The sequence below is a fragment of the Rousettus aegyptiacus genome, unplaced genomic scaffold (assembly GCF_014176215.1).
Source record: "Rousettus aegyptiacus isolate mRouAeg1 unplaced genomic scaffold, mRouAeg1.p scaffold_m13_p_22, whole genome shotgun sequence".
Lineage (NCBI taxonomy): Eukaryota > Metazoa > Chordata > Mammalia > Chiroptera > Pteropodidae > Rousettus > Rousettus aegyptiacus.
This window is the reverse complement of record NW_023416298.1, coordinates 167,523-239,611: the sequence shown is the minus strand read 5'-3', so window position 1 is coordinate 239,611 and position 72,089 is coordinate 167,523. Positions and strand designations below refer to the sequence as shown.

General features: G+C 35.6%; 2 protein-coding genes, 1 long non-coding RNA gene and 2 pseudogenes across 9 annotated transcripts in view; 1 reads left to right on the top strand and 4 right to left on the bottom strand.

Moving 5' to 3' along the window:
* LOC118614938 (complement receptor type 1-like) overlaps positions 1 to 1,084 on the bottom strand; it is a 27,674-nt gene extending 26,590 nt beyond the window's left edge. The window contains 2 exon segments of the mRNA XM_036238193.1: positions 91 to 190; positions 820 to 1,084. Of these exon segments, the coding sequence (XP_036094086.1) occupies positions 91 to 190; positions 820 to 1,069 (350 nt within the window). The 5' untranslated portion in view covers positions 1,070 to 1,084.
* A 1,112-nt stretch (positions 1,085 to 2,196) lies between these two features.
* On the bottom strand, positions 2,197 to 2,730 carry LOC118614939 (annotated as a pseudogene).
* Positions 2,731 to 4,552: 1,822 nt separating this feature from the next.
* On the bottom strand, positions 4,553 to 12,996 carry LOC118614940 (annotated as a pseudogene).
* A 7,972-nt stretch (positions 12,997 to 20,968) lies between these two features.
* On the bottom strand, positions 20,969 to 53,753 carry CR2 (complement C3d receptor 2). 7 transcript variants are annotated; one of them, XM_016120117.2, is made up of 27 exons: positions 53,577 to 53,753; positions 46,564 to 46,743; positions 45,155 to 45,254; positions 44,655 to 44,740; positions 43,701 to 44,096; positions 42,648 to 42,824; positions 42,463 to 42,565; positions 41,725 to 41,810; positions 40,148 to 40,537; positions 38,617 to 38,805; positions 38,432 to 38,531; positions 38,110 to 38,192; positions 37,202 to 37,609; positions 36,425 to 36,601; positions 36,255 to 36,345; positions 35,880 to 35,956; positions 34,313 to 34,720; positions 33,757 to 33,933; positions 33,596 to 33,683; positions 33,164 to 33,246; positions 32,266 to 32,655; positions 31,040 to 31,225; positions 29,826 to 30,014; positions 29,161 to 29,184; positions 28,397 to 28,472; positions 24,562 to 24,670; positions 20,969 to 21,776 (listed from the first exon to the last, which is right to left on the bottom strand). In XM_016120117.2, exons 1-26 carry the CDS (start codon positions 53,650 to 53,652, stop codon positions 24,577 to 24,579), a joined length of 4,434 nt encoding a protein of 1,477 aa, XP_015975603.2. In that variant the 5' UTR covers positions 53,653 to 53,753; the 3' UTR covers positions 20,969 to 21,776; positions 24,562 to 24,576. The 7 variants fall into 7 exon arrangements, with proteins under 7 accessions (XP_015975603.2, XP_015975611.2, XP_015975621.2 ...); XM_016120125.2 differs by lacking the exon at positions 33,757 to 33,933; XM_016120135.2 differs by lacking the exon at positions 46,564 to 46,743.
* On the top strand, positions 53,041 to 65,738 carry LOC107497877. The gene is made up of 3 exons (XR_001593901.2): positions 53,041 to 53,361; positions 60,705 to 60,840; positions 64,757 to 65,738. It is a non-coding gene; the product is annotated as an uncharacterized LOC107497877 (long non-coding RNA).
* Positions 65,739 to 72,089: the final 6,351 nt, after the last annotated feature.

The following is a 72,089-nucleotide window of genomic DNA, read 5'->3' as shown; positions in this document are numbered from 1 at the left end:
GTAATTTAACTCTCTACCTAGTACTATTGTTTAGAGATTGGTGTTATAATTCTTGAATTGTCATACCAAACAATGTTACTGCCAACTCACCCTTCATTACAAGAATAATTAATAATTGATCCAAGCCGGTTATCTCCCTTTGTGTCCATTTTGCCATTTATGGGGTCTGGAAGAGAGCCACATGATTTACCTATGAGAAAGAAGCAGAATTTGGAAACTGGGTGTAGAATGCTTGGAACTTCTCTTAGACAGAAGATCACAACCTGGCTATAACTTACTGAAGAGTATTTGTAGTTCCACAGATTTTGCCACCTTGAGGAATCTCACAAGATGCCTCGAAAATCAACCACCTACTAAGAACCACTTTTTAAAAGACCTCCCTTCCAGTTCTGTCTCACCTCCATATTGTGCCTCCCAGGAAAAATGTAAACTTTATTTGTCACCAAAACGTCTACTCTGTGAGTCAACCAGTATAAAGTAAAGGTTTAAAAGACTGGACTTTTCTTTCCGCCTGCACTTTTCTTTTTTTCCCAAGTCATTCATTACTTAGTTTCAGTTATGAAAATGAGCGACCCTTAGTGAATGGAGACCCTCAGTCATGCCTTGTAATGGTCACTTTTCAGGAAATAAACTTGTAATGAAAGTGCCAGGAACTCAAAGTAGTAGGAAGATATGACCTATAAGAATAACTCTCACATCTACTGCACCTTAGGCAAACTTACCAAATCATATGTGTCTCAGTTCCAAATGTGAACAATTGTGTCAGATCCGAGGGATGTTTAACTGATTCAGAGGAGTTCTCAGTCCAGAGTTACTTACGTGAACATTTTCCAGGTCTTGACCAGACCGAATTTTTTTGGCAGGTGATAAAGAACCTATTCTTGTAGTAACCAGGGCGGCATTCATAGTTTAAAGTTGTTCCAACTGGAAACTCATTCTGATCAATCAGTCTTGTAGGTCTGGCAAATTGAAAGCGCTCTGGGGCTTGGCATTGACCTGGAGACCAAGATCACAGCAACATAAAAGTCAATGGAGAAACTTCTTCCCACCTCTTCTTTCTTTCCAACATGATTTAAAGATATGATTAAAGGGGAAAAAAAACACTTTAATAATGGTAAAAAGATTGCTTCTCATAACAACAATGTTAGAAATGGGCTTTTAAAATCACCAAGTACTGATTTAAAAAGTCCCAGCTATTATAAAGGGAATTAAGATATATCTCTATCTCGATTCTTTCACCAAAGGGAAATCTAATCATAGTTTCAAAGTTTAGTCAGTCACAAAGTGTTGTGCCCTGACTTTATCTATTCTATCCTCATTTATCATTCCCTTGTGTAATAAAATGTTCCCATGTATTTCACTGTCCATCTTCACTCTAGTGGACCACCCAGACCTAGCAGGACTATAAGCTTCTTCTCTGGCCTTTAGTAACAGTCACCACTTTTGGAAGTCTGTTGCCAAGTCAATTATTTCAGCACAAGGAAATTTAGCACATTCTTTGTAGACAAAGCTCAACAACTTAAGCTATATTTGAAAAAGAACACTTTCATTATGGTGAAAAGATTGCTTACCTTAGCAGCAACCTTAGAAATGAGTTTCTAAATCAGCATACACCCATTTAAAAAGCCCCTGCTATTTTCAAGGCCGTTGAGTTATCTATATCTATATCTATATCTATATCTATATCTATATCTATATCTATATCTATATCTATCTATATCATCTATCTATATCTCTCTATATCTATTTGTATCTTTATATCTATATATCTATATCTATACATTTATACCTATATCTAATCTATTATTTTTAATTTATTATTAAAATTAAGTTTATTGGGGTAACATTGGTTAATGCAATTATATAATTTTCAGGTATACATTATAATTTGACATCTGTATATTCTATTGTGTGTTTACCACCCAAATCTATTATTTTTTATTGCACATGTATATTTAACAATACAGTTTTACATAAAATGCTAAGAGCACTTTCTTCATATTTTACAGAAGAACTTGAAATGTGAACTTTCTATTAATATTCAAATCGTAACATAGCCAAACCTAAATCCTAAATAGATGCATTACAATTTATTTAGAGTTTAAAGGCTTAATGACAAAAATGAAGAAAAGGAAAAGCGTAGGTTTGTTTTACATAACTGGATGAAAATTAGACTCAAGAAATAGTCAATAAAATTTAACATGGCTTCATGCACCCTGAAGGAGGTGGTGCTCAATTCAGAGGGGTGATCACTATGCCCAGATAATCTCCTATATGGAACTTCTGTGGTGGCGGGGTCATAGGCTCCTCAGTCTCCTTTCTCCCAGACATAGTGTTGCCAATCTCCTTTACTCTATAGCCAGGTTTTTTCATAGTCATAAAAACATTTGAAAAATTGAAGTGTGTGATTTCCTTTCTAGCTTCTGTGCAGACCTCTTTCACTAAACTAGCCAGTCATTTCAAGGTTGTAACCATCCAGGTGTAGATCTGCAGTTTGCTGGACTGTATGTTCCTGTGAGAGAACTCATCCATGCAGTGGTGGTGGCCCACTGTTGTTGTTGAAGGCACACTGCAGCAGTGATAAAATCTTCTGGTCAATTGGCTTCTCCATCTTTTTAATTTCCTCCTGAGCTGTGTGAGATTCCACTGCCATCTTCCTCTGATGGCATTGGAGGCACTCACTCTGACCTTCAAACACTGAAGAGAACATGAGAATGAAGTCTGATCTATTTATTCTTTCACTGAATGGAAAACTAATTCATAGCTTCAAATTTAGCCAGCCAGGAAGTGTTGTGCCCTGACTTTATCTATCCCATCCTCATTTATCATTCTTCTGTGTATTAAGATGCCCTCATGCATTTCACCGTCCATCTTCACTCTAGTAAACCACCCAGACCTAGCAGGACTATAATAAACCTCTTCTCTGGCCTTCAGGAGCAGTTACAACTGTTAAAAGATGTTGCCAATATACAGATGTCAATTATTTCAGCACAAAGGAAATTCAGCACATGCTTTGTAAGCAAAGCTCAACAACTAAAGCTACACTTTGCTTTATGAGAGTATATATTTTAAAATACATATCTTGAAATAAATATTTGACTCAATTAGTTCCCCTTAAAGCCTAAAGGTTTAAGTTAAAGTAATAAAAATAACATTTAGAGTTAAATAATATATAATCAAGAAGAAATATCTGTTAGAAAAGTATTATCATTTTACAATTAGTTTTAGGAATCTCTTCTGTTTTGGTTAATCACTTATTCTTCCTCACACCCCCTACTAACTAATTCAAATCATGGAGAGTAGATTGAGCCTGATCCATCATTGTCCAATTTTATGAGGTTCTAAAGAATCAACCTTTGCATTTATTGATCTACTGTTAACTTTTCTTCATTTTATCTTTACTGAAATTTCCTTGAGTTTATATGCTGCACTTTAAAAAAAAATTTCTTAAAATAATAATAGGTTTTGTTTTCAACTTTTTAGGGTTTCTAAAATAAATATTCAGATTATTATTTTTATTCTAATCATAGATTTAGCTGCATTCCAAAGTTTTAAAGTACCATATTTTTTATTTTTTTAGCTCCAAATATTTGATAATGGCCACTGTAATTGCCTCATTGACCCATGGCTTATTTAGAAATATTTTGCGTAATTTACAAATATTTGAGGAATTTTTCAAACTTGTGTATTTATTATCAAGCTTTGAAATTGATGTTTGTTGTCTGGCTCAGGCTACGATTAGCTGAGATAGCTCTGTCATATATATTTGTGAAAAAAGGTGTGTCTTTGGTGAGTGTAGTATTGTGGGTATGTCCAGTGAGGCCCAGTCAACAATTAATCATATTTGTTCAAATATTTTTGATACTTACTGGTTGGGGGATGTGGGGTGGTCTGCTTATTGTACCAGATACTTAAAGAGTTGTGTTAGAGTATTTCATCTTCTTGTACATTCGTCTTATTTCTTTTCTAATTCTGTCCATTTTAATTTTATTTTTTATTATGTTTTGCAGTAGGTTATGTCTATGTCTAGTAATAAGTTTTGTTTCAAATTCTACTTTGTCTATTTTATTTTAAGATAAATACAAAACAAACAATAAGATCATAGATTAATCCTCAATATGTCAATAAATATAAACATAAAATAATAATTTAAGGACAAAGATTGCTATAATGCCATATTTACCAAATCAGCTTTCTTTGTTTTCTTTTGCATAGTATATTTTCTTCCTTTTATATTCATTCACTTTGTCATGTATGAACATGTATACTGTTTCTGTTGTATGTACTGTATAGTTTTTTATTTTTAATTCCTTATGATAGAGACTCCAAAACTTAGTTCATAGCACTATTAGGGTTTTAATAATATTTTTGTGTCATTCCTAGCCAAAAGAGAAACACTTAATAAGTCTGGTGTTCACCATAATTTTTAATAATGGGATATTGAACACTTAAATTCTCAAACTTTGGAATCAGATTGTAAACTGCCACCTCATTTCCAATTTCACATAATTTTCATTTCATACATTTTCTATTTTTATGTCTGATCTTTTTTATTCATACTCTTATAAAATCTCATTTTTGTCTGGACTCAGGATTAAAGGTAGAAGCTCTCAGAGAGGAAAATCTGTCTCTTGGCCATCTGTTTCTGGCATTTTTCTTTGGCCTTCTTCATTTTCTTGGCCAAAAGTTCAGCATATACTGCAGCCTCTTCCTTTATTTTCTTAGTATGCTGTGCTGTTTCTTCAGAGTAACATGCCAACATTTATATTGCAAGAATGATGGAATAACAAGATGCTGAATCTTGGGTGCTTTGGTCCTAGGTTTCTTCCTACCTTCTTTGTTTAGGGGCTTTCTCGCAAAATATTGGCAGACATCAACTTCCTCAGAGAGACTGAAAAGTTTGCAGATTCTGCTCGCTCTTTTGGGCCTCAGGTGACTAGGCACAGTAGTATCAGTGAGACCAGCAATATCTTTCTCTCCTTTTAACAATGACCAAGTTGAGAATGCTCAGATCAGCATCCACAATGTAACCTCGAAGAGATTTGTGCTTTCTTTCTGCAGTCCTCCTTGGTCTATAACAGGAATGCCCCTTACTTAGAAGCAGGCAAACACAGCTGTGGGTCAAGAGACCTGCTTCATTGGGAAACCTTGTTTGCCATTCCCACTGATTAGAACCACATAACCCATCCAGAGCTTCCGCAACAACCTCCTTGGCCATACGCTTCTCATAAAAGGTGCAAAGTTTATGTTCATCACCCACTCCAATGAGCTTCTGGCAGCCAATGACTGGGAAAGAGACATTCAACCTCACCCAGAAGCAACCTACCGCCTCTGAGGAGCCATGAAAAAGAGTGGCACATTTCCTTTATCACAGCTGAAAATCCAGCTTTGCAAAGATTTGATGTCATCAAGAGGAACCTAATGCAATCTAATGTAACCAGGAGCCACTATGAGCCAGTAATGTGCACAGTATTGGAGAAATATGGGATATTTCTAGGTTTCCATTGAAAATTTCAAATATCCCACAGGCCCGCTGTGAGTTCATGGAGGCTCCCAGGGCACTTCAGCCCACAGTTTAGGAATTGTGGCAGCATGACTATCTATGTCTTTAAAGTGGAATTGTCTGTTCTTATTTAATGTAATTGGTGATATATTTGGAATTAAATCTACTATCTTACTATTTTTTTATTTAACCTATTTTTCATTATCTTCTATTTCACTCTCTTTGTGATGATCAATTATAGTAATTATTGTATTGTTATTTTTATTAGATTATTAGTTACACATTCTTTTATTGCTCCCTTAAAGAAAACATACAATATTAACATGTTATTAACAATTATTTTCCCAACAGTGCAAGAATGATTGAAAATTCTAACTCCATTTACTTTTTTCCTGTCTTTTGTTCTATCCTCATCATGTATTTCAATTCTACATATATTTTAAACTTCCACTAGTCATATTCAATGTATACACTACAGATTGTTTTTTGGGTTGTAACCATTTGCTACAAAGCTGGACCCTAATAGTAATAGATTTTCTCAGCGGGCTCAGCCAAGATTTTGAAAATATGTGTAGAAATGTGTGGTAGGCTAAATAATGATCTCCCAAAGACATCATGCCCTAATTCTTGAAGCCTGTGAATGTCACCTAATATTGTAATCGGCTTTGCAAAAGTAATTAAGAATCTTGACATGGGAAGATAATACTGGATTATCTGTATGGGTCCTAAATATAATCACAAAGGTCTTTATAAGAGAAAGACAAAGTAGCAAAGGAGAGAGAAGGAGATTTGAAGATGCTACATTGCTAGTTCTGAAGTTAGAGGAAGGGACCACGAGACCAAGGATGTAGGCAGACTCTGGAAGATAGAGAAAGGAAACCTATTGTGTCCTGGAATCTCCAGAAGGAACACAGCTCTCTGGACCCATTTTAGATTTGACCTCCAGAACTATGGGAGAATAAGTTTCTGTTATTTTAAGCCATTAAGTTTGTGGTAGTTTGTTACAACAGCAATACAAAACTAATACAAAATATAATGGCATATAGTCTTAAAAACTTCGAATTCATAGAGAGCTGGATCTGAACTCAAAGTCTTCTATTTACTAGCACTGAGGTCTTAGACCAGCTGCTTAATTTCACTGAGCCTCAGTATCATCTTCATAGAGGTAATGATAATATTTACCTGGCAAGTTTGCTGGTGGGGTCAAAATGCAAAGCACTTAGTAACACCTACTACATATATACATGAAAAATTGTAGTATAGTTATCATTCATAGAAAAGGAAAATACTGAGAGATAGATTTGAATATTCTGCAAAAATGGGCATGATCTCTTTGCTTCCAAGAGTTTATTTTCTGCTTATGTGTGTAGAACTAGTTTGGAATGAACTGTTTTGTTGAAAAAGCACTGGAGGACCTTGGTGACCAGTGATCTGAGAAGTCTTCCTGAATGAGTGTGTCCCAGATTCAGTCTGAGATTTAATTTCTAAAACTCATGACCTCTATCATCATTTCTGTTGGACCACTGACAGATGTGAGAAGTCTTGACAAAAAAAAAGTAGCTCCAACTAGTTTTTAGGCCTGGATTGTTGCCAAGTTGTTGTTGCTTTGTTTGTTTGTTTGTTTGTTTGTTTTCCTGCTTAGTGGCTTTCATCAGAATTAGGGGACATACTCCGCATACCCTACTTAAGCAAAGGTTGGTGGTCCAAGAAAGCTCACATTTCTTACTTATTTTTCTCTAAACTTAGACATACTTATATTGATCACTACACATTACCTTTATTGAACCAGCAGTTGTGAAGCAAGGGTGCCCTGATGTATTTTTCTTGCCTCATCTTATACCACTCTGTCCTCTAACTGAGCTGTAGCCTTGTCCCTGTCTTTGAGACATATATTCTTTCTCCTGTCTATGATATTCCTTCTATGTGATATGCTTTTATCTTCACTGTAACTTCTACTCTTCTTCTATGTCTCTGCTAAAATGCTGCTTCCTTATTAAAGCCTTCCTTGACCATCACAGGGGATTTAAATCTAATTTACTTCTCTATCCTACCCCGTAATAATTTTTTATCAGACTCTCTCCTTTTCCTTTTATATTACTTATTACAAGTTGTGCTTTTTAGAGTTGTGTGCTTTAAAAATATCTATTTCTCTCAATAGATATTAGACGTGCAGCTTAGACATGCTTAATATGAAGGCCAGAGACTCCGTGTTTTTCGTTCCTCTAAATTTATACCTAATCCAAGTACTTAGCACTCAGTGCATACTTGTTGCAATGTACAAATGAATGATGAATTGCTTACAAAACTTAAAAAAACATCAAGAGTCCAGGCTATATCCCACCCCCTCCAAACTCTGATTCAATGGTTCAGGGTTATAGCCCAGGAACTTGTGTTTTTAAAAAGTTAACACAGGTGATTCCGATAGATAACAGCACTTTGAGAACCATTGCAGTAAACAGTAAAAATCTACCAAGTAAATGACAATTTCTGTGATTTCAAATGTTAAGCCTTCACCTTTTCTCTAACTGATATGTTGGAATGAATACAATTTTGAAGTTTCTCCCATCCATTGATGTTGAACAAGGGAAGAGACTTCAAGTGGAGCTCCTGGTGTCAAAAGTTTTCTAAGAGAGGTTGACTGTCACAGCAAAGCTCATGGGAAGAGGTTAGAAAGAGATCTAAAGCAACAAAGCAATGAGATAAACTCTTCTTGGAATGGCAAACCTTTTTTTTAGGTTACCTGAGTTCTAAGAAAAGTATTTGCAATAATAAAAGTGCAAAGTTGGATTATAGCCCAAATAAAGAGGAATACACGAACTTTCAACCAGAGAAGGCTTGATCTAGTTACCTTTTGTTCTTTAGTTACCGATCTCTCAAACAGCGAGTTCCAATGATAAATATACTAATATAAGCTCTGTAAACTCAAGATCCATCATAGTTCTAAAAACATCTTTTGTATAGCTTTATTAAGATGTGTTACACACGATAATTGAGAACACTTAAAGTGTGCAATTTGATGACTTCTGACATATGCACCATGAACTCATCACCACAGTCAAGGCAGCAAACGTTTCCATTACACTCCCTTTGGTTTCCTCATGTCTCTGTAATCCAGCTATCTCCTTACCTCCTTCTCTAGGCAAACTCACTCCTGCTTCCTCTTACCATAGATTGATTTGACTTTTTAGAATTTTACATAAACTGAATCACTCAGTTTGTCCTTTTTTTTGGTCTAGCTTTCACACAGCATAAACATTTTGAGATTCATCCAGGCTATTCCATATATAAACACATTATTTCGTTGTTGTTGAGTAATATTCAGTTGTACAAATATACCTTAACTGACTTTATCCATTCGGCTGTTGAAAAATATTTTATTTTTTTCCAGTTTTTGGCTATTAAAAATAAAGCCACTAGGAAAATTCATTTACAAGTTTGTATGAACATGTTTTCATTTTTCTTGAGCAAATATTTCAGAACCAAATGCTTAGTTATGTGATAAATGTGTTTTTAATGGTTTAAGAAAGGACCAAAGTGGTCGTATCATTTTACCAATGAGCAGTATATGATATTTCAGTTAATTCATCCTATTACGATACTTGGTATGGTCAGATTAAAAAATTATTACCATTCTAGTGGGTATATATTGTCATTGTAGTTTTTGTCTTGGACCACACATTCTGTTCAAATATTCCTGATTCAAACTTTCCATTCAAGGCAGGTTGATTTATTCTATGCTACATGCACAATTTATGCATTATTACTTCCATGGCTGTTCAAACGTAAGCTGTCAGCCTGGAGTACATGCCACTCCCCACTTTGTATATTCTACTCTTAATGAAGGGAACTGCAAATGTTTTGCATAAGCAACCCTATCAGTCAAAGAAAAAAAAAAGCATGCACTCTCAAAATTTTTGTAGTTTCGTATTTAAATATTTACATATTTGATAAAACAAACATATATATTACATTTTGTATATTTATAGTATATGTTACATAATATATTATGTAATATGGTATATTATATAATGTATCAATTTATAATATGTGTTATATATGGTGTATATATTATACATAAAATATATTAGTATTATGTATTAGAATATGTAATATATAAGCTATTTGTACAAACTACAACTTACTGTTATATATTATAGTTATATATTATATATTATATAGCTTACTAAAGTTATATATAATTATATAATTATAATATATAATATAATTTTATGTCATCTAATATAAAACAAAAATATTACATAATGTTACATATGTTCTAAATTATAAATATAACAATTTATGTGTATAAACATCTCACGTAACAGAAATATAACATAATTATATGTCATGTTATATATTGCATTACATTATACATTAAAATATTAAGTATATTTAAATATTTATATTTGATCATTGTATGTTTATAAATTATATATGTATACTAATGTATATTATATATAAATAGAAATTTAAAGAAATAAGATGCAGATGAAGTAAACATTTTAAATGCTTTGTTAATCATGACGACTTAATGCGATCATCAACTAACATCTAAAAGGACAAAACAGAGTCACAGTAATGAATATGAAGCCATATTTCAACTAGTTTCTTGATGCCGTCTAGATTTTTGTTTTTGTCAAATTTCAGCCAGTTGTGATTAGACTGACAGTGTTTCTTCCTTTTAATGTCTTGACAAGGAGCTCGCTTATGCGTATTTATCTGTGTGTCTCTGTGTGTTTGTGTTTCTGTGTGGCAGGGGGGTGGGGGTGTCAGCTATGCTATTTTCTTGTTCGCTTGAGTTGACCTTAGTGGAATTACTTCACTTAGTGTTTCCATGCAGGACAATTTTGAAGTCACTTGTTCAATTGTGAAGCTTATATTAGATAAAACTACGTAATATAACCCATACATCTTCTCATCTGAGCATATCTAAACAGAAACATGTCACAAAACATAGAGAGCGAACTGGAACACCCCTCCTTCCAACCTTGCATCTATCTCTACATAGCAAGGTAACAAAGTGAGATCTGACACAAGGACCAGGTGAGGGCGCCAGAGACTGCTCTATATTAAACACTGTCCTAGTGACGCTTAACTAGTGTGTTAATTTTTATATAAACTATATATCTCTGTGAATCATCCTGGATAAAGTTTTTTTTTTTTTAGATCCTCCCCTAAGTGCTGCCAAATCCAGGCTCCTTCAACTCAGCCTTTTCTGATCATTGGACCTGAGATGTTTCTCTTTTAACCATCCTGTAGGCTCTAGGCTCTCCTGCATGACTTTCTAGTCATGGTTTCTTAGATCCACATGGGGATTTTCAGGTTATGAAACACTGTTACATACACTACCTCATGTGATTATCACAACCCTTTCAGATAGCAGGATGTCGATTATGCTAATTTTATACTCATGAACACTAAACGTTAGGGACATTAATTGACTTGCTGGATCTAAGAACCCCGTTTGGTAAGTAGCAGAGGCTGGAAAAGCCAGAATACTGTTCTCTTAACTAAGGCGATTTCATAAAACCCACTATTTTACTTCTTATGTATCAACCTTGGAGGCAGAGCTCTCTTATACTTGTTTTTTAAATCCAAGGTGCCATGACACTGTCAGCATTTCAGCATTTCGTTGGCATTTTCTTTATCTAAATTACATTGGCAAGTAAATTACTAGATTATTTAGTTTAGCCTCTTCTACATTAGGAGGTTTTTGTGAGAACCTTAGTAAATTTTTTTTTTCAGTTTGTAGTATCTGGGATTGTTCTATAACAATAATTTAATAAACATGGGCAAACTATAAACCATACCAGTGAGAAGGGAGCCTGACCCTCACGAAGTCTAGCACAGTTCCTAAGCACTGACGACTGGTTGCTTGATGTGCTTGGGGTACTTCCCTTCTGAAAAGAAAACTCTCAGTTTTGTCACATTTCCTCACCTGACAGGCTACTTTCTGATGTCTAAGGATATAAAATATTAATATTAACTTTTGTGGGAATTTGGTTTTTCTTTTTCCTTACTTTCTTGGAAGAGAAAGCACCATATAATGAATGCATCCAATAACGATGCCAAATGTCTAGTGAGGCTAACTGAGTTGTCAAGAAGAGGCTAGACAAAATAGTCAAGACTCAACTTCAACTGAGATGTTGCCAATGAGTCTAAACAACTAAAAAAGACATCTGGAAGACCAAGAAAGGTCTCATTGAAGGAGTTTACTAATTTGAAGTTTAAAGAAAGGTAAGATATGGCCTCAAGATTTGCATAATAGTTATAATAAGCTTTGTCTTGTACCAAACTCATGACTAAAATGGGACAATCAGTAAACATCTCTACGGCACCTTCGACCTGCAACTAGCTACGCCGAGGGTTCTGGGGCTCTGCTAGCTTTTTAATCCCAAGGGCCCTGCATGAGATATGTCCTAACTAATGCAGCCGCTCTGGAAGTGCTCTTTAGTGATGGCGGCGCTGGTTTGCGGTGTGAGCGAGATGAATACAGCCCAATGCAGGGCAGTTTTCAGGTGGAAATTGCACTCCCAGGATAGCTTGTCCAAACACCCCCTTGAACAAAGTGCAAAGCTAATGGTTGGGGGATAGAAATTGATTAAGTGACAGGCACTATGTCACACTTTATGCCATTTAGGTAGCAACAGCAAGAGTGGAGATATCAGTGTTCCTACTTCGCAGATGAGGAGACGCACCTCAGACAGGGCAGTAACTTTCCTCACAATTAAGAAGTTGCTAGGATTCAACTTAGTTATGTCGTATTTCCAAACCCCTTTCTTTCATCAAGATAAGCGCCATGTCCTGCCATAGCCAGTCTTTGTTAGTATACGAAGGTTTTGTGAAGCACCCAGTTAGCGTCTGCACCCTCCTCTGCGCTGGGGAGGACACAAGCCCCTGCAGAGGAAAACTCAACGTTTAGCTAGAGGCAACAAGGATCCAGGGACACAGATGGGGTGGATCCCAGAGGTCCCCTGCCGTCGCCTTCTCGCGCGCTTAGCCCACTGAAAGCAACACCCCGGGACCCAAGTGCCCAGCGCGGCGCGTGCCCTCTGCACCCCAGCTGCCTCGCCCGCTGGAGAGGCCCCCTGCGCCCGCCCGCGTCTCACCCCAGACTGCCGGCAGCTCGAGTAGCACCAAAACCGCCAGGAGAGCTCCTCCGGAGCAGGAGAGTGGAGGCGCCAGCGGCCGGAGAGGCTCCGGGCTCCTCAGAGAAGAGGCTCCCATCTTCCCCAAGCACCTCTAGTGATACGACGAGATCTGGAAGAAAATCGAAGTTGTGGGAAAGCGTAGCGACAGGACAGACCACGGGCTTTGCGCCCCAGAGTCCGGGGAGCGCGGCCGGGGTTCCGAGACAAAAAGCTTTTGACCACAGCTTCCCCTTAGTGGGTGAGGTCTTGCTTACGCTCAATTTGCATTGTTTCTAGAGAGTCCCGCTCCCAGAGACCACCTTTGCGACCTGTGTACGGGAACAAAATGTAGCAACGCTTCATATCCTTGATATATTCCACGTGTGTGGATGGGCAGTTCCAGACAAAGGCGGTGGATTTGGCAGATCTGCTTCCGCGTGCCCAGGCTATTTGCCCTTTGCAGGAATCTGTGTGGGTAGGTCAGCTAATGAGAGCCTGCTGTCTGTTGAAGCAACAGCTGCAAACGACATGTACAGTACACCAGAACTATTAAGAACCAAGTTCTTTGTGTTGAATTGAGATATACCAAGCCATCGAAAAAAAAAATTTTTTAAAGAGTGAATCGATCAGATTTGCATTAATTATATTTCTGTTTATAGCATGGAGACTGGAACAGAATAAAGCAATGGTATATGCGGAGACCAGTAGGGAGGCTATGAAATCATCAAGGTGAGATTTGATATTGGAGTTGAAATGAACAAAATTTGCTAGTGTGTTGTATTTTGGTTATTTTCTTTCTCAGAGTTAGTGGTGAAAAAAAAGAAAGGAATCAGTAATTAAACCTGGGATTCTAAATGAATGATTTTACTACGTATTGAAGTGAAAAATATATGAGAGGGACACCCTTGGGGCAGCAGGTTAAGAATTCAAGGATGAGAAGAAGAAGGGTCTGCAGAAGGCTGAATAATGGCTCTCCAAAGATGTCTACACCCTAATCCCAGTACTTGTGAATATGTTACCTTATATGAGAGGCTTTGCAGATGTGATTAAATTGAGAATCATGAGACAGGAACATAATCATGGATTATCTGGATTGGCAATGTAATGGCAGGTCCTTGTTAGAAGAAGGCAGTGGATCAGAGCAGAAGACAATAACTGAAACAGAGATTGGAATGATGCTGTATAAACTAAGGAATGACAGCTACCTCTGGACGCTGGAAGAGGCAAGTCAGGAATTCTCCCCTGCCTGCCAACACCTTGTTTTTAGCTCTGTTACACTCCTTTTGGACCCTTGACCTTCAGAATTGTAAAAGAACAAATCTGTGGCATTTTAATCTACAAGGTAAAATGTTATAGTAGTAACCACAACAACAAAAAAATAATATAGGAAAGAGAGGATTGCTCGATCAAGGGAAAATATAAAAGGTTTCTGTTTTTTTTTGTTTGTTTGTTTTTTTTTTTTTTTTTTTAACTGAAGAAAGACAGGTATGGGACAGATAGAGTTTAGTGAGGTCCAGGGGTGTGAGATTGTTGTAGGAAGTTTGTTGATTATGAAGCTGGACTTCCAGAAAAGACCAACAAGAAGCCTTTTGAAAGGGAAATGATTGGAGGAGGGTCAGAATCTCAGGAATTAGTAAAATTGTTAAGGAATAACACAGAATAAGTAATAGGAAGAATAGCATTGAAATATGTAAACCATATCCATGCAAAGATTTTTAACATTTTTGTGTATCATGGACTTTTTTGCCTGTTTGGTCAAGCCTGTGGATCCTTTCTCAGAATTATCTTGAAATGCATAAAGTAAAGTACATGGGATTACAAAGGAAACTAGTTATATCGAAAGTCAGTTGTAACCATGAACCTTCAAAAGTCTGTGGTCCCTGAGACAAGAGCCCCAGATATAAAAGTTAGTAGGAACGAACATCAGTTGTTTCTAAAGCAAGAGTTGGAATGATGTGTGTGAAGAGTGGAGGAATTCCAAATATTAAATACTGTAGAAAGGGGAGTAGAAAGAAACTTAAAAAAATATTGTAGCAGCCACTTTAGTAAATTTGTTAGCTCCTTTATCCTCCATACATAGCTATTACTTATGGTAGAGTAAAGACACTTGAGGTAGAAAACTTTATTCAATGTGGCGTCATGGATGGAGACTCACAGTCCCACAAATCTATGTCACTCAGCAAGTGTAGCCTCAGCTCACACAAAGATTCTAGAACATTGTCTAACTTCATTTGTCCTTACTCAAGTCTCAGTTCCTATCCTCACTAACTGAGAAAAGTTAGTGTCTCAAATGCCAGGTATGCTTTTCTTTTTAATTTTTATATTTTTATTTTCTTCAATGATAGTTGACATAAAATATTATATTAATTCAGGTACACAATATGGTGATTAGACATTTATATAACTTATGAAGTGATCATTCTGATAAATCTAGTACCCATCTAACACTGTACATAGTTATTATAATACTACTAACTGTATTCCCCATGCTATACTCTACATACCCATGACTATTTTGTAACTACTAATTTGTACCTCTTAATCTCCTTCCCTGTACCCCAACCCCCATTATAAGAACCATCAAAATGTTTTCTATATCTATGAGCTTATTTCTGTTGTTTGTTTATCCTATTCTCTAGATTCCACATATGACACTTGTCTTTCTCTATCTGATTTACTCCACTCAGCACAATACCTTCTAGGTCTATCCATGTTGTTGCAAATGGCAAGATTTCATTCTTTTCTATGGCTGAGTAATATTCCATTGTATACGTGTACCATTTATTTATCTGTTGATGGACATTCAGGTAGCCTCTATATCTTGGCTATTGTTAATAATGCTGCAATGGGCACATGGATTCATATGGTCCTTTAAAGTAGTGTTTTGGGTTTCTTCAAATAAATATCCAGGAGTGGGATTACTGAGTCTTTCTTTATCTTTTGCTACAGCCTTTGTTTTCAGGTTTATTTTGTCTTGTATAAGTATTGTTACTCCAACTTTTTTTAGTTTCCATTTTCATGAAATACCATTTTTCATCCCTTAACTTTCAGTCTGTGTGTGTCTTTCAATCTGAATTGTGTCTCGTAGGCAGCAAATGTAAGGGTCTTGTTTTCTTATTTATTCAACTATGCTATATTTTGATTGGAGCATTTAATCCATTTACACTTAACATAATTGTTACTAGATATGTGGTTTTTGCCATTTTTTATTCAAATATTTATTTTTTTAATCTTTTTTTTTTTTTAATTTCTTCTTTCTTCTTAACAAAGTCCTTCTAACATTTCCTATAATACTGCCTTGGTGACAATGAACTCCTTTAGATTTTTCTTGTCTGGGAAGCTCTTTGTCCTTTGATTTTAAAGGATAGCTTTGCTGGGTAAAGTAATCTTGGTTGTAGGTCCTTACTTTTCATCACTTTGAGTATCTTATGCCAATCCCTTCTGGCTTGCAAATTTTCTGTTGAAAATCAACTGACAGTCTTATGGGAGCTCCCTTGTAAGTAACTACTTTTCCTTTGACGTTTTTAAGATACTCTCTTTGTCTTTATCTTTAACATGTTAACTATGACATATTTTAGTGTGGGACTCTTTGGGTTCATATTGTTTGGGTCTCTGTGCTTCCTGGGCTTGTATGTGTATTTCCATTGCCAGGTTTGTTGCAGACATGGTTAGGAAGAAGTGTCAGAGTTTGGAAATGCATTAACTAACATGAATAAGGGAGAGGGGAAGAATGGCAGTGCTAGCTCCCCCCACCCCTGTCTCCATGGTTTTTTATTCTCTCTCTCACAAAGCTGGCTTTGTTATTATTATTAGTTACAATCAGATTAGTAATTACAGATTACAGTCAACTCCCAAATTCAGCCTCAAGGCCACCACTGTGTTATCGGCTACTCCCTCTTCTTATCCTTGTGCCTAGAGCAAGAAGTCACAGAATAGGTAAGGCGTGTTCACTCTCCCTATAGTGCGATCATGTTGCTCCAAGCACCAGCATTCTGCCAGGACTGCAGGCATCTCTCACAATAAGGTTAGGCAAGTTTTTTTGTCATTATTTTCAATAGGTTTTCAATTCCTTGCGCTCTCTCTTTTCCTTCTGGTACCCATACAAGGGGCACTCAAATGTTGGTATGCTTGATGTCTCAGAGGCTCCTTAAACTATCCTCATTTTTCTTTTTTTTGCTGGTGTGATTGGTCCAATCCTCTGCTTCATCTAATCTACTGTTGATTCTCTTTAATGCATTCTTTAGTTATTGTATTCATCATTTCTGACTGGTTCTTTTTTATGTTTTCATTTCTCTGTTAAAGTCCTCACTGAGTTTATCTACTCTTTCCCTAGGTTCATTAAGCATCCTTATAACCAGTGTTTTTGACTCTAAAGGATAGCTTTAGATTCCTTTTTTGATTCTAAAGGTTACATCTAGTAGATTGCTTGTCTTCATTTTGTTTAGTTCTTTCTCTGGTGCTTTGTTCTGTTCTTTCATTTTGGACATGTTTCTTTGTTTCTTTTGGCTGCCTACTTGTGTTTATTTCTATGTATTATGTAGAACTGCTATGTCTCGCAGTCTAAACAGAGTAGCCTTTAGGTATGCTTTTTATTTTCCATTAGTTTCCATTAGGCTCTCTTCTGAGGCTCTATTGCAAGAAATACCTACTTTGATAATATCTCTAACTGCACCTCCTTTTAAATAAGTCCAATATCATTCTCTCAAGGGTCTGATCATCCTTTCAAATTATTCGCCACAGAGCAAAGGAAGAAGAAGCCAGATAATAGGAAGCTGAGGAAAAAGGAATAGAAGATTCCATTTTCTAGCCTTACATCACATGAGATTAGAATATACCACTCATTGGCACTTCTTTTGTACTAATCTCCTAGCCTCTGCTTTCTCCTCTTATTCCTTGAAGGTTTGAGCACAGCAACCTTCTCTACTCTTAATCCTGTCATTGTCCTCAGTGATTCAATATTCATAATGATAGTATTTTCAAATACCTGAACTTTCAAACCTAGATCTTCTCTGTCAGTGATATTGTGCTTTACTCCACAATGAATATGTCCTTGATCTTACTTTAGACCTTGTCCACGTTAATAACTGTAGCCCCTCCAGAATTTCAACCGTTCCACTGTCCAACCACAAATCCTGTCCTTCTTGTTTGCCTGACTCAAAAATCTTTGTATTTCTCAGTACCTACAACCCATTGACATTATTATCATATTTCAGTCTCAAACCTCTTAGTGTCCCCACTTTCATATTTACAAAGTTAAATTTTATGGTCCGTCTTTATAATCATTACACACAATCTCATACAACCTCAGCTGCCTTTCCCTAATCTCACTTTATTATGTTCATTAGACAAACAATAATTCTGGTTAGAATCAATTCTCCACAGTTTTGTTCTTGTTCCCAGAGTACTGAATGTGACTGAAGAAAAACACATATTCCTGATGACTAGTCTTAACTTTACTAACTCATTTTAGTTGGGCTGTTGTAATGCTGCCAGGTATTTCTACTATATTTGCTTAGCCAATATACTCTCTCATCCTCTTAAGTGACTATTTCAGCTATTTTATATTGACATTGAACTCTGATATCTCCGGTATCATTTTTAATATCTCTCTATAGCTTTGCTTCTTTTTTTTTCAGAGTAAATGGAAATAATCAAGAAGAATTTTCATAAACTTCTCTCATCACTTTACTCAATGACCTCTTTCTGACCTGTATAGCTTCTTTATCTCCTGTTAGTATGGTTATTCTGTTCATGCCCTTATCTAAGGCTACTCTCTCCACTAGTGCACTAAATTTCATTTTCTCTCACTTGCACAAGGACATCACTCCAGGAATTCTCTTCTCTTTCTTTAGTTTCATTATTTCCCCCTTTCTATGAATTTTTACCATAAGCATGAACACGTTATTTCTCCAAATGCAAAAAGCATCATCCCTTTTTTATCTAGTTCCTCCCTCACCTCCAGTAGTTCCTTTTCTTATATATGACCCCTTCAACGATCCTTTCTTGGCCACTATTAACAATTGCACATTCATTCAAAACTTCCTTTTTTCTTTCTCTGCTTTATATAATTTAGAAAATTATACTTATTTTTTATCTTATTGCCATCTGTGAACCTGCTTAGTATCTTTCTCTCCTCACTAGAATAAAAGCTACATGAGGACCGTCATTTTATTACTCCTACATCCTACAACCTGAAACATTGCTTAGCACACAGAAGGATTTTACATAATTATTTGTTGAAAGAATGAGTGAAATAATCAAGGTAGCTAAGGTCAACAACTTTTTGAGAAAAAATTGCTGTTTGAAAGAAGGGAGATAGTTTAGAAAAGAAACATGGGTGCTTTGGGGAACATTTGTTTCCAGAGAGAGGAAATGGTGGATATTTGTTACTTTAATTTGGCCCCTTCTTCTGGAATTGGCCCCTGCTTTTCCTTTGGGAAATTCCATCTTTCCCATAGTTCCTTGTGGTTCACAATTGACCATGGTTTCTCCTCTGTGACATTATTGACATGTTGAACCAGATAATTCTTGGTCATGGGGGACTGTCCTGTGCATTGTAGGATGTTTACCAGCATTTCTGGCTTTCTACTCACTAGGTACCAAAATACGCCCCTCTTCTAGCTATAATAAACAAAAAAGTGTCTTCAGATATTGTCAATGTCCTCTATGGAGCTGTGATCACTTTACCTGAGAACCGTTGAGGTAGATCAATCCTACCCCCCAGCTCCAAGCCCAGGCAGGCAGTTCAGGCCTTGTTCATCTGCTATTTCACTGTCCTGGCCCTAGTAAGTGCTTTAGTTGGGGGCATGTGACCTCATGTGGACAAATCAGAGCTAATGCATGGACTTTTAAGGAATCATTGGACAAGAGAAGTTCCTTGTGTTAGAATGCTAAGTTGATGAGATGTGTGCTTGCCATTGCCAGCAAATATTTTGCATTTTTAGGGAGTGTCCAGAGAATGAAGCCAGCAGTGAAAAGCAGAACCAGGGGCTAGAACAGATTCCTGAGGATAGGCTTTGAATATTTAATTCCTGTTTTGACTGAAGCCAGCTGTATCCTGGACCTTTTCTGTCATATGATAGAATAAAACCCCATTTTGGTCTAAGTCATCATGAGTTGGCTATCTGTCACAGATGAATGTGTATTGATTTGAGCAGGTTTGCGGATGGAAAGGAGGCAGTAATGAAAGAAGGTATAACTGATGGAGCAATGTCCTAGAAGAAAAAGAAAGGGATGAAAGAGAACAATATAGTCTGTGAAAAGTGGTACGTGGAAATGAGGATATAGATGAGAGGATATAGATAAGCTGGGAGATAGAGAGGAATTTATTGTTACCTTGTGATGTCTGCAATATCTGATAAGAAAAGGTGGACAATAGAGAGGAAGGGAAAATAGACTAGATGGATTGAGGTATAAGAACAGATAATTGAGAGAAATAAAAATGGGACTAATGGTGAATGAATAAAAGATGCTCGAGAGCATACAACTGCTGGATACATATCTAAAAGAACTGAAAGCACTGCTTTGAAGAGATATTTGCAAACCTTCATGAGGAGAAAATAAGCCAAATGTTTATCAACGAATGAATGTACAAAGACAATGTTGTGTATATGTGCAATGAAATATTTAGTCTGAAAAAGGAAAAACATTCTAACACATGCTACAACATGGACAAACCTTGACATTATGCTAATAAAATAAAACTGTCACATAAAGGTAAACATTGTATGGTTCCGCCTATAGAAGTATCTAAATGGTTAAGTTCACAGAAAGTAGAATGGTGGTTGCCAGGGACTGGAGGCAAAGGGGAATGTGGAGTTATTGTTTAACCGGGATAGCATTGCATTTTTATAAGATTAAAGAGTTCTGGAGATCTGTTGCACAATAATGTGCATATACTTAACAGTTCTATATACTTAAAAATGATACAGATAGTAAATTTTAAGTTATATTGCTTTTTTTACCACAACTAAAATAAAAAAAATATATATGCCAAAGAACATACATACTCTAAGAAAAGATGAGGAGAGTGAATTTGTGGTAGCCAGGGAGCAAGGTTTTATTTCCTCAATAGTTTAAATGTTGGAATGAAAAAAATTGACAGCTGAAATTAGAGTGTAGTCAGAGTGGAAGAGCGTGATGATGAATTGGGGAAGGTGTCTGCTGGACAAAGTCTTGAGGATAAGGTAATTGAATTTGTGAATTGAAACTATGGCCAAAAAGACAAAGTTATGGGATCCAGAATGCATAAATTTAAATCAAGTACTCTAAAAACCCTAAGACTATGTCTGTATTCAATAGTTCATTGACTCCAGAAAACAATCAAAAAGGCGAGTTTTTTTTAATATAAAATGTATTTGAAGACTAATATACATATCATTAAGTGATATTTTACAATCACCCAGCGCTTTTGACAAAACTGCCAAGGAAACATCCAGAACTTGAATTGTACACCGAAGCTTTAGAATTAAAACTTGACTCCTATAACTTAAAAAAAAAAATGTGCAAATCGGAATTACTGAGTGATTATGGAAAAGCAACAAATAAACCAGTAACCAATAAACAATAGCCAATAAACCACTAATCAAAGGCAGTATATTGTGAAAAAAACAAAACTCGAAATAAGTAGAAATAAAAGTGAAATGTTTAACCATATCTGAGAAGGATGCTACTATTAAAATCAAACTTCCCAACAAAGGTATGTGCATAATAACCACAGAAAATGCTTCACACTTTATTTAAATAATTAAAATCTTACTGTGACAAAAAGTACATGGTAACAGTGAGTATGCTGATTACAAAAAGAAGAGTCTAGACACAAGCACAGCTCAGCATTTTTTAGTGCCTTCCTTAAAAAGTGACACTTTCAGAGCTATGTGATTGTTTATAGTCATAGCCTGACTCTAGGCACATCACAAGTGAGGCTTTAAAAACTTGAAGATTATGTGGCAGTGAAATTGGGCTCCCATCTTTATCATTAAGCAAACTTCCTTTGTTCTTCTTGAGAATAAGTGCATATAGGAAATTGTAGCTTATGAAATCATTTAATCGATGCTGAGACCATACAAATAGACTTGCTGATATTCAAATGGTTTCTTTCTAGACCATGTTCAGTTTGCTTGGATTCCAAGCGAGGCGGCACACTGAAATAGATAATTTGTGTTAAGGTGGCAGCATGAATATCAGTGGTGCAAATCAAAGTTTAAATAATGAGTATTAACATTTTTTGTATATATCAATTATAAGTGCTATTACTAATGCATAGAGATTATTAGAAGATATCATTCTACTAAGAGGTCCTTCTTCAGATAATATGACCTGGAGTAAACAATTACATTTTATATTGGTAAATTGGATAAAATTGAGGGAAAAGCTCAAAAATAGTCTAATTTCATTCATTCATATATTTATTCAACAAATATGTATGTAATAGCTTTACTTTGGACTCCCACTGGTTTGGATTTAGGAATCACTCTGGCATGGTTTCTTATGTTATCTTTACTTTTTCTACAACTTGCCAGCAGCAAGTAACCTTTTCTTCCTCCACTGCTAGAGCACATTTTCTATATCTTGTTTATGGCATATATTCTTACACTATGCACTATTATATAGTGCATAGTGTAAGAATTTTTACTACAATAAGTTCCAAGAGGGCAGAAGTGCTATTTCGTTTTATAGATTTTGTAGGAGAAAGCAGTTTGAAAATAGATTTGAACTTGAATTCTACCTTTGTCAATTGCTGACTTAGAGACCTTGGCCAAGAGAACATTTTAGCCTTGGTTTTCTCATCTCAGATACTGTATGCTCACCTTAGTATTATCCTCAGATAATACTCACCTTTTAATATTGCAATTGGGGCTAAATGAGATAAGGCATGAAAGTCCCATGGCATAATGCCTGGGCATAATAAAACTTCAATTGTTCTCCTCCATTTTCTCCTGGAAACCCCAGCAGGATCTTTCATATTGCTTGTCAATCTTTCTATACTCTCTATCTTTCAATCATCGACTCTCAATGTGGCTATTTCATGCCTTCTCCTATTAAATCCCTATCATCTCCTTCCTCAATCTTCCTCTCAGATAACTATTTTGCTTTGTATTCACTGAGAAAACAATCATTAGAAGAGAACTTCCACACATACATTCACTGTCACATCTCCCCACCTGCCTTCATCTGCACCTATATGTTCTGCCTTGCCTTCTGTTACTAAGGCCACACTCTCACATAAATTCTACACTCCCCTGCTTGAGAACTATATCCCATTCTTTCAGGCTTACCCAGACATTGCTCTAGTAGTTTTGCCTTTTCTTTACTGCCATCATTTCCCCCCTTTCCACTAGATCATTCTTATTAGCATACATCAATACCATCATAACTGTTTTTCCACTCTTAAAAATATTTCCTTTAACTTATTTACTCTTGCCATCGCTCTACTTATCTGCTCTTCCTTATAGAAAAACTCCTTGAAAGAATTGGCTGGAGTTGATGTCTCTAATTTGTCTTTTGTTCGTTCTTAAGCTCACTTCAATCAGGGTCTTGCTTCCTTCCTCTCCAAAACGGTTCTTGTCAAGTTCACTGAAAAGTTTTGTGCTGCTAAATAGAATGGGCAGTTTCCACTGCTCATGTTTCTTGATCAGCAGCATTTGACAGAGTTGATCACTCCTTCCTTAAAATCCTTTCTTCACATGACTGCTAGGACACAAAACTCTGGGGGTTTTCTCTTGTATCAGAGGCTGCGCTTCACTCCTTTTGTGGTTTCTTCTCAACCTATGAGTCCAAATGTTGGAGGATCCAAGGCTCAGCACGTGGACCTTTTCTTTTACCCAGGCTCCTTTACCCCTTTGGTGATCTTAATTTTTATTTTTTAAAATTTATGTCCATTTGCTGACAAAGCCCAAGTTTGTACTTTGAGCTTGAACCTATTTTATACATCCAGCTGCCTTCTTGACACTTCTACTTGGATGTCTATTTGATATGTCACACTTCACATCTCCAAATTTTTCTCCCCAATCCTGCTTTTCACATTCTCAGTCAACATAATTAGTGGCAATTCTATCCTTCCAGTTGCTCAGGCCAAAAACTGTGGCATTGTCATTGACTCTTCCCTTGCTCTCATATTCTGATTCAAACTGTCAGCAAAGTTTAGTGTCAGTATCTTAAAAATGCATATAGAACCTGACCTCTTCCCACCAGCTTGGTGATAGCCACTCAGAACTTCTTACCTGGATTATTGTGCTAGAGGCCTCATTGAGTCCTCATCTTTCTCCCTTGTCTTCCTATACTCCATTCTTAATACAGCAGTTAAGGTGATCATTTACTCCACTTAAAACTCTCCATTGGTTTCCCTCTCAGAATAAACACCAATCTAATTACAATGACCTGGCAAACTCTTCACGATAGATCATCCCCAACTTCCTCCTCTCACCTCTCTGATTTCATCACTACCACTTTCTCCCTTGGTCAGTCCAACACAAGGCCACATTGGCCTGGTGTGCATCTAGGACAGCATTTAATACCTTGAGGTCTTTATACTTAGTGTTTTTCCCTAGGATGTTTTTCCTCTACAAGGCTGGCACATTACTTCACTCTAGTCTTTACTCCAATGCCATTTTCTTAGTGAGGAGTTCCCTTCCACATACCCTGCTCTTATTATCCCCCTTTTCTGCTTTATTTCTCTTCATAATACTTACCATCTTCTTATGTTAGTTTAAATTATTTTTTATTTATTTGTTGAATGGATGAATGTATTAAAAAACAGGGACATTAATTGGCAATAGGACACATGCAAGTTAATAATTTCTATGCATTATTACTAAAAAAAAGTTGTGCGATCGGACCATATATACTTAGTACTATGCTTGTTGATAAATAGAAATTGAGGAAAATTTTGACAGAAATTAACAAAACTATTTCAATTTCATTAGATACCAGTTCATCTTCTGATTAGCTTGCTGGGTTGTATGGATCACCAGAATACACTTGTAGTGTTTCTAAATGAAGATCTCCTTTTGTGAGTCTTCTATTTGTATAATAATTGCTGAATGGAAGAAGAAGAAAGTAAAATCTTTACTTATTGTACATGATTACTATAAAAATGTAACAGTTGTTTTCTTTTAAGAATTCCCAAAAACATCGTAAGTACTTTTCATGGATGATTCCATTTTATTGTCTTAGGTAGCCCATAAAGTAATCACCATAATCCTCACATTTTGGAAATAAGTAACTTGCTAGGCTGCTAAGTGTCCAAGTCAGAAGTTGACATTAAGCAGCTGTCCTCAGATCTAGGACTCTTGATGACTAGTCACTATGATCCTCAGCTTAAAAAATAATCAAAAAGAAGTTTTTATTTTATGATATCATAAATTTACCAATTTGGGACATACTCTTTCAATTTAAAAAGAAATTTTTGTATTTGATGTTTAATTCAAAATCCTGACACAGTCATACAGCACTAAAAGCTTTAAATGATTCTTAAGGGCAATTTTAGTTTCACTCCTTGAAAGCATATATATTTCACTGTGCTTCTAAAACCACTTTTCTTAAATTAGCACAGGACAATAAATGTGTTTCTACTATCATCTGGAACTCTGAAATAAAGTATTACAAAATACTAAATTTTGTACAAGACATCCATTTTTTAATGATTACTCATCTCACAAAAAGTCTTTAAGACAGTTGAAATGTCTATATCGACTATCAGAAAATAAATTAATGTCGGCTAGAAAATGGAAATAAAATGAGAGTAATGCTTCGGAATTTAGTTTAACATATATGTTCGGTTCATATTGATTGAGGCACATAAATAATAGTATGTCCTATAATTGTGTTAATTAACTTAATAATAATTAGACTGGAACATTATAAATTACTAGAGCTTGTAGGCATTTCTAAAGGCTGCAAAATTTTCTACCCATGCCATGTCCTGATAGCAAATTTAGAAGAATGAAGGAAAGAGATAGAGACCACATTTTCTATTTATTTTAATTCATAATTACTCTTGGCTAAAAATATTTTCTAACTTCCTGTGAGGGAAGCAAAAATATCCCTATTTTTTTTTTCTTGAGACCTTTTTCTCCCTTGAATTTTATGAAACTATTCTCTACTAGCTTTCCTACCTCTAATTGTTCCTTGCCATCCTGCCTTTTAAGCGTTACTGTCCTTCTGAGATCGGTTCTCATGCCTATTTTTACCTTTTTTGTTCTTTATGGTCCCAAAGCTTAAACTGAAATTTAAATATCACCTACCTGAGTCCAGGCTCCTCTCTCACACCCTGCATCACAGGTGCCACAAGTGGCAGGTCAGAATTGAACTTATCTTCCTTCCCTACAAACCTGTCCCTCTCTTCTTTATGTGAAACCCGGGGACCACTCAGCGACCTCCACTTGATTCCATGTGTACCTCCTCCTCCCTACTTTTAGCAACATACTCAATCCCAGAAATCCTATCTTTTTAAGAGTGATGATACCTCTTACATCTGTACCATCCTCTTGATTTCCTGCCACTGCCGCTTTGGCTGACAGCCCAGTCCTGCCCCTTCTTTTGGAAATGCAAATCTGAACATATTTTTTCCTTGCTTAAGACTCTACAGGATAAACTCTAACTCCTTGTCATGGCCTGCAGGCTTTTGAGGATCTAGCTCCTGACCACTTTCCTAGATTTCCCCAAAGTCTGTTAAATGGAACTTTAGTTCCAAGGGATGTCAAAAGCATTATATGAGGGAAAAAAGAGTTGTGCAGTCTGGTTAGTACAGGAAACTCTGTTTTAAAAGAAAATTAAACAAGATTCTGTAAATATTCTCATGTTGATTGTGAATCTCCATGAGAAATGTATGGTATGCAGTATTTTCCCAGTCTTATTTAGCCACAGAACACTCTTTCTCCTGAAGTTATTCACAACACCAGGGTTATGTGGCATATCCTCTGGTAAGCACTAGTATGAAGTACTTCCTGACTGTAGACCCTTGCCAGACCTGCTATGCTCAGGCCCTCCCAGGCTTAGAACAAACTACTCAGGTTCATAAATTCTGTCACTACACAGTTTCAGTGTAACCCTTTCGTGTCTGATGCCTACACTAGGCTTATACAACTGTGAACTATATAATCATATGGCACCAGGTGACTTGGTATGTTAAACAAATTTTCATGGAATTTGTGGGTGATGTGTTTGGGGTGATGAGTTGGTTGTCTCCCACTGGAATTTGACACTTGGTAAGACTTCACCTGATTATCTTCCTAATACTTGAAAGTACAGAGGTCCGAGAACTTATGCCCACAGAACATTCCCAGGCTGATATGGAATGGTGTCATCTGCTGAAAATATCTTTTTCACAGATCATAATATTCTGCAACTGCCTCAACATTTATGTGTCAAAGGAATAGTTTATACCCTTCCCTCCACCTAATATTTTATGCCCTTGCCTCCACCTTCGCCTTCAAACACATTCATACAATTTCGTTGTCATTTCACACTGCTTATGTAGTTATCACAATACGATGGAATGACAAGCCTCTGGGTCTTTACTTAAACTGCTCCTTCTACCTTGAATACCTTTCCCTTCTTGTCTATACTCTTTTGAGGCTCACCTGAAACATGTCCTCCATGATGGAACTTTGATCGAAATTCCCAAGTACTATTTGTTTTGTGTCTTCACCAAATATCACAAAACACACTATAGCAGTATTACTTTATAGATTCAAATGTACAAAAAATTAATTAAAAAATATAAAAGTATATCTAATTTCTGGGTAATAACATGTTATAGAACAAAACAGAGAACCTGGTAATATACTTCAGTAGCCTTAAAACAAAAACTGAGTGAGAGAAAGGTTACTTGAACAGATAGAAAAGCCGAGTATGTTTCTGAATGGGAAGACATTACAGAAAAGATGCCAACTTCTTGTGAATTAATCTATAGACTTTATGCAATTGCAATATATGAAAAGAAACAAACAGAAGAGAATAGAAAGGAAAATCCTAAAAAATTATTCCAAGGGGATTCTTGCCCTACCAAATATTATAATAGTAGAAAGCTATACTAATTAAATATGAAGTGGTTTGTGATGGAAGAATAGATCAATAAAGCATTAAAAGGAGGCCAGAAACACATGTCCATATATATTAATTATTTAAAATATGATTACGTTAAAACAAACTTTCTAGAAAATCATTTGGCAATATTTATTAAGCACTTTAAATATTTTCCCTAGTCTATAAATCTATAATAATAAAGAAATAAGAATATGTGAAAAGGTTATTTAAAGGTGATTCTAATTTTTATTTGTTATCAGAATAAATGTGGAAACAACCTCAAATTTCCACAATACAGAAATATTTAAGAACAATATGCTATTAAGTAGCTAAAAAAAAAACATGGCTTAAAGAGACAAAAAAAAAAGTATATATATATAATAGGCTAAATGAAAAAAGTTAAGGCAGAATAGTTAATTTTTCTCTTTTTAAATTGCCAAAATTTCAGTTTAAAAAGAGAAAGTTCAGGTAGGAATATACCAAAATATCTGCAGTTGTTATCACTAGGATTTTTTTTCTAGATTTTTTTATAATGTATCATCTGAATAAATATTTCAATAAAATGAGTGCTTGATATCTTTTAAGATCTTACAGATAGGGTTTTCTTCTATATAGCACAAAATACCTAATTCCAATTAACATTGCTACATTCATTTCATGTAACTTGAGCTTCTGTTTGGTTTCATCAAGAAGACAAACCTTTTGTGCATTTTGGTTAAACATGCATTAAACTTACCGTTCTTTGTGTTTTGATATCATGTGTATGGTGACAATTATCAATAAGATAAGAATTACTAAACCTGCAAAAAGACCTAGAAAACAAAACAGCAGGTATCAAATGCCAGAAAAATGTGACCTATAATTGTTTTAAAGTGATCATAGGCCCTATTGTGATGGGGAATATGGTATGTTACTTCTATACCTATCCTTCCCGAGCCATATAAATATTGAATTTCTAACAATCATACTTGTGCATAAGGATTTTCTGAGTCAGTTCAGTCCACATTTAATCTAAAGCACCAAGCATTTGACCATAGGATTCTAGTCAAGTTCCGTTGAGCTTTACTGTTCCTTCCAGTTTTATTAGTAATATTCTTGCCACTGGGATAATATTAGGAACTCAGGGCACCAGGATTCCACAACTTTGCATAACAACATTTCACTCGCAAGTGTAAAATATATTTTTCTACTGCAGAATAAACCGGCCTATTTTGATAGGACCAGATCATGTATAAGACCAAGTGTTAATGTAAACTAAACTTTTCAAATTTAAAATTGGGAAATAGTTGCCAGTTTAAATCATTTATTGTGATTTCTATCTAAAAGTGAGTTTATGATGTGAAGTGCATATTAAAATTCCCTAAAACACCACAAAAGATAATTTCTTATGAATTAAGGAGAAAAAATTAGTAATACTCAGGTAGAATATAGAACGTCAAATTTTGTATAAATTTTTATAAAATATCATCAGAATCTTTTTTAAGTATTTAAAAAACTTACCACAAAAAAGGAGAGCAACTGAGCCTAAGGAGAACACAAATCATGAACATATTAGTCTAGTTTCATTATTCATTGTAGTCCCAAGTCCCATGGTAATGTCCTAGAAGTTGTCACTCATTTCCCTCTCTTGAAGTCTACTTAAAAAGATGTATTAGAACCCTGGATTCTACCCACTCTTCCATCATTTCTTAGGTAACAGCTCATTAGATTTCTTAAAAATTTTCACTTTAAGTCGGGGTAGTTCATCAATTAAAAAAACAACAACAGTATTCTCAGTATAACCAGGGATTGTTCAGGTTAGAATGCAAATATTAACTGTTGTAATAGGCTGGTTAACATGTTTTTGGTGGTCCCTTTGTAAGCACTTTTAAACCTAGATTTAGCAATAAGAGAAGTCTCAGCAGTAACTCCTTACAAAATGTAAGGCTTAGTTTTGCACCTTTTAATTTAGTGCTCCTCTATTTCCTTTATTTATTTTTCTCAACCTCAGAAAGTTTTCCTTTTTCTAGAATAGACCACCAAATTCAGATTTACCTATTACTGTACCACTGGTTACAGATCTATATCAATTTAAAACCCAGGAGTAGCTAACATTCAAGGATACCCCTCATTCCATTCTCTACAGTGAGACAAGTGCCAGATGCAGCAAAGCCCCTCACACTTACCTTGTGATTTGCAAACAGCCAGGGGAGGGTTCCATTGGTGATCCTCTTGGCACTGGCTCTGGGGACTGCCTTCCAAGGTATACCCATCTTCACACTCCAGTGTGACGACAGCTCCATACTGATACCTTTTCCCAGACTCCAGCCCCTTCTGGAATCCACTCATATATTCTGGGAAGCTACAGTTTACCTCTGAAATTAAAGGAATTTAATTTACCAACACTATAGATGCTGCTCTTAATGGAAAGATTTATGAAACCAACTCAGTTCATTCTCGGTAAGTAAAGCCTCACTGAAATAACACAAAATGACATCTTAAGGGAGGGTCTTTCGGTGTAAGCCACCTATCTCAATAACCTCTATGTAATTTAAGCCAGATTATCCTTCTTTATGCCTTAGTTTCTAAACTAATAGTATTGGATAATTTCAATGATTTGTTAGAGAAATGGTGAGGAATGACTGGGTAATAGTAAGAATTCTGAGTTACCGTTTTATCAGATTCTATTCTTACTCTCCAATCCTTAATATATGTACATGCTTCCTGACTTGTTTTATTTTTCAGTAGTGTAAGATTTTGGATTTGAATGCTGACTCTGGGACTTCTTAATGTGGGACTTTGGGAAAGTTATAAATCTCCGCGTACTACTGAGACTATTCATGTATAAGAATAATAAAGGCACCAACTTTATACAGTTCTCATGAAGGTTAAATGATAATACATGCAAAATGCTGTGCACAGTATCAGGCATACAGTAAAAAGTGCTCAACAAATAATAGACATTAACTCACTACTCATATTTCATATATCTAATGGAAATGACATTCTGAAACTTTTATAAAAAAACACTCGTAATCTCATCATCACTGAGAGGAAATACACTGAAAAGATCATTGTTCTTTTTTATTAGTATTTTGTCAAATGTACTCTCTTTATAATTGTAATCACAGGTGAATTCAATCTGCTCTTTGGATGTTGAATTTACATAAGCATTCCGACTTTCTATATTTAAATAACTACATAAGTGATCCCTCCTCAGATAGGATATAGCCTAAGTCATCTTTCTTATGATCTTCAGCTTAATTAATGTATTTCCCAATTAAATGCATTTAAATTATCTAATTAATGCATTTATTTCTCAATTTTAAGTTGAAAGAACCTAACTGAATATATCTATTTGTGACAAATTTGATTTAAAAATATAAAAAAGATAATGCACCTTTACAATACGGGGCAGGTTGGCTCCAGGTTCCCTCGTGTGTGCAAAGAAGGAGTGCATCTCCCACCAGCAGGTAGCCTTGGTCACAGCTATACAAGATTGACATTCCAGGAGAAAATCGAGGTTTATCTCCACCAGTATGATTCCCATTGTGGATCTTAGATGGAGGCTGACATCCTAAGAAAGCTTAGACACCAATAAAAAAAAAAAAGGATCTTTAATTAAACCCAGAGAAACACACAGCCAACACTATCTATTAAAGTGATATAGAAAGAAGGCAGGCAACAAGCCAACTAATTAGTATCTAGAAATATTTGTTCACCCAAACCAAGCAGCACTGAACAGAGATCTGCACTGTATATAATATAAAAAAATAAATAAAAGTCAAAAGAAAATAAAACATCTATGGTTGCTGCCCACAACTGTAATCTATCAGCCAATAGCATTCTTTCCTTTTCCTTTTAAATATCAGAAAGGAAGTAGGTTAAACTATTGCCACACTCAAGGGTCACACACTCAAATGCCTATAGGAGCCAGGAAGTAAAGCCACAAGATATGACAAATGAGAGAGAACCTGCTCTTCTAAAAATGACAGCCACAGCCCAATTCAAACAACTGATACCTTGCAGAAAAGCAAAGGGTTCCTTAGCTTGGGCTGTGGAAATGGGTTACACTTAAGACTACTGTGCTGGCCGAAGAAAACAGTTCTAATAAGCTAGACTCAGTTCTTGGATCGCCAATTGTTTGCCTCTATTGTAGACAGTCCCTGATAAGACTAAAACTGCCAAATGATAACTAAAATTACAAGAAAGACAATTCAACAGGTTTGAAGGCCAGCTTCACTCTTCAGAGCACCTCAAATTATCTTATTGGCTGATATTACAGCTTTAAATATCAATTATCAAGCAATATTACTGCCAACATTTGCCAGCCTCTCAAAAAGTAGGTGCATTTTTCTTCTTCTAAATAAGTAAAAATAACAAACTTTAGAGACACCCTTAGTTTGAAAGATAACCATCATCCTTTCATGTTCCTTTTCTCAACACATTTATAAAGAAAAGGATAAAAGAAAATCAGGTGAGAAGGTAGGGAGGTGTGTTATAAAACAATACAATCCCCTTTACTTTTACATGCTTTTCTTTAGCTAGAATGGCAAGTGCAGATTCAAAATCTTTTTCATCATTTTATGCAACATCTTATAGTTTATATTCCTTAAAATATCTTACCCTTTTTGATACAAGTTGGTATATCTGGCACCCATTTGTTATTGGTATGACACTTAATCAAGTGACTGCCATTCATGAGGAAGCCAGGGTCGCAGGCAATGTATACAGTGTCATTGTGAGAATAAGAAGAAGTTTTATTTAGTATCTGCCCATGTTTGACATCTGGGTTAGGGCAGTGGGTCAAAGGAGGAGGTTTTAAGCACTGTGGAGGAGGTCCACTCCAAGATCCATGTCCTTTAGAATTACTTATGCATCGTATATTTTTCTGTCCCAGAAGAGAGAATCCTTGGTCACATTCATAAGACACTTCAATTCCATATAAAAAATGTTCTGCCATTATACCGGTGTGTCTCCCATTGTCAATCACTGGTGGAGGTGGACAGTAAATAACTGCAGGAGAGATTTAAGAAATTCTACTTCAGCTGGTACACCAAGGTGGACAGTCTTCTTTTGGGTACAAATAAAACTATATGACTGCATGTATTGCACATAACTATAAAATTATTTAGAATTCACGAACTGGATTATGCTTTCTTTAAAAAAGGCTTGTTAAATTTTATGATTACATGAGTAATACATACTCATTCCAAAAAATAAAAATACAGTAAACTAATAAAGAAAAAAGAATACAATTATGTTACCTTAAGTAGAAACATATGCTATATATATATATATATATATTTTAATCTTTAGCAATTAGCAGATATCTGTCAAATATACAGTTACTACTTCATAATTTTATTTCCCATTGGCAGTGCTAACCAAACACTGTAAGATTTTTCTTATGTACACTGAGATAGAACACATAGATTGTTGAGGTAGTTATAGACTAGTTCTTCTGTGGCCTGGCCTCTCTGACCCCTAATACTCCCACTGACAACTTTCATTCCTAGCTTACCTTTACAGAGTGGAATCCTTTGAAACCAAGTACGATTCTCAGCATCTTGACACTTCTGATAAGCATGTCCAGTCAGCCGATACCTAGAGAGAGATTATAATACATTTCCTCTTCCTAATATCACATCTCTGCAACTTAGCCTCCTCAAACTGCAAATACAGAAGCAACCCTAAATAAGAACTTTGGATGAGGAGAGTTATAACCCTTGACCCTCCATGTAAGAGAATTACTTTAGACTTAGAGTTGCTCACAACAAAGCCATTTCCATGTTAAGAAAAAAGTGAAAAGTCAGAGATACTAGACCATTGCAACCTCACATTCTGTGAGTGTGACAATGAGGAACTTCTAAAGGGAGTCATCCACACAATTTGATAGTAGAATTAGAGCATAAAACAAAGTGGAGACTCTCAGAATGGATTATCTTATACGCACCCATCTTGACAGGATGTATTAACTAGTATCACATGTGAATCAGCTGGAATCTCTTGAACTTCTTCTCCCACAGGTTGACATGCTGCTTCTAGAGAAGGAACATTGGAATTACTCATACATGCTGATATCAAAGAGAAAGACAACTCTGGGACTGAAAGTACCTTCACACCGAGGGGCAGAAGGACTCCAATTTCCTGAAGGCATACAGTGAATGGATTTGTTTCCCACAAGCAAGTAGCCAGGGTCACAGGTGTAGTCTACGGTCATCCCAGAGACAAAGAGAACCCTGTTTCCACCTGTATGCCGACCGTGGAGGAGCCCAGAAGGTGGCTGGCAGTCTGAAGAGAAAACTCCCCACATAAATGCCAACAAAAGTACATATACTCAAGAACATTAAGTATACAAAATTTGACAATAGACAATCTAAAAGTTTTAAGCCAAAGATCCCAAAGCTCTAATTCATTACCAAATGATTTCTGCTCTTTTGAAAGAACTAGACATCTTTAAACAGGTCCTCTCATTATCTACCTTGATTATATGTCAGATACAAGAGGCATTTACACAAAGAACAGATACAACAGACATAAAACATTCTACCACAGAATGGAAGGAATGGGATAGTAACCTGTGCCCCTTGCCTTTTTCCACGACTCTAGCTTTCAGTGGGAGATAAGAATAAATAAGTAAATACCTCACTTTTCCCAAATGAGTTTTTACCTTTTTCACAAGCTGGTATTTCAGGATCCCAGGTGTTATTGGCTTTGCAACGAATCTGACTACTGCCCTTCAAAGTAAATCCATTATTACACACGATAGTCACACTGTCATTGTAGAAATATGGGGCTGTCTTGACAGATATCTGGTATCCGTTTACAACGTGGACGTGTAAGCACTGAACAGCAGGGAGGGAAAGTTTACAGAGAGGAGCAGGGCCACTCCAGATGCCCATCTCTTGATGATTGCTTGTACAACGGATGGTGCTCTCCCCAATGAGATTGAATTTTACTCCTTCCTCTGGCCCTGGGTTACATGTGTAAGTGACTGTGGTTCCATATGGAATGTCTTCTGAGGAACTTCCTGTGTGTTTTCCATTGTATATGACAGGGGGTGGTGGGCAGGTGATTTCTGGAGAGATAAGAAATTATTGTAAAATTCTTTTGCAGTATTAGACACAGAAGTAGAGAAATAAAGCTGGTTGTAAACTTGTTCTTACCATGTTTCCTATAGGATATTGGTGAGTTTTGATGATATGAGTTATTTCAAAATTTAATAGGTAAATTTTAAATTTAAATAGGTTTCATTTAAACAGGAAATATTTTTGTAATGGAAATATTTGTTAAAAGTGAACATGCACATCAATACCATATTATAAGGCATATTCCAGTAGTAAATTATTAATTAAAATATTTCTTTTTTTAACAATAGGCAAATAAAAGTCAAAGGGGCAGAGAATTAAGCTTTTTTGAGTACCATCTTTGTGCTTAGGTGATAGGATAATTTAGCCATAAATATTTATTGTTGATTGAGCATCTACTTTTTTTTTCTTTTATTTGTTTTTTATTTTTCAATTAGAATTGGCATTCAATAGTATTTTGTATTAGTTTCAGATGTACCACGTAGTGGTTAGATATTTATATATTTTATGATATGATCCCCTGATTAGTCTAGTACCCACCTGGTACTATACATAGTTATTATAATATTATCTACTATATTTTCTATTCTGTACTTCATGTTCCTGTATTTGTAACTATTAATTTGTACTTTATAATCACTTCACCCTTTTTTTTTTTTTTTGGCAGGCAATTTTCTCATCTATAGAGTAGGAATAGAACCATTTAACTGTAATAACTTTGAAGTCTGCAGTCTTGTGCTGACTTTACAGATGAGGGGCTCAAATTTCAGAAAATTTACACAAATTGCCCAAGATCATATTAAGCTATTAAGCAGTAGAAAAGAATATGAGTTAAGATCCCACACCAATTTCCTTTAACTCCAGTAAAGAATGGTGGCTCATGTATTCATTGCTTTCTTCATCTTGTTATCCTAAATTACAAAAGAGAACCATCCACTAAATACATTTAAAAAAAAAAAAAAGGTTGCAATGCTTTGAAGTAGAAATATGTGACAGTAGAAAGAGAGCAAAACTGTACAACTATAACTATTAACAAAATAGAACAGAGCCAAATATTCTTTTTCCTATAATATAGCCTAAAAGAGAAATCTCCCAGGAAATGCATAGACCTCATATTATTTCAGGTTCTCTGTTATTTCTACTACTCACCTTTACAAAGACGAATCTCCATAAACCAAGGAATCTTGCCTTGACACTGCTGATAAACACTCTCACCTAATCGGTACCTAGAGACAGAGTCATGTCATTTTGCCAGCTGGGAACCAGTAAGTTCAACAGAGCTAAAGGCTCAAATGCAGACTCACAACTTTCAGGACAAGAAGCAACAGGAACAAAAATGTAGCCAGCATCAGTACTATCCATTCATTTCATAGGCATAGTTTCCATGCATGTAAAATAGCACAATCAACACTTCCATGAACACGTAATAGGGAAGGGTCTTTGAGATAAACTCTTACACAGGGCCTGCAGTGTGCATTGATAAGCCAGATATAGTACAGGCTGAGCCAGCACTCATTCACTCACCCTTCATCACAAGAAGAGTTAACATCCAGTCTAATAAATTGATACTGGGGTTTTCTAGAGAGATGCTTTTCTATAGGTTCACACTCTGCCACTAAGAAAAGAGACTAGGATGAGAAATCAACTCAAGGCAACCTCAAAACCACAAAACATCTACATTAAAAGCCTGGCACCTGTGCATTTGGGTGCAGTGGGTGTCCACACTCCCTCAGAGGTACAATTTATGGATTCTTCTCCCACCAGCACATAGCCAGGGTCACAGCTATATTTTATAGATGTTCCAGGGTCAAAGCGGGTCCTGTGTCCATCTTCCTTTTGCCCATTGAGAATTTTAGGAGGAGCTTGGCAAGCTAAAGAAAAGGAATGAAAATTTTCTTATATAACAACAAAAGGAAGAAACAACAAAGAAATTGTCACTAATGCTACAATTCTACTCTGGTGGCACTTGTATGGTATAGAATGTATCTTACAGCCCAGTTCTGGGTAATTTTAAAGCTCCATTTCTTAATCTTTTTCTCTTTTCTGCATTAGGGCTGCTGTAGATTTTGTTCAGTTCCCACTTGATGCTCAATCTTCTTACCTGTCTCTTCCTTTCCAAAAAAAATCACCTTGTATGCTTTCAATGGGAGATTCTGATATATCCATGTGGTAGGGGCTTTTGCTAACTTCCCTTTTAAGAAAGCCCTATTAAGATAAATAAGCATTAATTTTCCCTAAAGAAGTGGGCAATTTAATGGTCACTAATGTTTTTCCCCAAGGATACTCCCACAAAATGAATGGTTGGGGCAGTGTTAAGAAAGTCTTCTATATAATGTATATTCACTACACATATTTAGTAGAATTGAGGGGATTAGGTACTGAAAAAAGTCCTGCTTAAGTCCATAACTCCTTCCTCTAACTCTTCAAAAAGATGAATCAGTAGCACCTTTTCTGAGTGTTGGAACACCCACCCTTTTCACAGACTGGCGGCAATGGCTCCCATCTGCCTTGGGCATTACATCGAATTCCCTTGCTGCCCTTCAAGGTGAAGCCGAGCACACAAGCAAATACTACAGTGTCATTATAGGAATATTGATCTTTCTCCCCAGATGATATCTGGCCTCTTAGGATCTGGGGAGGTGGACAATGAATTGTAGAAATATCAAGTTCACAGCGTGGGGCAGGGTCACTCCAGGTCCCAAACTTCTGACTGTCAGCGGTACAACGGATGGTGTCCTTTCCAATCAGGATGAAGCTCACTCCTTCCTCTGGGTCCGGGTCACAAGTGTAAGTGACTGTGCTTGCATATGAAACGTTTGCTGAAGGGTTGCCTGTATGTCTTCCATTAAGAATGGGAGGAGGTGGTGGACAAAGAATTTCTAGAGAAATTACAGAAAGAAATGACAAAATTGCAGCTGTGCTATGAAGAATGTCATGGACCTTGCTTGGTACCACACTCACCTCCTAGGTTCAGGGACAATGATATATGAATCTGTAATAAGTCAATCATGGTAGCTATAGCTATACAATTCAAAAAGTATAATTTGAAACAATTTCTGAATATATCTACTCCGCTGATCCTTGGATGACTTTTACTGAATATATGTTTTCCTTTATGTTAATGGCCTGGCTGGCAAGTCAACCTAGCTTTCAGAGAAAGAAAAGCCTAGGAACACTGTTTTAATTGAGTAAGCCGATACTAAAGAAGTAAATGAAAGATCTTCAGTTATATCCATTAAAGATGTCTAGGAGAGATCTTTTCTCTCTAAGCCTCTGTATAGTAATGACTAAATCAAAAGCTTTTAGTTAACCTGAGAATGCAGTGTCCTGTTGAACCTCTGACAAAGAACTAGCTGCAAATCACAGTTGCCTAACTTACCTTCACATACTGGAATCCTGGTCCATAAAGCCTGCTGCCCAGCAATTACACACTGACTAGAAGGTTGGCCTTTTAATCGGTACCTAGAGACAGAAGGTGGTCATTTAGAACTATTAGGCAGTTGGTGCTGGGAACAATAACGTCTACTTAAAATCCAAGACAAATTCACTTAATTCGTGTATACCAACTCTTGTTAGCATCACCTCTAACAACCTCATCCCAGCTGTCCATTGATCCTTGCACAGAAAATTTCTCAGGTTAACACCATGCACAGGTAAGCTAAGTGAATTAAACCTCATGAATAAGCCCTCTGGATACTCACCCTTCATTACAGGAAAAGTTCACAGCTACACCAACACGAAGACTTGGAGGCTTCTTTATCTGCCCATTGAGAAATGGTCCTGGAGATTTACAATGTGCCTCTAAGGAAACATGCCAAAGATGAGCCAAGCATGGCAAATAACAAAATAGCCCAAATTCTTAAAATTAATGGTATATTTAAGGTACCTTTACATGTGGGAATGACAGCACTCCAGTCTCCTGAAGACAAACAGTGAATGGTCTTTGCTCCAAGAAGCAAATAACCAGGTTCACAGTTGTAAGTCACAGACAATCCAGGGACAAAGGGGCCAGCATTCTTTCCTGTGTGATGTCCATTGCGAATCAGAGGAAGTGGTGGACACTCCAGCGGGAAATCTTTACACACACGCATTAGAAAAAAGGCCATCAGATGGTTTATTCTTTACAATTTGATTTTGACTTAGTACATGGATCTAAATTAATGCACATGATCTATATAATCAGTCAAGTGTCCTTTAATTGTATCCATTTTAAGCAGGTGTGGTTTAATTGTATCCATTTTATTCCACAAATAGCACATTATTTTCATTTTCAGTTACACTTTATGATTTGCCTTGTGGAAAATTTCAATCACCAAAAAAGTCCATTTTCACTCATACTTTTATCCTACCCTCAAGCTGATTCTCTGTTCCAAAAGTAACATGTTATTATTTAGAGAGATTATTCTGCTAGATATTAGTAACATAGTTTTTTTTATCTTGCATGTGAAAATATATACATACATATTGGGTATGTATATGTATATTTGCATATTATTCTATGCCTTGCTTCCTGTGTTTAATAATTCGTTTGTGAAAATTTTCCTTGTCAATACATACAGGTCTATTTAAGTCTTTGTAAAGGATTAATTATTTTCCATGGCCACCTTATTTTGTGAATATCTTCAGATCTTTCAATCTCCATGATTATATATCTATAGACAGAATCATAATTTTCTAAAAATAGTTTATTCACCTTGTTAATTGATTTATAATTAATCAATATTCTTTTTTATTTAAAAAATAAGTAGCTAATATTGATGGTCTAATTTCTGTCAAATATAGCCAATCCTTATATAATTAAAATTCAGATTTAGATTTAAAAAGAACCAAATTGAATTTAAAAAAATTTTAAGAACTTATAGTAATTCATATTTTCAGTCACTTGATCAAAATGTTATTGCTTAGGAGATTACTTGGAAAAGTAGTGGATCCTTCAAAAAGTGTTTATAGAGGCCACAGACAACAGCGCATCATTTCTGCCAGACTGTATTTGCAGCTATTAATAGATGAGTTTTAAACTCATTGAGTGTGTTTTTGCTAATAGACCTCATATTTCTTCTCATTTTAACATTAATTTAGATGTATAGTTTTAAACCACCCAATTTGCACAGCACCAACAAACTCTGGCCCTGATCCTCGTGAGACTTCTTCCATTCAATTATTATGTATATTCTGTTACTTTTTCCCATAATACTTTAAAATCTTTGCTCTATTGATGTTTGTTAGATGAACAATTTATAGTCCTCATGAATAAAAAGCAACTAAGGAAACTAGAATTCTCACCCTTTCCCTTGCTTCCTCCCTCACCACCATTCCCACAACCACACTGTTATTCCTTCAGAATGAAACAAAACTTGATCTGCACAGAAATGCAAGCCTCAACCTCCCAACTCAGTTTTATTTTCATTCTTACTCACCACTTTCACAGGTTGGTAGTGGTGTCGGCCCCCACTTTTTATTTGCTTGGCACCAAACGGACTTGTTTCCTTTCATGGTGAAGTTGGTATTACAGGTAAATGTCACAGAATCACCATGTCTGTATGGTGGTCTAGGCGTTTTAATTTTGTGTCCCCCTGGTACCACAGGCTCAGTGCAAACAGACTTTTTGTTGTAATATTCACATACAGGAGCAGCTTTATCCCAGATTCCTTTCACTTGGTCTTTACTTATACAAAGAAGAGTTTTTTCTCCGATGAGGCGGAATGCAACTGGACAACTGTACCGTACCAAAGTCTTAAGAGGTACGGGGCCAGAAATATAACTATTCTGGCCATTTCTGATAGGAGGAGGAGCGTCACAAAAAATCTCTAAAAAATAAAAAAGGAAATACGTGGTGATATTGATCATGACGATGAAAAGATTCAAATTTAGATTAAAGGCCCAAATATAAGTCATGCCATTTTTTTTCAGAAATAGTCTTAGAAATGTGTATAATTTACTTCTTACTCATAGCCCCTGGTTATTCCCGGGCTCCTAAATACTTACCTTTCTCTTGATCCTCAGCAAACAAAATCAACATAGGATTTACAACCCCATCTTGACCAAAAAGTGACAATGAAACAGTTTATTAAATACTTCTGAGTCCAATAAATTTTAATGATAAAACAAAAGGAAAATAGCACCTGAAAAAAATTGTTAATGACATGCTAATCACATGAGGGGAGGCACCATGGACTAATGAAATTTGGGTTTAGTAGACCTGGTTTCAAATTCTCACTGTCATTTAATAGCTGTGTGACCTTAGGCAAGTTTTACTCTCTCTAAGCCTCAGTTTCTTAGCCTATAGTATAAATCAAACTACTTCATAATGTTGTAATGAAAATCCTGTGAGAGAAAAGCACATGAAGGAGGCGAGTGCAATATCTGGAACACGTAAAATTTTTGATGCCTGTTTCAAACACGCACTAGGGCTACAAGTGTAAGAACATTCTGTCCTGCTAAAGATACTGCAGCCTCACTACAGTCATTTGTCATCCTTTGATTCTGGACCCCTTTGAAAAAAGCACAGGAAATAATCAGAGGTTCATAATAATGACTTCACACCCTTTATTTAATTGTCCTAATGGGCATGAAGGATATTAATTGTTTATAGCTGGTAGCTGCACAACTTTCCTGAATGAGTCTTAGAAAAAGAGAAAATTGGCAACCTTCAGAATATCTGGTCGATTTACACTTAGCTCCAAGAGTTGCTCATCAGCAGCAGATTTGGCACAAGAAGACATTTTCAAACCTTTTCGGCACATCAGTGCTACTCAGTTTCAGTAGGGGAAACTTTTGAGAGTCTTTATCTTAATATACATAGAATATTAAATATAATATGTAGTCAACTGAATAAAGTTAGTTTTGGTCAGCATTCTAGAACAGACACAGAAGAGTGGCCATATACGTGTTCAAAGTAGACATAGAATAAGATGTTATAATTGCGAAATGGAGGCGAACGCACCAAAAATCAAGAGGCAAGATTCATACTTAATTATATTTGCTTTCTACTCACGTTCACAGACAGGAAACTTATTACTCCAGAATACTCTCATTCCTTCTGAGACACACTGACTAGAAGATTTGCCATTTAACCGGTACCTTAAACAACAAGGGATAGCAAATCATCACCAGAACAAACCAATTCTCAGTTGCATGGAATTAATTACTTCTCTCAAGTATGTGGTATTAATAGGATCTGTTTTTTTAAGCATTTCTGATTTACGAAAAATGTCCAAGATTGTGAATTAGCTCAGATATCTGATGACTCCATACCAGGTAAAAACACAGAAAAAAAAAATCCTATGATCATATTCTTTAAAAAAATTATTCCTTTTCTCTTTGGCATCCAAATATCAAGATCCTCTTGGATCATTTAGAAAGGAAAAACTCAGTTCCTAGTGAAGAAAATATCAAAGACTTTGTTCCCTAAGCTCACCACAGAGAATCCTTTTTATTAAGCCCCCATCATCTATTCATTCTCCATAAGAGAAGCTTTAACTTTCTGATCCCAAATTTTGCTTTTTCAAATAATGAAAGGACAATTCCCAGCTTTTGCTGGCCATGCACAATACATACACTTGGAAAAAAAGCAATAGGATTTGCTGAGTAACAGAATTCTTGGTTAAAAAGGTAAAAGGAGAGAAAAAAACATCAGAGAGAGAAAACAAATAACTATCTTTAGAGATCACATTTTGGAATACTTAGCTATGAATCAGAGGTCTCAGTTCAAGCCCCGTACCCTCACACTCACCCCTCATCACAAACAAAGGAAACCTCTGCCCCTAGTCGGAAATCAGAAGGAGCCACCATATGGCCATTGAGAAGTTGCCTTGGAATGGCATCGCATGATTTCACTAGGAAAAAAGAGGCAAAGCTGGCACATGAAGAGTTAGAAAACAGTAGAGTTTCCTTAAGATGGAATACAACTTTAGGCACCTTCACATTCCGGGGTGGAATGGCTCCAGGTTCCCAAGGATGTACACTGTATAGGGTTAGCTCCAATGAGAGTGTAGCCAGACTCACAGCTGTAGGACACTTCCTGTCCAATTGAAAAGAATTCCTTATCCATTTTGTTATAATTACCATGGTAGATTTGTGGAGGTGGTAGGCACCCTGAGGAAAGAACATGACCAAAGGCCTTTTATTTCTGAAGTAAGAAGTTTCTTCATTACAACCTAAGCCAACCTAGAGTTGGCAGGGGTGAGATAAACATGGTCATGTCATCTTGCCTGTCTAAAGCAGAGAGGTTTTTGGGAGGTGGAGTGGAGCAAACATGCATTACTGTTTTTAGACACAGTGAACCATGCAACTATCTTCTTTCCCTATCTTGATCTCTGCCAGAAAACATTACACCCACTCACCATTTTCCACCCCATTTAATGAAATAATCTCAGATATTCTCTGAATAATATAGTCGCCAAGGGAACTGAGCTTTTGTAATATACTTTCGCCACTAAAGTCTACCTCATTTTTCCTGTTCCTCAAACCAGGTTAATGAAGATACCGAGCCTTGTAGGAGGGGCTCCCAAAGTTGTCTGGTTTTTGTAAGTCAGACATTTCTCAATAAGAGTAGGAGAGAAAGGTAGACTTGGTGAAGAGATTCAATCTTAATTCTAGCTTTATTCCATAAAGGCTACACTTTTCCAACATGAGAATGCATAATGGCAAATAGGTTGAGCATTTATTTTATCTTCATTTAAATAAAATTTAATCAGGTGTATGTTTTTAAAAATCTCTAATCATTGGCTCTGGTACTATGTACCTTTTTTTTTTTTTTTTTTTTGAAGCTCCTTCTAATTTCTCTAAAATATGATAAATTTCTTACCTCTTCAACATTTATTTTATTTTCACATTTACTTTCAAATTCTTTAACTAGTATCCCCAAGTACATAGACTATCTTTCTCCTCCTCTTTGCCTAGCTACCATGTATCTATTCTTCCAAAAGTATAATTTTATTTCTAGATCCCCAAATTTTCAGTCCAACTCACCCTTGAAGCACCTTGGCAGTGGAGGATTCCATTTATTGTTTGATTGGCACCATACTATGTTGCTTCCTTTCATGGTAAAGCCAGGCTTACACTTAAATATCACAGTATCATTTAAGAAAAATAAATGTCTAAATCCAGATTCCATAATTCCATTTTCAACTTCTGGAATTGGGCATTTGACTAAATTAATACACTGAGGGGGAGGGCTGCTCCAGATGCCGACTTGATTGTCTTTGCTGGTGCAATATATTGACTTCTCACCCACGAGGTCAAACAGCTTTTTCCCATTCTTTCCAACATGGCACCGATAAGTCACCACCATTCCATAGGTAAACTCACTACTGCTGCTGTAAAAGCTCCCATTGGAGATGGTTGGGGGTGACTTGCAAGGAATAGCTTTTGGGGGGTTAAGCAGGAAAAGAGAGAAGACATTTCAATGTTATACTTTCTGGGAATTTTGTCTTCAGTCTTCCAAACCAATCTCCAATTTAGCCTACAATTAGCCCATATTTTTTAAATTGTGTATCCTTATCTCAAAGATGGTCCTAAATAAGAAGTAGCACAGTCAGCAGGTACATGGAACTGCTCTGATGAAAACTCAAAAACTATGATCTGGTTCCCATGCCCAGTGGATAGATAAACTGTTGTAGGAGGCACCTAAGGTGGCCTACGTTTTGCATGGAATTAAGTGGGCACTATGTGATTTCATGGCATATTTTAGTTTTAAGCATTTATCCACTATGAAATAACTTATCATCAAAGGGGAGTAATCAAAGGAGAGTGTGGTGGGATTGGGGTCAGTAGAAGAAGATAAACCACAGCCCTATGACCAGAACTTCCCAAACTAAGTGTAACCCTCTTGGGTACTCATTTTGATGTGTAGATGCCCAATATCCCTCTAGAAGGGGATAAGAAGAATTACATAGGGTGCAATAAAGGCATGATTTTACTCACATTCACAAAAAGGCATGTCTTTATCCCAGATTACAAGATTTTCTGAGACAATGCATGTAGCAGATGAGTCACCAACAAGTCGATATCTAAAGACAAAGAGATGAGGGATCATCTCCTATCTAGATGGACATTTTAGGAATTCTTAGTTCTCTGTCCACTGAAAAAAAAATGGCAAATAATGGAGTATCACATGTGACAGGTAGTGGTGATAGACTAAGGACTCATATAAAAGATTCAATAATCTAAACCCAAATAAAATTTGACCTCTTGGTGGGTATCATTAGAGATTTAAAACTAGAAGAGTAGCCCAAGCTTCTTTCTCTTCTAGGAATCCTCTCTAGTGGGTAATCTCTAGAGCAGATCAGGACGGTTCCCTTTTGTTTATCTATTTTTAAGGGTAGGTGGCAATTACTCAGATGTCTTTTGGGAGACTGATGGTTCCTGGTTGAAACTACTGTTTTAATACCCACGTACACTGAAAATGTCTCCTGCCAACTCACCCTTTATCACAAGAAAATGTAATTGTTGACCCAAACACGATACCCATGGGTGTGAGGACAGAGCCATAAAGGAGTTCTCTAGGACTCACACATGTTTTACCTACAAGGAAAAACAAAACAAAACAGGAATTGGGCCTGGGATCTGAGGTTCCTTTTATGTTTTATATAAAATCTCAACTTGACCTAACTTGCTGACTAGTCCACTTATGTTTATTAAAGAAATTTTTGACATTTACAAAAATTCTATTTTCTAAAGGATAAGTTAACTCTAGAATAGTATTTGTTTAAGGCACATTCTCTATATTTCTGAGTGCACATGCAAACATTGCCTGTGGTCAACCATAATTTATAATCTGTATTTCCCCTTTTTATATTTTTTCAGTTGATAGCATCATCTATCAAGTTCTGTGTCTTGAATTAAAAATCAACTTACACTCATCATTTTCTTCCCATAACTCATTCTTTATCCCCTTCTTTCCTTCAATCAGTCACCAAATTTTAGTGACTAATTCCAGAAATCCCTGTCCAAACTAGCTATTTTACCACTGTTGTAATCTCTCATTAGAACAATGAGTAATAAAATTCACCTAACTTTGGTCTCCACTGGCCCAGTATATCTATGCACATCTACCACTGCACACATTATTTTTCAGAGGCATAAATGTGGTCATGCCACTCCCTACAGTCAAAAACTTACAATGGGTTATCATTGTTTATTGGGGAAAAAATATATATGTGGCCCATCACAACTAAGCTCCTAACCACTTAATCGACTTTTATTCCTCAGCATGCACTTTATCTTACAACCATGTTGAATTATTTTAATTTCAAAAGACATCATTTTCATTCATACTTCTATACTTTGGAATATGTTGTTTCCTCTGTCTGTAATGCTTAATTCTCCTAGGTAGCATTTATTATTTACTTCTCTATGATCTCAAGAACTTGATCTCTATGAATAAATGAAATTATATCAGTGAAGTATTTGTTTAAAAATCAGTCTTTACAATTAATATAGGAATTTCTCAAAGGAAGGGACTAGCAGATTTTTAATTTCCCCAGTCCCATCATCTAGCTTAATGCTTCATACTTAATAGTTACTCAAAAATATCTCTTGAATTAAAAGGGGTAAGAATAAAGTGAAATTAATATTCCTTGTACACTAACTTCTAACCCCACTCTACACAATACAGAGCATAGAGCAAGTTCATGGAGATTATAGGTAAACGGAGTTAACTACCTGTGATGATTTAACCTCAATACTCAACACCTTTAAGAGTAAAAGAAAACGGAGAACCTACGAGCCCCCTTAGTTTGAGATTTCCTAGTCTTTTATCTTAAAAAATAATAAGATTGCCTATAGAGATACACTAATGGACTCATAGATGCCTCTATTACAGATTACTCACGTTTACAGTATTCCTGAGCATCTGACCACTTGGAGTTCCCTAGGCAGGTGATAGCAAATGACCTCTTGATATACCCAGGAAGGCATTCATATTTCCAAGATGTCCCAATATCAAATTCAGACTGATCACTCTGAACCTTAGGTTTAGCAAAAGGAAAACTTGGCAGGAACTTACACTGACCTAGAGACAAAGACCACAGGAATATCAAAAGTAAGAGAGGCTAAAACTTCTACTCTGCCAATTACTCTGGCAACTTTGACCTTTAAGAAGTAAGCCTAAAATGGGCAATATTTTCTGGGACAAAGAACATATATCTTGCATTATAGCTGCATATACAGAAAAATAAGCCCAGAAATTCAGACTTTTTAGGACAGACAAGAGGAAGACATAGAAAAAGTTATTTTTCATAAAATTCCATAAAGACCCTAGAGTTGTTCTATTTTCTTACAACCTCATAAATAAAAACTAAAACCTTATAATGAAAACTTTTCTGGATGGCACAGGAAGCTAAAGTACATCAGAGACCTTATAAGCTCAGCACACATATGATTTTCTACAATTACTTTAATGTATTAACATCACTTTCTTAATCATTAAAGGTTTAGGCTCTAGCAATAAGAAATTGTTTTTTTTTACTATTCTTCAATATTATGTTCAATTAACCTAGTAGAATAATATGCCCCTCCCTAAAGAGAGCTTGGCAAATGCTTTCTGATGGGTACTAGATAAGAGGAACTAGTTATTTAAAAAGAGCTCCCTGTGATTAAAAATAATATAAAAGATAATAATAAAACAAATCTTATCCCAAGAGATGGGTAAGAAACTATACCACCCACACATTTAATATACTTGAAAAAGCCATTTTTCTAGGTAGGAAAGAGAGCTCAAATTTTAATGGCAGTTTATTTGAATATCAAATTAATAAATCTCTTACCTTTTCAAACAAGTCTAAAACAGGTACAGGTGAATGTCAAAGAACACACATGGACTAACTGATACAGGCAAACACAGAACTTCCAAGATTGTAGCCAGACCCAGCCTTTCTGTAGCCCAACACTTCTGTTGGAGAAGTTGTATAGAGTGGATCAAAGAAAAGCTGTCACTTTTGGGACTCAGATCTCATTGTAGGTCTTCCATTTCTTTCCTCTACTCCTTTGGTTCCCTCCATTAACACCTACAAATGTCTCCAAATGCATGCCTATGCAAAACAGCAGAACTGTACATGGAAAGTCAGGGTTTGACCTCAGTGAAGGCCAATTCACAACCTTGACATTACTTGTGCCAATTATCTTAAGCAAGTGGTTTAACCAGCAATTCTCCAATGTGAATAAAGACAGTACCAAATAATTCTCCGGAAGCTGGAAAACCAATTTAAGTCCACAAGATTTAATAAGAAGCAGTGGTGTGAACCAGGATGGAACTGAGATCTTGAAGCAGCAAAAGCAGAATGGTACTTTAGAACACGACCTTCTAAAGTGATAGGAAGTAAGAATAGTACTTTCTGGATGAGAAATAATGGGAAATTTGAATTCTCAATAAGGAGACTTGGGGACTCTCTCTCCTTTAAGGGACACTATCTCTCATTAGTATTGAATTTTCCAAAATCCCAGGGCACAGGACAGAATTTCCAACAATCATGTTCTCTTCCATATCAGAAAATGGAAAAGTCCATGAATCATGAAGTCATATGAGATTTATTAAGGGTTACTGCACCCTCTTTACACATTTATAAAATCAGAAATAAAAATGAGAGTAGATAATGACTGGCTTTAAAATAGAAGATAGCAAGATATTCACATATACATCCCTCATATCATGTTAAAAATTAACTAGGCAAAGCAATTTCTAGAGAACAGGAATACATGTAGCTCTTTAGTTAAGCTTTACCTGGAATGGCTTAGAAATTTATTTGAAATGAATGAAAAAGTAATATATAGAAGAATAAATCTGAAAGTTAGATCAAGAAGCAGGTAGAAGGAGAAATTATTATTGAGAATGAGAATGCCTTAACACTGGATTTCCTGGCTATTTAATCATTAATTTCCTCCCTTCCCCACTTCCACCCTTGACCCCTGGATGTTGCCTATTCCCCTTAAGAGCCGGATCTCTAAAGGCGGGGCGTCCCCTCCCACACATTCGCTGCAGCAGGGGCCTGGTGCACCCAGGGCCTGGCATACCTAGGGTATGGTCCATGGCTCCACCTGGGGCACAAACCCAGGATTTTCTGCATGCAAACCAGACATGCTAACCACTACACTATGAAGCCACCCTTATTTAATCATTTTTGAATGACAGTTATGCATATTCACCAAGGTATTGTCTTAAGCACAGGAGATGCATCAGCAAACATTAGAGACAAGGTCCTTACCCTCATAAAATTTATATTTCAACAGAGGGAGACAGATCATAAATAAAAATCAATCAATCAATAAATGGTATGTTAAAAAAATAAACAGTGATGTGTCTAAATGTAACACACCAGAAGGAGGAGGGGACAGGATGGCATACCGCTTCAATTACGATCATTAAGGAAGCCTATAAAGAGGAGCCACTGAGTTGTGACTGAAGGATTAGAAAGAACCAGCCAGGCAAAGTACTGGATAAAAGTGTTTTAGGCAGAGGCCTAACAATAGGGATGGATTTGCTATGCTTTAGGGACAAACAGAAGGCAAGTGTGGCTGGAATGCAGTGATCAAAACAGTGTCATGAGATCAAGTTAGGCAGCTCAGCAAGAGGCATCCTAGGGCTTCTTAGTAAGGTGTCTGCATATTATCCTGAGTGGAAGTCATTGGAAAGTTTAAACAGGAGAGTCACATGCCTGATTGACTTTTCAGAAAGAACAGTCTAGCAATTAGGTGGAGAGTGGACTGGATTTTTATTTTCATCAGCAGGGAGTACAGTCTGGAGGCTATTGTAGTTGTTCAGGCAAAAAAAAAAAAAAAAAAAATGAGGCTTGGACCACAGGAAGACAGTGAGAAGTGGATGATTTTTGGAATGTATTTTAAAAGTGGAATTGTCAAGTGTTTTTGTTATATTAGATGTAGGGCTAAGGAAATAGGAGGATTCAGTAATAACATCCAGGCCTTTGACTTGAGCTACTTGGTTGATGGTACTAAGATGGGAAAACCTGGGAAAGGAACAGTTTTTGTATCTTGCTTTTTGGGAAGGGTGTGTGTTGGGGTAGAAGGGTAGGCTGTTGTAGGAACAGAATTGGTTCCACTTTATGCTTGGTATATTTGACATACTTACTGGGCCTCCAGATGGAGATGCCTGGTAGGCAGTTGGATGTCCAAATTTGTCACTCAGGGGATAGGTCAGGATTACAGATAATAAATATGAGTCATTAACATACAAACATGAATTAAAGTTATGAGACTGGATGAGATCTCTTAGGAAGAAGATATTGAAACAAACAGAAGAGGTCTAGTGTTGAGTCCCGAAATCCTCTAATATTTAGAGATAAGGCAAAAAGGACTAAGAGTGAACAGAGAAGGACAGAAAAGAAAAGGTAGGAGTGTCCTGTCTTGGAAAATAAAACTGTTTCAAGAGGGTGGAAGTATTCAACTTTTGCTGAAAGACTGAGAAAGAAGAGAACATAAAAATGACCATTAGATTTGCCAGGTTGAAAGTCAGCTATGAGGATGGTGGAGAAAGAAGCCTGTCACAAGTGGATTAAGGAGATAAAGAATGTGAACACATAGGCAATGGGAAGTTTCACTGAGAAGGATGAGAAGAGGGGCAGAAAAATGCAGTTCCTTTGGGTTGTGAGAAGTCCCCTTTTCTGAATAAAGGCTGCCTGGAGCATATTTAACTGCTGGTGGTGATGAGCCAACAAGAAATTTAAATGCAAGGATGCAAGGTAGAGGATATCTGCAGAAGTAAAGTCTTCGCAAAGGCAAAAGGGGATGGAATGTGATCATGAATATAGGAAGAGGAGTTGACTTGTCAGCAGAAAGGTTACATTTTCCATTGTTACAATAGGAAAAGAACATTCTTATTGAACTCCTCGTTACATGCTAGTGCTAGGATTCATTAGGCGATAAGACAGATAAAAGCCTTGTTCCACTGGAACTTATATTCCAGTGAGGACACAAACACAAGTAAGTAAATAAACAAGAAGGTTTCACATGAGGATAGGTGCTTTTTGGAAAATAGAACATGGTTATGTGATAGAGAGTGACTCTAGGTGCAACTGCTTTAGATAAAAAAAGAGCCAAGGTGGAGCTGAGACCTGAATTTCCAGAAAGAGACAGGCAAGGGATGATCTGTAGGAAGAAAATTTCAACAGAGGAAACACCTAGTGCAAAGGCTAACCAAATGTGAGTGTGTTCAACGGAAAGAAAGCCATTGTGGCTGGAGCAGAGGGAACGAGGAGGGAGGATAGAAAATTTCAAAGAGAGGCAGACTCCTGTAGTCAAGGATAAAGGGCATTGATTTCATTCTAACGTGATGGGAAGCCCTCGGTAGGTTTTAAGCAGGAGAGAAAGGATCGGATCTTAGGTGAAGGTAGATGATTAGAAACCAGGGGATTCCTATTTGATAATTTTGGCAACAGTGAAATTTAATAGTACAGGAGATTTAAATTAGTTTATACAAATGGACAAAAGGAAAAATGGGAAAATACTCTAAGTTGGACATCTGCTTCCTATATGACTGTGCTCCCAGCAGTTTGAACTGTAGACACTTGCTTTAGAATTTCCAGAGTGCTTTTTAAACCTCAGCTTCCTGGGCCACAGCCCAAACCTGTGAATCTCTGGAGGGTGAGGTGGAACCCAGTAAGCTGTGTTAAAAAAAAAAAAACAGGCACCTCAAGAATTTCTTTAGCAAACTCATGGGCAGGAACTGGCCAAAAGCCAAGAAACAGTCTGGAGAGGGTACACAGTAGGAGCAAAATTCAGGATGGGGGCATGGGCAAAGTATGAGCTAAGAACAATGGGGTGACAGTCAGGGAAGATGACAAACAGTACAGTCATAATAGGAAGCAATGGGAAATCTGGAGGGGAATGCTTAGGTGAGATCCTATTACAAAGGACTGGAAGACTTTTGATTTATTTTTTGATCCCACAGGCAGTAGGAAACCCTTTTAGATTTTTGAGCAAGGGAGTAGAATGAAAAAAGTATATAGTTATCAAATTTTGGTTTTCACTATTGTAAAGGGTAAAGATGGTACCAGAATGACCTGTAAGAGAGGAGGTTGTTACCCAGGTAATCATAATGCTTAGGTTTAAAATGTGGTGCAGGAATGATAATACAAGCAACAGAAGCACGTTAGTTATAACAGCTGGCAAACAGGTAGACCTAGTCTTTCATGTGTTTGTAGTAAAGTGACCTAGAGGGTGGTCCTTTTCTGGTACTTGGAGGGGGTGCTCTGGCATACTTGGAGGGGTTCATGAATTGGCAGGACTGGTGAAGAATGTGATTTTCAGTTGATAATAGCCTCTCTGAAAATTTCGAAATAGGGAAACAAGGTACTGTGGAACTGCATGCTGCAGAGGTGTTAGAGAAAGTTATGAATGTGCATTTGTTCAAAGGGAGTTAATATAGAGGTGTGTGAGAAAGATGAAGGTAATGGTTTGAGAAATGTTCAACTAAAATATTCAAATATTCAGTTAGAGAAAGTTGTGAACATGCATTTGTTCAAAGGGAGTTAATATGTAGGTGTGAGAGAGATGAAAATAATGGTTTGGGGAAATATTCAATTAAGAGTCAGGAGAAAGTTAAAGTGAGGAAGCAGACAAAATTAGTTGTAATAGAACCAATGTATGCACTTTCCCTTAACCAGCTGGAGAGGTTAATCTTAAATGCTGGCTCCGTAAAAACAGGTGCAGTAGTATTATTGATACGCAGTAGTAACAACTAACATCTGACTCATTTGCCAATTTCATCTGCTATTCAGGACAGCTCAGTATGTGGTAAGGCAGTTTATCACTAGCTTCATTTCACAGATGAAGAAACTGAAGATTAGGGAGGTAAATGACTTGCCAAAAGTCACCCAGTTATTGAGGTCTGCATATAGTAAGCTTCTTAATAAACGAAGAATTCACCGTACCCTGAAGGTAATTAGAAAGTTAGATCTATTTTATTGAAAAAGACTCTAATCTTAACAAACTGTAATATTTCTTTAAAATTACCCCAATCGGGAAGTGGGGGGGGTGGCGGGGGGGGGGGGGGGGAGATTATAATTGTCGAATGAGACCTTCTGGAGCCCTCACCATTACAGAAGGTTAGTAACGCAAAGACAACTGTAGTTTTAATGCAGGTCTCAACTTTTCTTAATTACTCCAGGAGTTTATTGTTTAAGATCTCTTTATCAACATCACATCAAGTCAACTACATACATCAAAAAAATATATACACATATACATATATACAAATATGCGTATACACACATGGATACACAGATACAAATATATAAATATATATCTTATATACATATATAGATACATATATACATATTCATTACACACACACACACACACACACACACACACACACACACACACACACACACACATACATACATAAATTGAACCATCCCTGGGAACCAGACATTCTTACTCAGGGAAGGAAGAAGGAGAATCTGCTGTTTTTACTGGCAGGAGCAAATTCAGAGGCTGCAGAAACTCCCGTGCCTAGAGGAGCGTGCTGCGGTCTTTGCGCCAATCAAAGGTAGTTTTTGGTTACGTGGCCACGGTTAACTACAGCAGACCTCCGGGGGGCGAGAGCGAGGAGCACCTGCTGAGACTCGGGAGCTGGGAACCCGGGGAGGACAGAAAAGGACTCCACCTGCCACACGAGGTAGATCATACAGTGCCCCTCTGTGATGCAGCTTCTAGTTCTGGTAGTCCCAGCCGGGGGAGGCGCGAGTGAAGACATTCAGAACCAAGAAATCGCGGGAGTCCCCCTAAGGAGCGGGTGGCAGGCAAGCATCCGACACTGTCCCCGCCTTCTCGCTTTAAACTCTGCTTTGCATCGCGGCACGGAGGCCATCCCTTCCCCAGACGTATCCCTACCTCTGTGCTCCCCTTCACCGAGGACCCTTGGCGTGACTAGAGCCAAGGAAATCCAGAGCAGGCCTGCGGAGCCCATGCCACGTCGGCAGCCCCAACGGCGAGATGCGTTTCGAGACCCTCGAGCCTCCGGCAGCTCCGGAAGGGCAAGACTAGAGCAGGAGGCAGCTGCGAGCAAGGGAAGGTGGGCCCTTAAATAGTGTCTGGCACCACGTGCTAGCTTTGTGCGCACACCTGCAGGTTGTCTGGGGGCGGGTCACTCGCCCGAGTGAGGGTGGCCTAGGCAGCGAAGGGAGGGGCGGGGGAGCAGAGTCGTTGGCTCAAACTCTAGTCCTCAATGCAGTGTTTTTCCCAGAATTTTGACTGTGCAACTAACTCAGTGAGTCCACATTTGTCTCTCTGGAGAACTGAAACAAAAATTTCACAAAATAGTAACCACCCTTACTAATTTACAATGATCTAAACTATCCTTCCCATCCATTTCCTTCTCCTTTTCTAGTGTTTTTAAAAATTCTGGTTTGAAATCACTAAATTCATTTCAACCCTCAGCTTGAAAAAACAGTTTAATGATTCAGTTTACCTAGAAACAGTTTACCTAGAAAACTTAGGAACAGCAACAACTTCTACTATGTTCTGTTTATTTTTAAATAATTCCTACAGAAAAGTGGTAAGAATAATACAAAGAATATGTGTGTGTGTGTGTGTGTATATATATATATATATATATATATATATATATATCCCAAATGTTAACATTTCACTGTTTTATCATTCTCTGTCACTCACTTTGGATAACTAGATAGCTAGATAGATATAGAGAGTTATATATGCATGTATATATTTACATATATATATAATTATGTAATTATATAATTGTTACTTTAGACTGTTTGAAATTAGTCACAGGCATACTCCTCCTCTACATACTATAGTGTATATTTCCTAAAAACAAGAACATTCTGTTCCTTAACTACAGTGAAATGAGCAAAAACAGGAAATTAATATAAATATAATACTATTATCTAAGCGACAGACTCTATTCAAATTTCTCCATTCATCTCAATAATCTCAATTATAGAAAACACACACACACACACACACACGCGCGCGCACACATTTTTTTTTTCTTCCTAGTCCAGAATCATACTAAGGATCACACATTGCATTTGATTATGTCTTTTTTTCTCATTTAATCTGAAAAAGGCCTTCGGGCTTTTTTTTTTTTTTCCTTGCCTTTCATTACCTTGATATGTTCAAAGGGTATATAGTAATTATTTTGGTAGAATGACTTTTAAATTAGTTATCTATTACAGAGTAACAAATTACTCTAAACTTATTGATTTAAAATAAGAGTAAAAATTTATCTCACAGTTTCCGTGTGTCAGGAATTCAAGATCAGCTTAGCTAAGTGGTTCCAGCTTGAGATCTCTCGTGAAACTGCAGTCAAGACATCAACCAGAACTGCAGCTATCTGAAGGCTTGGCTGGGACTAGAGGGTCCATGTCTAAGATGACTCACTGACATGGCTGTTTACTGAAGGCATCATATCTGCACCATGTGGACCTCATCATAGAGTTATTTGAGTGTCCTTTTGACATGGTGGCTAATTCTAGTTCTTCTCCCAGAACAAGATAAAAAGGCAGAAGCCACAATATCTTTTATAATCTATCCTCAGAAGTTACACTATGTCACTCCCACAATATCCTATTGTATACTATGAGGGTTAATTTTATGTGTTGACATGACTGGGCTATAGAGTGTCCAGCATATGGTCAAGCATATTCTGAGGCTTTCTGGAGGGTCTTTTGGATGAGACTAACATATTTTATAGTGGTAACTAATAGATTTATTTTTATTATTTCCATTTTGTTTTTTTTCCCAGTTTATTGAGATATAATTGACATAATATTAGTTTAAGATATACAACATAATGACTTGAAATATATATATCATGAAATGATTACCAAAGTAAGCTTAGTTAATTATCATCATCCACATGTTATATTTTTGCTTATGATAAGAACTTTTAATATCTATTCTCTTATTGACTTTCAAATATACAATATAGTATTAATATAATATTGTTAAATATAGTCAACATGTTGTACATTACATCCCCAAAACTTACCGTATAACAGGAAGTTTGTGTGTTTTGACCACCGTCACTCATTTCCCCCACTACCTGCCCTCCATCTTCGGCAACCGCCAATCTGCTCTCTGGTCCCCTGAGTTCCATTTTGCTAGATTCTGCACATAAGTGAGATAATTATATATTCATCTTTCTCTGTCTGACTTATTTTACTTAGCACAATGCTCTCAAAGTCCAGTTAAGTTGTCACAAATGGCAAGATTTTCTTCTTTTTAATGGTTGAATAATATTCCATTGTGTGCATGTATTGTATTTTCTCTTTCCATTTATCCATCTCTTCGAGATCATGATATCTTTTCCTTCAGATATAAACCCAGAAGTGGAATTGCTGGATCATATGGTAATTCTATTTTTGTGTGTGTGATTGTTTGCATATTAACATTTTTCAATTTTTAAAAACTCACATTTTATTTATATTTTGAATCTACTCTGTGTTTCCTGCAGACAGAATATAGTTCTTGCATTTCATGCACTCATAAAACATGTGTGTTTTGATTGAACTTTTTAATCTGGTAAACATTTAATTTTATTGTTCATATATTTGGATTTATGGCTTCTATTTTTTTTTTCTATTTTTAAGTTTTTGAGGAATTGTCTTACTGTTTTCCATAGTGGCTGCACCAATTTACATTCCCACCAATAGACTACAAGGGTTCCCTTTTATACATACCCTCTCCAACACTTGTTATCTCTTATCTTTTTGATGCTAGCCATTCTATTAAGTGTGAAGATACATCTCACACTTGATGATTAGTGATGTTGAACAACTTTGCATGTTTGCTGTACAGAAGCTTTTAGTTTGGTGTAGTCGCACTTGTTTATGTTTGCTTCTGTTGCCTTTGCTTTTGTTGTCAAATATGAAAAATCATTGCCAAGACCAATGCCAAGGAGCTTACCACCTATGTTTTCTTCTAGGATTTTAATGTTTTTAGGTCTTATGTTCAAGTCTTTAATACACTTTCTGTTGATTTTTTGTTTATATTGTAAGATAGCAGTACGGTTCTATTCTTTTGCATGTGACTGTCAAGTTGGACCAATACTATTTATTGAAGATATTATCCTTCTCCTATTCTATATCTTGTCTCCTTTTTCATAAATTAATTGGCCATGGATTCTTGGGTGTATTTCTGGATACTTTATTCTATATCATTGATCTATATATCTCTTTTTATGCCAATATCATACTGTTTTGATTTGTATAGCTTTGTGATATAGTTTGAAATCAGAAAGTGTGATGCCTCCAGCTTTGTTCTTCCTTCTCAAGATTGCATTGACTACTTGGGGTCTTTTGTGGGTTCCATACAAATTTTAGGATTTTTTTCTATTTATGTGAAAAATGTCATTGGAATTTTTGTAGGAATTGCATTGGATCTGTAGATCACTTTGGATACTACGGACATAACAATATTAATTCTTCCTATCCATGAACACAGAATATCTTTCCATTTTTTGGTATCTTCTTCAATTTCTTTCATCAGTGTCTTAATATAGATCTTTTAACTCCCTGGCTAAAATATTTCCTAAGTATTTTATTCTTTTTTATGCAATTGTAAATAATATTGTTTTCTTATTCTTTTTCTGATAGTTTGTTTTTAGTGTATAGAAATGTAATATATTTTTGTATCCTGAAACTTTACCGAATTTATTATTAGTTCTAAGAATTTTTAGTAGAGTCTTTAGGGTTTCTATATGTAATATCATGTCATCTAGAAATAAACACAGTTCTACTTTTTCCTTTCTGATCTGAATGCCTCTTATCTCTTTTTCTTGACTGATTTAAATGCCTCTTTTTTTTTTTTTTTTTTGATGAATTATTCTGACTAGGACTTCCAGTACTGGCAAAAGTGGTCATCTTTGTCTTGTTCCTAATCCTAAAGGTCGAGCTTTCAGCTTTTCACAATTAAGTATGACGTTAGCTGTGGGTTCATCATATATGGACTTTATTATATTAAGGTATATTCCCTTTCTACCTAGTTTATTGGGTTTTTATCATGAATGGATGTTGAATTTTGTCAAATGCTGTTTCTACATCTATTGAGATGATCATATGGTTTTTATCCTTCATTTTATTAATATGAGGTATCACATTAATTGATTCATGACTGTTGAACCATCCTTGCATTCCTAGAATAAATTTCACTTGATCTTGATGAATGATGCTTTAAATATATTGTTGAATTTGATTTGCTGATATATTGTTAAGGATTTTTGCATCTTTGTTGATAAGAGATGTTGGCCTATAATGTTCTTTTCTTTTAGTGTTTTCCTCTGGTTTTTCTATGAGTGTAATGCTGGCCGTTAAAAATGAGTTTGGAAGTATTCCCTTCTCCTGTAGGTGGCACAGAGTTGGGTCTTGATTTTATTTTTAATCCATTCAGCCACTCTGTCTTTTGATCAAAGAATTTAGTCCATTCACACGTAAAGTAATTATTGGGAGGTATGGACTTACTATTGCCATTTTATTCATTGCTTTTTGCTGTTTTGTAGTTCCTGGGTTCTTTTCTTCTCTTTATCGCTTTGTGACTTAATGATTTTCTGTAGTAGTATGCTTAGACTCCTTTCTCTTTATCTTTTGTGTATCTATATAATACACTTTAGATTTATAACTGTCTTTTTAAATCTGATAATAACTTGTTTGAACACATACTAAAGTTCTATTTTTTACTCTCCTCCTCTAAAGCTTTATGTTTTTGACATCATCATTTACATTTTGTACCTGTGTATCCACTAACAAATATTATAGTTATAGTTATTTTTATTACTTTTGTCTTTTTACCTTCATACTAGATTTATAAGTGATTTATCTACCACCATTACAACATTAGAGTATTCTGAATTTAATTATATATTTATCTTTACTAATGGGATTTATAAGTTCATATGTTCTTCTGTTACTATTTTGCACCCTTTTATTTCAGCTTGAAGAAGTTCCTTTAACATTTTTTGTAAGACTGGTCTTGTTGTTATTAATTACTTCATCTTTTGCATGTCTGGAAATCTCTATCTCTCCATCAATTCTCAAGGACAACTTTGCTAGGCAGAGTATTCTTGGTTGGTAGGTTGGTTTGTTTTCCCCCAGCACTTGAGTATGTTATGCCGCTCCCTTCCAGCTAGAAGTTTCTGCTTAAAAATCTGCTAATGGTCTTATGGGAGTTCCCTTGTACATAACACGTTTTTCTTGTCATGCTTTTAAGGATCTCTCCTTGTCTTTAACTTTTGACAATTTAATTATAATGTATCTTGATTTGGGTCTCTTTGAATTAATCTTTAGAAATCTATGGTATTTCTGGATCTGATATCCATTTCTTTCCCTAGGTTAGAGAACTTTTCACCTATTATTTTTTGAATAAGCTTTATGTCCCTCTCTCTCTCTCTCTCTTTTCCTTCTATAATAATCTCCTCTAACATACATATTGATCTAGTTGATGGTGCCCCTTCAGTTATCCTCAATATTTTTATTTCTTTTCTTCCTTTTATTGGATTAATTCCACTGTCTTTTTTTTTTATCAGTTTGCCGATCCTTTCTTCTACTCGATTTAATTTTATATTAAACCCTTCTACTGAATTTTTTAGTTTAGTTATTGGATTCTTCAGCTTTATGATTTATTTTTTACTCTTTCTTATATTTTCCATCTCTTTGTTTAAATTCTTACTTCGTTTATGCATTGTTCTCCTGATCTCAGTGATCATCATTATGTCAATTATTTTGAACTCTTTATCATTCATGAAGGTCTGTTTCTGAGTTTGTCATATTATTTTGTATGTGATATATTCCTGTTTCTTCATTTTCCTTGACTTGCTGTTGGTGCATCAGATGAAAGAGCCAACCTCTTCCAGTCTTGAGAGTGATCTTATGTAGGAGATGAACCTTATCATTCATCTCAACCCTATCTCTTGGTTGTCTCTCAAATCTTTGTGATTGCCCAAGCCATGTTTCTTTTGTTCTAGTGCTCTCAGTGGTTTAGGAAAAGATGGAGCTGGGAATTTCTGTCTGAGCCTTGGAAAGATAGCTGGTTAATAACCGTTTCATTGTTTGCTACAGTCCTTTGGGATCTGGAACTCAAGCAGCACTGGCCACAGAGCCTGGCCATCAAGGAGTTTGTTCCTTGGGTGGCAGCCACAAAGCCAGGATGTTAGATGTATAAACAAGCTCTTTCTGGGGTGACATCAGTGACCCGGAACTGGCCAGAGGGGAAATTTGGAGATGGGACTCATAGGTCTCCCTGGTTGACAGAGAGGATTGTAGTATATCTCTAGATGTGTGGTAACATAGAAGCTTGATCTGCATACAACTTTTAAGTTATCCAAATAGGCCTTCCAGAAAGGCAGGGAGATGAGCATTTTTTTCCATTGCCTCTCAGCCAAACATTGGGAAGACAGCCACAATAAGTCCATATGAGCATTTTAAGAACTGTCTCTTAGTTCATTATAACCTATGGATCTCATGGATGTGAGCTTTCAGAGCTAGTTTTTTGGGGACCCATCCCTCTGGTGGAAGTCTTAAGAGTTAGAGTGCTAGATATTGGGTCCAAGCCCTTTACTTTTCAGGAAGAAGCTGGAAATTCAGTTTACTTTCAATTATATGTCACTGTACTGGGGTGAGTTTTATGGAAAGATTATGTCTTAGCCTTTTTTACTCATTTTGATGAGGGTCTTTTTCTTATTTTTCCAGTATAGGTGTCACTCAGCTGGTTTCTGGATTTCTATCAGAGGGAATTATTCCATATGTAGCTTAGAATTGGCCTGTATATGGGAGCAGGTGAATTCAGAAGACTTCTGTGTCACCATTTTGAACCCAAAACCCTGAGATTAACATTTAAATCAGTAGACTGAGTAAAACAATCTCATGTGGGTGGGCCTCATCCAATCAGTTGAAGGCCTGAATAGGCGTAAAAGCAATTCCCTAAGTAAGCTGGAATTCCTCCTGTCTGACTATCCTCAAACCAGACATTGTTTATTTGTTTGTTTATTTTTGCTTTCAGATTCAAGCTGAAATGTAAGATCTTCCTACATCTCAAGCCTGCTGTCCTTCAGACAAGAGCTACAATTTGGCTCTCAGCTTGCCAGCTCACTTTACAGATCTTGTACAGATCTTGGGACTTGTCAACCTCCATAATTGTATGTGCCAATTTCTTATAATAAAATTCTCTCTGTCTCTGTCTCTGTCTCTGTCTCTGTCTCTCTCTCTCTTTCATCACTCTCTCTCTTTTGCTCACTCATATAATAAAGATGTGCAGAACAGCCCTTTTTAGTGTAAGAAGGCACTATACATGAATGGAAATACCAGGAGGCAGAGATCACTTGGAGCCATCTTGGAGGCTGGCTACCACATGCCTCAATTTGGTTTTGTCTGATATTTCTTTATGTCTAGATCCAGGTTATGCCTTCTTGGAAGAAACATCACAGAAGAAATGTTGTGGGGTTTTTTTTCAGTGCATTATATCAGGAGGCATATATTGTCTATTTATCCTGTTGCTGATGGTTCAAATTTGATCACTTAGATAAGGCGTTGTTTGCTAGGTTTCTCTAGCATAAAGTTACCATTTTCCTTTGTAATTAATAAGCATTTTATGAGGAGATACTTTAAAACTATGTAAATGTCTCATTTTTCATCAAATTTTCACCACTAATTTTAGTATTTAGTGTTTTAGATAACCCTTGTCTAAATAAATGCTTACTATGATAGTTGCTACATGGCATTTTTTCTCATTCAATCATTATTATTATATTCATTAATTGGCATTCTATTATAAAGGAAAGCTTTCCTTCTTTCTCATTTCACTTATTTATCTATATCGACATGGATTCAATGTCTATATCAATATAGATTTTATTTATTCAGTGGGTCATAATTTATTATTACCATTGTTTATTTTGGTGGTCAGATTGCCCCTGATTTGGCTAACAAGAGTCCTCAAATTAGCTTGTGTTGTATTGATCAGTTCCCCTCATTTCTTTAAGGTCTTTTTTTCTGCAAAACAAGATGTCCCAGGCTTATCTTGTATTTTTCCAGGCCCAGCACTGGAACTTGTCATGTCTCCAAAGAATGCTGGTCCTTTTTAGCAGAGAATGATATTTGAAAACCAAGTTCTAGATGGCAATTGTGTTCATTACTATTGGAGTATCATTGCTTCTATGCCCTCTTGGAAAGCAGTGCAGGAAATACATGTGTATATATACCTGTTTCTATGTCTATTTGAATCTACTTATATCTATATTTATATATCACATGAATTTTATATCAATTCTTCACATTCCAGTTCAATACCATAGATAACATAACCATCCCTCTTTCCATATTTTGACTCCTTTCTCTAACAGTAAAATACATAGTTTTCATTACTCATAATATATTAACTTTTTTGCTTAATCTTAGAACAAACAGAAAGTTGTTTTGGAATTGCTAATCCTATACCATGGTGAAAGCAAATCTACTAGTTTTTAAAGTTTTTTTAAAAAAATTTTTATTTATTTTATTTTTTATTAAATTTATCCGAGTGACATTGTTAATAAAATTATATAGGTTTCAAGTATACAATTCAATAACATATCATCTGTATATCACATTGTGTGTCCAGGACCCAAAGTTTTGTCTTGTTTTTAACCTGAGAGCATAAAAATAACATTAATCTGTTCAAAATCTGCTGAGACTAATTACCACCCCACCCATTTCAGTGTGGTTATATAATGTAGCTAGATTTATTTGTTCTATTTCTACTTCTTTTTAGGTTTCTTCCTACCCTGTTTCAATTTTTAATTTTTGCATAAGTGAAACATTAACATAGTTCTGAATGTCAGGACTATATGAAAAGATATGATCAGAGAAATATCACTTCTGTGATATTTCTATACCCATTCTATACCCATTCTCTTTCTTTCCACATTATTTCCACCCACCTTTCATGAGTATCCAATTTCAGTAGTTTCTGGCTTATCTGTCTTTTATTTTTTCCCAAATGAGCAGACACATTATGTCTTCTTATTTCTCTTTATTATATATTAGGCACTTTATTATACTACATGTACTTTTTTTGCACTATGCTTTTTTTCACTTAACAGATATGCTGGAATTTACTCTGTATAAGTTCAGAGATAGTCCTCATTCTTTCACAGCTTATAGTACCTCATTATGTAGATGTACCATAGTTTTTTTCAACCATTTTCCTATATATAAACATTTAGGTTATATTTAATATTTTGCAATTCTATATAATGTGAAGAGCAATTTAGTGCATATTACTTTTCCTATTGTTGGAAGTGTATCTCCAGTGAAAATCTTTAGAAGTGGAATTCTTGGTTTAAAAGATAAATACATATTTAGTTATCTATTGCAGAATTCCCTCAATATGAATTGTATCAATATAGATTCCCAACTGGAATGTATGCGAGTACCTGTTAATCAAATGTGTTGTCATCATAGCTTAAAATTTTAACCAATCTAATAGGTAAGAAATTGTATCTCAGTGTATTTTCAATTTGCATTCCTCTTATTATGAGTTAGCTTGAACATATCTTAATAGGTTTAATAGTTATTTTAAGCTTTTATTCTTTTGGTAATTATTCATATTTCTGTTCATTTTTCTATCATTTTTTGAAGATGTTTTCTCTCAGTCAATTATCTTTTGATTTTATCTATCTATCTATCTATCTATTTATTTATTTATTTATTTATTTATTTTAAGAGTCCAGAAGTAAACCCATATTTATATGGGCAAATAATTTTTGACAAAAAGGCCAAAAACATACAGCAGAGAAAGGAAAGCCTCTTCAATAAATGCTGCTATGAAAAGTGGAAGATCACCTGCAAAAGAATGAGACTAGAATGTTGTCTATCACCACACAGAAAAATTAACTCAAAATGGATTAAGGACCTGAATATAAGACTGGAGTCAATAAAATGCATAGAAGAAAACATAGGAACTAAGCTCAAGTACCTTGGACTTAAAGAAGATTTTATGAATTTGACCTCAAAATCAAGAGAAGAAAAGCTAAAATAAATGAATGGGGCTACATCAAAGTAAAAAGCTTCTGCTCAGCAAAAGAAACCGTCAACAAGTTAAAGAGACAAGATCCAAATGGGAAAATATATTTGCAAGCAATGCCTCCAATAAGGGCCTAATATCCAAAATAGACAAAGAACTCATACGACTCAATAACAACAAAAAGCAAATGATACAACAAAAAAAATGGGCAGAGGAACTGAACAGATACTTCTCCCTAGAGGATATACAAATGACCAAGAAATATATCAAAAGATGCTCAACATTGTTAGCTATTAGGAAAATACAAATCAAAACCACAGTGCAGTATCACCTCACACCATTTAGAATAGCTATAATCAACAGAACAATTAATAACAAATGTGAGAGAGGATGCAGAGAAAAAGGAACCCTCATACACTGCTGGTGGGACTGTAAATTGGTACAGCTACTATGGTACGTGCAGCAATAATTAAGTGTACATTTAGCAAAATGGATGGATATTAAAAAATAGTCTCGAGTGAAAAAAAAAGATACAGAATAAGGCCTATAGCACAATGACACCTATGTAAATTAAGAGCAGATGTTGGTCACCCAGATTGCCTCTAACACTTGCTATTTCAATACTATCATGAACATCCTTATATATGTATCAATGAAATTATAAGAGAATTTTTGAAGGAAATTCACCTTGGAGCAGAATTATTGGGTTATAAAGTATATTCAACTGATTAATACCAGATTGGACCCCTTCCATCAGTCTGCACTCCTACCAACAGTGAACCAGGATTCTTCTGCCTCCACATCCCTGCCAACCCTAAACATCATCCAGCTTTCTAATTTTTGCCCTTCTGATATGTATGTAAGTAATGTGTTTATGATGTCTTTTTGCCTCATAAGCATTTTTTTTTTTAATTTATGTAGTCAAGCTATCAGTCTTTTCTTTTATTGTATCTGGATCATGAGCCATAGTGAGAAAGCCTTTATGATTACTGAGATTATGAAGTAATTCATTCATGGTTTTTTGCATTTGTTTCATTTCCTTTATTTTACAGGTGGACCCATGATGCATTTGGTGTTTTTTTCTTGTGCTCAGTTCTGGATTTCCACAATATATTCTTTTGCAAATAAAGACCTCTCACTAACACCAAAACTCAATATTCAGCAGGTAAGTATGCTGAGTGTCTAGTATCTTGCAGTTATCTTATTTAAACCTTTGGGAACAAAAAAAATCTTTTTGCTTCATACCCTTCAATAAGTTTCTGTCTCATTTGAAGTAATATCTTAAGTCTAATCTGTGTAATTCTATGTGATCTGGTTCCCTTTAACCTATGAATTCATTTTCTGCTACTTTCCTCTTCTTACACACCCCACAACCCCAATCACAATGTCTTCTGCTGTTCTTGAATGCACCTGTATTTTTTGTGCGTGTATCTGTTTTTCTATGACAAAACTTCCTGGTTCCTAGACTATTAATGACACATGGTAGACACTTAAGAGGAATTTGTTGAGTAAATAAATACATGAATCCCATGGGAGGGAATGGAGATTATTCATATAGTCATCCCATTGTACTACACTTAAGAAATTAGGTATGTATTGGAAAAATTTTTAAATTTTTTACTATAAACAAAATACAGACTTTATAGAAGTTTTTGCCAATGGGGCCAATAAAAAAATCTAAATGGCACTAAAACTGGAGCAGTGAGTTATAAGTATACACAAATGGCAGGTTGCACTGAGAGCAAATGTCAAGTTTTACTACAACCAGGAGACTAAGCTTTGTGTGTAGAGATTTACACAAGGTGATTGACCTAAAAATTCATCAATTAAGCTGGCTAACCTAAAAGAACACTAAGTGGTCCGCTGGCTTCTGACTGAAGGAAACACAGTCCTCTTCAGAGGAAGCATCTTTAATGGAGACCATCAGAATTTTCACAGATTAAGATCAACCAAATGTAAACTCACAAAATATTAACTATGTCATATGGATATTTATCCATATGACAAAATGGATGAACCTAGAGGACATTATCTTTAGTGAAATAAGCCAGATGGAGAAACACAAATACTGCATAGTATCACTTGTATGTGGATTCTGAAAAAAAAAAAAGCTGATTTCATAGAAACAACAGATAAATTGGTGGTTACCAATCTATATTTAGTCAATCTAAATATTGGCTTACAAAAAATGCATATTTCAACAGCCAGAAATTTTTTAAAAGCCCTGTTAGATAAATAAGAATTAAAGGGAACTCTCTTAACAAGATAAGAGTATGCAAAAAACCTTCAATAAATAACCATTGTTTATGGTGAAATAGTAGAAACATCTCATTTTAAACCCAAAGAAAACAGGATGCTTACTAAAAATATATACATAAGAAGAAATCTGACAAAATACGTAAGGAAAATTTATAGAGAAAATTATAAAATGTTATTCAGAGAAATTGAATAAGACCTAAGTGAATACATAAGCCCATTCATAGATAAGAAGATAAAATAAAGAAAATATATTAGCTCTCTACAACCTGATCTGTAGATTCAATGCAATTTTAGTCAAAATTTAACGACATTTTTCAAGGAACTTGGCAATGTAATTCTAAAATATATAAGGAAAGGCAAAGGCCAAAACAAAGTGACACTTGGTGATACTTGTTCCACTAAGTATCAAGTTATAAATTCTTTTAGGGGGAAGAGGCTAAAAGTATATATTTATTTATTCCAACCTTATTGATGAATAATTGACAAGTAGAATTATATATATTTAAAATATACAATGTGATGATTTGATATACATATGTAATGTGGAATGATTACCAAAATCAAGATAATGCAGATATTATCTCAAACAGTTAACTATTTTGTGTGTATGTGCTGAGAACACGTAAGCCATACTCTCAGCAACTTTCAAGTATACAATGCCCAATACTGTATTATTAATTAAAGTCCCTGTGCTGTACAATAGATCCTTAGAACTTATTCTTCTTAAAACTGAAAATTTATACCCTTGACCTACATTTCTTCCTCCCCATTTCTTCCTTCCAGCCCCTGGTAACCACCAATATATCTGTTGTTTCTATGCAATCAGCTTTTTAAAAAATTTTTTTAGAATCCAGATACAAGTGATACCATGCAATATTTGTATTTCTCCATCTGGCTTATTTCACTAAAGATAATGTCCTCTAGGTTCATCCATTTTGTCATAAATGGCAGAATTTCCATTTTCTCATGGCTGAATAATATTCCATTGTGTATATCTGTATATCACATTTTCTTTGCCCATTCATCTGTCAAAGGCTGTTTAGGTTCTTTCCATATCTTAGCTATTGTGAATAATGCTGCAATAAACATTGGAGTGCAAATATCTCTTCAAGATCCAGTTTGGTATTTGTTAATGCATAGTCAAATAAATGGATGAGAAATAAGAGAAAGACTTCGTGTACAGAAAATAGACATATGTCATAGGTGGCACTGAAGATCACTAGTGAAAGATGGGACTATTCAATAAATATTGTTGGGACAATCAGTTAGACACAATAAAATAATGAACTGGAATCCCAACCTCATACACACTGAGTCTATTCCTAATGGAAAAATGCATAAATGTGAAAGACAAGACATTAAAATAATTAGAGGAAAAATATGAGAATATGTTTATGACCTTATGGTAAAGAAATATTTCTTATAATAGACATAAAAAATGAAAACCCTAAAGGAAAAGTTTGATGGATTCAACTATATTAAAATTAAAAACTTTCTTTATTAAAAGGCACTATTAAAAGTAAAACCACATGAACTACATAAGACATTTGCAATACATATAACTATAATTAAGATTATTATGCAGAATATATAAAGAAACTTACGTATCAACCAGAAAAAAATACAGTAAAAAATGAAAAAAAAACAAAATTCTACTTTCAGTTACATTATGTCCAAAATTAGATAGATGGATCATTCCATTGAAAACAACTCTAAGTGCTAGAATACATGTGTATGTGTGTGCACATGTGGATATGGATCAATCTATCTAGATATCCATGCAAGTATATATAGTTAGAATACACAAATAGAATTATCAGGAAAAAATAAGAGAGAAGCCAGTTGGGCATTTTGGGGATTGTGGGAAAATTTGAACTTTGATTCTGAAAGACTTTTGGGCTACTGGGAACAGAAATAGAGGCTTGCTAGAATTGTTAGAATGACAAACTCAGATAATAAAAAGTGTTTCAAGAATGTGGAGAAATTGGAACCCTTATACACTGCTGGTGGGAATGTAAAATTGTGCAGATACTTTGGAAAACATTTTGATAGTTCCTCAAATGATTAAACCTAGCAATTCCACTCATAAGGATATACTCAAGAGAAATTAAACATATGTCTACACTAAAATTTATACATGAATGTTAATAGTAGCATTATTCTTAATAGCCAAAAGGTGGAAACAACCCAATTGGTAATCAACTGATGAATGAATGGATAAACAATCTATACAATGGAATATTATTTTGCCATTGCAAATAATAAAGTACTAATACATGTTACAAGTTGGATGAATCTTGAAATAATGCTAAGTGAAAGAAGCCAGTTACAAAATTCCACACATTACATGATCCTATTTATGTGAAAGTTTATAGTAGGGAAATCTATAGAGACAGAAAGTAAATTGGAAAAGATAGTAGGGTGATAACTAAAGGGTACAGGGTTTCTCCCTGAGGTGATGAGAATGTTCTCAAACTAACTGTAGTGATTGTTGCACATATTTGTAAGTGTACTAAAAACCATTGAATGTACACTTTAATTGTATTAACTGTATGGTATGTGAACTATTCTCAAGAAAACTATTTATAAAGAATATAAAGATACAGAAAACTTGAAAATTATTAATAGAAAAGGTATAACATGCACGTACCAGGAAAAGACATGTAGTATAGTTAGATTACTTGTTTACGAAATAGAATTTAAATCAGAAAACATTACCAGAGATAAAGAGGGTCACTTAATAATGACAATAGAATAATTCACTCAGATAATGTAATGATTTCAAATTTGTCTGTCTATCATAACATACCCTCAAAATATTTAAGTCAAGTTTGACAGAATTATAAGAAGAAATAGACAAATTTGCATTCACGGTTAAATTTTAATTTATCAAGGGTTGATAGACTAAGTAGACAAAAAATTATCAAATACACTGAAAATGTGTACAATGTAATTAACATGCATGTTATAATGGGCTTATAAAACACTGAGCCTCCAAAGTGAAGAACGCATCTTTTCTTTCAAGTTAATGGGGCTAATTTATAAAAGTTAACCCCAGAATAAATAATAAAGCAAATTTCAAAAAACCTCAAAGAGTAAACTCATGTAGTATATGTTGTCTGACCTCAGTGCCATTAAGCTAGAAACCAGTAACTAAAAGGGAAACAATTTTAAAAATCTATATATTCAAAAATTAAAATAGATATTTCTAAATAACACATGCACCAAAGGGAAAAAAATCATAATAGAAATTAACATATGTTAGTATATATTTCAAACTGAACCATAAGGGAAATATCATATTGAAATTTATGGTATTCAGCTAATGCAGGTTCTAGAAAGAAATTCAAATTCTTACATGGATATATTGAAAAAAGCAAACTCTAAAAAGCACCTATTTCAAGAAGTTAGAAAAAGAAATCCAAAGAAAATAGAAGGAAGGCTTTCTAAAAATAAGAGTAAGAATAAGTCAAATAAAAACACATAAAAACCAAATCGGGTTTTTTAAAAAGTCTAATTAATTGGATAAGTGACTAATGAGAGTTTTCAAGAATAGAGAAAAGAATAAAAGTAATGGTGAATATTAGAAATGTACAAGAGGTCATTACTGCAGATGGCTCAAGAAGACCTGCTAAGTTTGTCGAATGAACCAACCCAGAGGTCCCTAACAAAATGCTTCCAGACTGCAGTTTACTTGAAGATACCATCTATGACCATGACCAGTTTGGAAACTTTCAGCTTCTGATGAATTATAAAGGAGATTGATATCAAATCATCCTAAATTCTCTCTTTCTAGTCCCCCTTTCTTACAACAAAATTTTATTTACACTCAGGTTACCCTTAGAACAAAGGTTGTGGATTAGATCCTTGCTCTAGCACAGAGAAATAGCCATTGTACAACGGGGTCAGCACATCTGCAAGTTGCGGTTCAGTCGTGACAGAGTCTGGGACCTGAACCTTGTAAGGTATTGCCAGGAACACATATGTATAGTGGGTGTATGGACATGTTAGAGAGTAGTCAGATAACTACCAGAGAAGAAAATTATTCTCCACGAGACTTAATTTCTCCCAACTCAAATAGTGTTTTAAAAATCTGTGATGACACTAATCCTGTCATAACACCAATATGGAGTTTAAAAACAGCTGCAATGCTTTTGCCACCTAATCAAATTAACATTATTAGGAATGTGGGTCTCTTGAATACAACAAAATGTCATTTTTTTAATGGAAAATCAATTCCTAGGAATTTCTTGTAAAAATATGGTCAGTTTATTTACAAAGCAGAAGAGGAACTGCATCTTTGGGGGGTTTCCATACTGGCTTGGGGGTATGAAATGTTGGGCCCTCAATAGTGAAAGAAGTTCATTCAGGAGTCACATAAAGAGCAGTGTTCTCTCCCTTTTGGAAAGCAGAATTAATGTAATAGGCTGAGCAGAATCAGTGTCTAGATCCAGTCTAGGACAATTTTCGTGCTCTTAAACCACTAGATCATTTTAGTGAGTGGCCAGTTTAAAATTAGCACCCCTATTGTAAATTACCTCGGTATAATTCTGTGACACAATGTTAATCAGTGAATGAACTGTCCATGGAAATGGTCAAACATCGATTTGCAATTCAGAGCCTTGAGACCAGGTGGTGGTGTTAGTGGTGTCAAAGGTTAATGGATGGCCAGGAGGCTAGGAAATGGGGCCATTTACAGGGCTTTCCAGGCTACCTAACTCTTTACGGATGTTTCATCACCATTTATCTTTTCACTCCCTTGAAGTCAAGGCAGAAGAGATTTTGCTATCATCTGGACCTACCTATCCACAAAACCCATGGATTTGCATATCATATTTTACTATATTTAACCTATTTCAGATTCTGTATTTTGGTAGTACTGCAGCAAAAACTTGACCACTTACAGTTTTCAGAGGTGCAGAATATGCTCCCCCCCCCCCCCAATGGGAATGGAGACTGAATTGCTGTCATCTGTGTCATCCTATGTTTGCCTGCCGAGGCAGCAAGATTGAGAACAGCAGTGTGGAACCAGTAAGCCATGGAGGAAAGTGTCCTTTCACTCTCCTTCCAGACTTCTCACCCTTTCTTAGTGGTTCCTTTGTTTCTTTCTTGGGGTTTACCCAAATTTTAAACAAAGATCTTTGGTTTCAAAACAAGGATTAATCATGTATCATTATTTTTATTTTTTTCTTCCTGACATGTGAAGATGTCCTTCAGTTCATCTTTCTTGCCTAGAGTTCATTTTCAAAAGCACTTTAATGAACTAATTTACTGCTGATGCTAAATTAAATTCTAAACATTTATGACATCATTTCTTTAAAATCACTTTCCCTAATTTACTTTAGCAATCATTTTTTCTTTTAAAAAATTTTACTAAAGTATAGCTAACATACAATATTATGTTAGTTTCAAGCATACACCATAGTTATTCAACATTTATAAACCTAAAGAAATGATTACCATCTAACAATGTCAACTATAATTGAATGAGAGGTTCATATTTTCAGTTATAAGTTAAATAAGTCATGGGGATATAATGTACCGCATAGGGAATATAGTCAATAATATTGTAATAACATTTTCTTTTTAAAAAAATTTTCACTGAAGAGTCGAAGATTGAAGAAAAACAGTGCTGAGTTATACAAAGTATTAGTAGTTATCTGCTAAGTTGGAGTTCAGTTTGTATATTAAGAGGAATTTGAAAGAATTATTCTCAAAGCTGGAAATAAGACAAAGAGTAATCAAGGAAAGTAGTTTGACTCTCATTGAACTCTATAAGCTGTAAAATTAGTAATTAATATGATCCAGTAAAAATTTAATTTTTTTCATGATAATAATGATATACATAAAAAACTGATACGCTTATTAAAGCAATTTTAACATATCTATAAAAGCTCTAAATCAGTATACTCACTGAGGCCATAGGATTAAAATCTTAAAATAAAAGCAATTTCTCTAAATTTAAAAGCAATAAAAAATAATAAACATAAAACAAAATAATAAACAAATAAACATAAAAATAAATAATAAACATACAAAAACAACAATAAACATAATAAAATCTTTATTTTATAAACATTTCCAAAGACCCCTTTTAAAATTTCCCAGATCTTTGGATAACAAAAC

Bases quoted from the DNA above. Each gene is read 5' to 3' on its own strand.
- CR2 (XM_016120117.2), bottom strand. From the start codon at position 53,652: ATGGGCTCCGCAGGCCTGCTCTGGATTTCCTTGGCTCTAGTCACGCCA. The intron at 41,811-42,462 runs GTGAGTGTGAGG...TTGTTGTTTAAG, and splicing joins TCCTTTGTTTGTGATGAGGG to GTACCGGTTAAATGGCAAAT. The intron at 36,346-36,424 runs GTGCCAGGCTTT...CTCTTTTCTTAG, and splicing joins CACTGCACCCAAATGCACAG to TGGCAGAGTGTGAACCTATA.